Here is a 72,089-nt window from a genome sequence, read left to right as displayed (position 1 = left end):
AAACACTCCTTGGCCACACTGGTTTTACTGTACAGCCAACGGCAAATTGTCCATCACTATTCTCATTCTGTGCTGTTTAAAGAATTGATGCTGTCCTCTGCTTGCTTGCTTGGTTTCTTTAATGGCCTTCACCTGGTTTGGTGACTTTTGGCCAGTTTGTTTCTCTTACTTTCTCTTCTATTTTTTCCCCTTTTTTCGATCTAAATTGTTTGATGAGTGTTACTAATAACTAATGTTAGTTGATTCTGGACGTTCACACAACTTGAGTGTTGGTAAACAAATGAAAATCTATTCTTCACCGATTCGAGGCACGCTGAGGAGTCTTCTTACTGGATAGCTTGTGCCCTGGTACTGTCCTCTTCTTCTTGAGGTTTTTATTTAAATTCACGATCATCATGTGGAAAACAGACTAAAACAAATGACGGTCGACAATTCGCACGTCATTTCTTTTGCCTTTTGGTGTTCAAGGTAAGGAAACAAAAGTAGCTCTTGTTACGCACACACACACACAAAACTAAATGCATCATATCGATTGATGCACCAGAATACATCGATTGATGCACTAAAATTGTTTTATGGTTTCTTCAAAGAACCAGATTGACATTTGATGCATTTGGGTGCATTTTTGTACACATTGAACACCAAAGTGCATAATTTGATTCAAGTGAGGATTTATTTCAGTCGAGATGCACTTCAATGCATCAGTTGATGTTCCTTGATGCACCTTCCTGCATCTTTTTTGATGATGCACTTAATCGTTTGGTCTGAGCTACAGAGTTTATGTAGCTCAGACGAAACCGTTAAGTGCATCATCAAAAAAGATGCATTCTGGTGTATCAAAACGTATCAAGGTGCATCAAAACGCATCAACTGATGCATTGAAGTGCATCTCGACTGAAAGGAATCAAATGATGCACTTTGGTGTTTCTTTCACGACATACAAAAATGCACCCAAATGCATCAAATGTGACTGATTCTTTGCGGAAGCCATAAAACAACTTTAGTGCATCAATCGATGTATTCTGGTACACCAATCGATATGATGCATTTAGTTCTCTGAGTGCACGTGCAGCTTGTGCCCAGTTAATGAAATGCAGTGTGCAAATTAACGGGTGGGGGGGAATCACCCCCTCACAAAATGTTTTATCTCCAGCAGGAGAAAAATAATAATCCTGCTAACGATGATTTATCCCTCCCTAAAGAAACTTGACTTAAAGCATATAGTAGACCTATATCATTTCTTAATTATGGAACAAATGCCACTGAAAAATCATTTTGGAAAACTGTTATTTAACCTTTAAAACAATTGCATCCTACATCGCGTCAGAGGTTTTACAAAAAGCTCCCAGACTAACTCTGCTCTGTCCATTGTTAAATGGACTACGAAAACCGACCGTCATGGCAATTATTTTTAAAAATTCCGCCGTCGTAGCAACCGGTGTCCATTCACAGCGAAGGACAAAATCCTGTTTCCCTGCTGGCTGCTTGTGGAGGTGGATTTTTAACGTTGACGCTTCCTGCCCAAGCAGTAGGCCTAATTGGTTTCTTCACCGCGAGTGCCTTCGTAGGTAAACGCGGCAACAGAGGGTCACTGCCATAAAGGTCGGCGGTACTGTGTTGCTTACGCGAGTTTCATTTGCCGCAAGCAGTCATTGGGTTGACGGAGCCATAGAATCTTAGTTCGGTGAATGAATGTGAGTTTTCTTAGAATATGATTTGAGAAAATGATTTATTTATTTTCTTTTTGTGCGAGCCATAGGCTGTACGCACTACATATTTTTGATTTTTCTACAATATTTTGTTACATTTAGTCTTCGTTTAAGCTGTCTCTTAATTTGTTCCATATATACACATTCTTCCCCTCCCTCGACAGTTCTTATTTCAGTCTTTCTCCTGACTTCTCTTTTCCTGCACTCTCACCAAAACACGCATACATGTTGCTTTACACACACTTACACTATAAAGATGGCTCGTCTGGATCATGATCACTCATTTCGCTACCTTCTCTAATAGCTTTCCCCCGCCGTTCTCTTACCTCTCCCAGGTAATTCCCCACTTGCTGCGCCGCTTCCTTTATCTTTATTTTGTCGTCTACCACTTCTATCATCTCCCTGCCTGTTAAGTTTTTCATCCATTTGTCCCTTAGGTCACGTGTAGAAGGGCAGTGCAGTAGGATATGCTCGTCCGTCTCCTCCCCATCGCACAAAGGACATATCGTTTCCCCTGCTTCGTTTCTCTTTCTTAGTTGTTTCCATCCCCCTAATCTGAACCATGCCAGCGCGCCTCTTTCATTTTTTCCCACGAACTGGATATATTTCGCTTTCCCCCATTCTCTTACTCTTAGTTGTTCCCTGATTGAGGTCTTTGTTTGGCAGTCTGCTATTATTTCTTGCCTGTCTATGTCGAGTAACCTGTCCCTGATTTGATTTTCTGTGTTTCAATTACGTGTAAATGTATACCCAGGAGCGTATATTCCAGGCTACGTAGGCTCTCTGCGAAGCCTGAAGCCTAGAAGTAAAATACTGAAGAACAATCTCTTAGAAACTGTGTGAATTAAGCTGATTTGAAAAAGAAGATAATGGCGATTCTGAAGTTGGCAACCTGAATTCTTATGAGTTGGCAACCTGAATTCTTAAGGAGTTGGCAACCTGAATTCTTAGGAGTTGGCAACCTGAATTCTTAAGGAGTTGGCAACCTGAATTCTTAGAAGTTGGCAACCTGAATTCTTAGGAGTTGGCAACCTGAATTTTTATAAGTTTGCAACCTGACTACCGTTGGGATGGCAACCTGGCTTCCTTGAAGACGTCAAGCATTAGCCTAGTCTTCTCCCTTCCTCCATAGCCTAGGACCAAGTGTCATAGTGATATAGCCCAGGTCTTACACTCAGCATACGCCACTGTTAATACCCTAGGTTAGAACCATTGTTAGGTGCTTAGAACAGAAACGCGATAGTTTAGTTTATTAACTTCTAACCAAGGATGTATTTAGGCGGAGGGTCTAGTGGTCCGGACCTCCTCCCCCGAAAGACTTACCAAGTACAAAAATTAAAAAAATAAACACTTGATGTAAATTGAGTGTTATTTGTTTGAAGGCAGTAAATATTTACTTTTTATAATTCCTTTATTTAACATTAATTTGATGTTTGTGTAAACAAAAGCTAATATAGTACAATGACTCCTTTGTTGCAAAACAACATAGACCGGTGACGGCGATTGGGTTTCAAAACCTAGGGGGCAAGGAGGCAAAACTGGGGGAAAGACAGTATACTTCCCTTTGTATATAAGATTTAGCATATTGCGGGGGCAAAAGTGGCGAAAAGTGGGGGGCAACTGCCCCCTCGCCCCCCTAATCGCCGCTACTGACATAGCCTAATTATTTTATTGGGAGATGCTATATACTAAACTACCCTACCGCATTGTCAAGGACGTATTTAGGGGTCGAAGCTCAAGGGTCCGGACCCCCCTCCCCTCCCAAGGCTTACGAAGTACTAACATTAAGCAATGAAAATGTAGATACTTCTTTAGCATTTTCTGTATAAAGGGCTATTATTTATTTCTGCAGAACATTAGATGACAGTACGAAAGATATTAATCAAACAATTTCCGTCAACTGGATCTAACAGTCTTTCTTGTTATTTAACAAATATTCAATTCTTTATCTATTTGCCCCTATACGCTAGATGATGAATACATGCTTCTATATCTCTATTCTTACACAGTTATTTACCTATTATTGTAATAATAGCAACACAATATTAATCTCCTCTCTCTATATATAAAAATGGATGCATGTGTGTGTTTGTTCAGCAATAACTCTCGAACGCCTGGAGCGATTTCAACCAAACTTGGTACACGTATCACTTGCAACCTGCAAATAAATACTGTAGGGGTAAGATACCCCTGGCACCCCTAGGGGTGGGGTGGGAACGGGTGACATATTAAATTCCGCATAAACAGACATCCGTGACTATATGCAATCCGCACAACGAAAGTGTTTCTCTGGTTGTCTAACATTCAGGCTGTGTTGCAAATGGAATCCATAGTTTTCGTGACGCTCCAAATGCGGTTTATCTCCAAGTTCATCACCACCTATCAGCATGGGGGGGAGAGGGGGTGAAAAATAAAATGCCACAAATGACCTAGATTAGTGTTGAATCAATAGTTTTCGGAGTCGCTAAGCTAATTGGTGACATTCACGATCACATTTAAAATTAGTTACATTTTACACTATAGTTAGAATTCATTATTTTCCTGTCTAATACAAGATTGGGATAAATAAATACCCGGGCAAAGCCTGGTAATCAGTTAGTTTAATATAATTATAATATAATTTTATACTATTATTATTATTCCTGACACTTGGTTCGGACACCCCCGAAATAAATTTCTAAATACGTGCCTGCTGGTAACATATAAATTTGCATACCCCCCCCTCAAAGCCATATAAAATTACGCATACGTCACTGAGCTTGCACCCCCCCCCCCCTCCGCCCCAAAGCAAGAAGTTAATCCACACACTGCTGAAGTGTACGGTCCTATTTTTTAAACTAAAATCTGGCCTGATTTCAAAAACACCAAATGTATTCATTGGTTACTAAATTATAGCCGTTATTTCACAGTCGGTAAGCTTACCAAAGAACGGATTCAAATGAAAATACTTTTCTTAAACTCGCAAATTATTGGCCAAGGTTTAGCAGCGGAACCTGACATAATGCTTATAGTTGCGAAACATGCATTTCCTCTTATACTCACTGACAAGTGTGCTATTTGAAATTCAGAACACAGAAACTATTTTGAATACATGGAATTAGAAGCGCTTCGGTGATAAAAGGACAAATATTTGACACGGTATCATGCTGTGAAACGTACAGTTGAGGAGCTAAGAAAGAGAAGCGTGGTTGCCGACATGATGTGAAGACTGTGTTTGGCGTATCAAAGTGACGTGTGGACCAACTTCGGTGTTGATAAGCCGTGCAATTAGCCACCTGGGAAGACCTCATATCTCCACTTGACAAGGCGCGGAACGCTCAGAAACGAAAGAATTAGTCTCTCCCAAGCAACAAGATCCGATGTCGAATAGATATATTTAAGGTTCCGGAAAGAACGAGGGAGAATAATCACTGCTGGTACTTTCTCGTTTTGTCAGCACTGAAGGCTAATTTTGTACCTGTCTACTGTGTTTGGAATCTTTATGTTCAGCGCCTGACGTATAATATCTAACAAGTTGTGGAACGTGAAATCAAAGTCTGCAAAAAACTATGTCCAATCCCGATAGGTGTCTTGATTAACAAGAATGACGAATTTATCTGCACCTAAAAGAATGTGGTCTCGTAGCAAAACATGGTTCAAGAAGCATGTTCTGACGTAGTAAGACGCGATACTTGAAAACAGATCTGTAAGAAAATGTTTTTACTAATTAGGGACAGATGGAAAATTCCAATTTTTGCTTCGATAAATTTTTAACGTTTTGAAAATCAGTATCCTTTGTCTTCTTCATGTTAGAACAATGAATAGGGTGAATTTTGATAAATACATTTGCTACGATGCAGGCTGTTATGTTTTAGATATAAAGGAGCTGAGCTAAGTGGCGGAATGCTTACTACAGCGTGCTTCGACGCCAAGGGTAAAGGGTTTTAATTCCGACCTTGGCATTGGTGATCTTTGTGAACGCCCTTTCAAGTTTCATTACATCATCACCGATCCTCTTCATAATCCATATCCTTCACGATTAGCCAAAAGTGGCAGAAAAGCGAAGTAAAATAAATCAAATTGGTAAATTTCTCGTATCGGGCAAACGGCTGAAATTTGCAAGTTCATTTAATTTGAATATTCGTACTTACGTATTCTGCATTGAGAAACATCGCTGAAGGTGGCATTTCGCTTATTTCAAGGACATAAGCTCTATTTGCGACATATCGAGTAAGTTTTCTTCGTTTCTTTTTGCCTTTGGTAACACGCAAAATGGCGGTCACAATTTCACTACCGCACTCGGCATGCAGTGTTTCCACCCCACTGCACCAAAAATACCTACGTAGCTCCACAACCATTGACGCAGAGCCCCACGAACCATTCATACATAGCCCCACGAACCATTTCCGGTAAGGTTAGGTTAGGTAGGGTCACGTTTAGGTTACAATAGTTAAAAATTGGTTTAGAAAAAAATATGCGTAGCCCAACACACCATTCTCGCATAGCCCCACGAACCATTGACACACAGCCAGCCCCACAAACCATTTGCGGAAACGTACCTTCTTCAGTTACAAAAACACGTGTTTGGAAACACTGACGGGGTTTACGTCATCACACACAGGCTACATCCACCTGGAAGTAAATGGAAGGAAGAGCTTTCGTGCGTCGGTCACACATTTATATCGAAAAATAGATGATTTACCGGCAAAATTCAATGAACGATGAGAGAAAACACTTCCCCGAACTTCCAGAAGTATAAAGAAACTGCATTCGGTAAGTCATTTCACGTGTAAATTTGAAGAAATCCGTTTGTCCGATACGAGAAATTTACCATCAAATCAATCAACCAATGAAAAATGTAAAGCTCTGAGAAACACAAGCTGCTGTCCACGGGCGTAACTTGGGGCCTAATCTTGAGATGACAGAATCAAGCTTGAGGCTTAACTTTCGGTTACTCGAAAGTTTTTCATTCCATAAATATAGCGTCAAGGATGATTTGCTAAATTACTGTTACATTCACAAAATCGCAAATACTATGCTTTATTACCTTGTTCCTTAAATCCCAGAATGTTACTAAAAGTAATAAACCTGAAAATTTGGGGGGAGACAAAATTGCTCCTGTCAAGTTACACCTACGTATGTTGCTGTCGAACTTCTGAAAATGCATCACAATAGCCAAATAGTTTCTTCTATTTCTAAGTCAGACTACAAGTTCAAATTTCTAACGTGAGTCAAATACGACATTACAATACTGATGTAAAGGGAAGAAAACCGAAAATAAATGACAAACGGCTACTTAAAAAAAATAAGATGTTTCGTGTTTTGTAGTCAATGGTGTCATGTAGAAAAGTGCAAGAACGAACTACAACTATGTAAAATGTGAAGCACATTCTCGTAATCTGATAGGCTATATTGCTTGTATGCATATAATTGCGAGTAATTCAGTGTAATATATCTGATGAATATTATCACTAAAATATATAGGTTATATTCTATCTTCAGAATTCATAGTGAGCAATGCTATTAATCCAAAGACTAAACTGGAAAAGAATTTATTCAAGACTAGTGTTATAGATCGTTGGAATAACAAAAAATAATCTTTATGTACAATTCATTATTTGATACAAGTTGTTTACATTCAAGGAAAGGTTTATATGTACTTAGAAAGATAACAAAACTGTTTGCTGGTCAAACTGCACCAAGTGTATTTTTCTTTGCCCTTGCACCTTCTCAAACGTTTTGCCTCATTCTTTTCGTAAAGGTGAAATGCTCCGTGCTTTATGAATCACGATTACTGCTAACTTGTGGCTGCTTTGGAAGCGTTTCAGCAGTTTTTCCTTTCGTGACTTTTGATTTAGAGACGCGTTGCGGCAGCCATTATAGGTCCTCCAGGTAGGTTACAGCGGGGCGCCGGGACACAGCGGGACACAAGAAACCTCACAGAAGTCGAAGGAATTTTTCTTTTTTCATAAATTCCCCTCAGCAAGACGCCATCTTAAGGTTAATTTGGTTAAAGACCAGGAATGAGCCTAGAGAGATTTTCCGGCGGCCATTTTGGGTCCATTGTGGTACAGTTAGCCAGATCCCTTTGTTTTTTTTTTGCTCCTCGTCTGGGCTTCGTGCAACCCTGGAAGCCATCGTGTCGACGGGGAGTCGGACATCATCTGTTTTGCATCAAGCGTCCCAGCTGGACGTATTTGGAAAGAGATAATCTAATAAGGACTGAAACCGATGGTAATCTATTAATTTCAATTCCGTGTAAAACAGGAGGGGTGTTACGGGACCCTTGCATGGATGACAAGTGAAGATCAATCAAGATCGAGTTTGGCGAATCCACCAGGCCTTAGAGAGGGCCCCGTCGGGAGTAGGGCCCCAGCGTGGGGTACTCCTCTGCTCTCCGGGAATCGGGAATTGGCGATGATGAGGTTAACTGGTCGCTGCTTCTTCATCTGCGTCTTCTGACGGGAGATCTTGAGGAAATTAACGACTTTCCTTTCCGTTTCAATAAGTGCCTATCACGTTCATCTTACTTGTTCCCCTTTTTGTTACATAGTCATCCCCACTCGTGATTTTGTAGTATTCTACAGTTAGGGATATTTTATTCCACTATAAACAAACAGAAAACGCGATCTGGCCACATTTGCCGTGCCGATCCAGGATAAATACATATTGTAAGTTTAGCGTTCGGTGAGCGGAAGTGACGTCATGTCTTCCATCAGCCCTAATTTGCTTTAGGACAACTATATACTCGAACAGTGGGATCCGTGCAAATTGTCCATGACTATTTTCATTAATTCTTCTCTTACAGCCTGTGTGTTTTTAAGCCATGATTTTTTATGTATGTTGGTGCAGAAGTTGTTAATAGCTTGTTTTGAGTTTTCTTTTAATTCTTGAAGCTCTTATTGGGTCAAATAAAGTGCACGAACATGGTGATGGACAATTTGCACGGTAATACTCATGGATCCCACTGTACGTGCTAATCAAAACAAGCTTTAAGAATGGGGGCACCTCATCGGGAATATCACACTTTTGACTGTGGGCACGACACTGTGGGGGAACACCTCAATTTGCCTTACGGGCAGATCAAGTGAGGAACATGTTGCCAGTAGAGCTGTTTCGAAGACTGTCGTAGTTATATCCAGGGGCGGCTTAAGTAGTGTGACAAGCTTGGGTGACCTCCTTGATTAACGCCAAAACCTTCTTTTTGATTGTATAATCGTGGCTGTGTGTTTCAAAAAGAGTTGTTACAAACCAGATATTTCAATAACAAGAGATGGGAAGATAAGAGTTTCATTATAGAAACATAGATGGCGGCAGAAGGTGATAGAATATAAATAAATTGTTGGAGGACAAGTATAGATTTATTAAAAGCAGAAATATGATTGAAAGATGTAGAAAATGTGAAAACAATGTATGAAAATAAATAATAGATGGAAAGAAAAACAGAAGTGGTTTTCATCTTTCAATAATTTTAAGCATGTAGCCAATTGGTAAGCATTCATAAAGAAGTACACAATGAAGTATAAATTTTGTGCATACATGCGTTTTAATATCCCGCAACTAACTTAAGCTGAGATTACTATGATTTTATTATCATTATGTAGGTTTTAAATAATGCATACTTACAAAAAACTTCCTTCGCATAATTTGTCTTATTTAAAACGTAAATGTGTAACATTGTCAAGATTTTATTGGGAGTGGAAAGTTGTGGAACCAGGGCATGAACGTCCGCAGGATTTTTTCCAGGGGGGGCAAACAAGGCACATTTTCTCCAACAAAACTGTTTTTCCCTAAAAAAAAATATGAGTGAAATACATCATTTTTGGTTGACTTTCATTTTCCAGGGGGACACGCCCCCCCCCCCCCTTCCGGACGTTAGGGATGGTAGGGTTTAAAGTAGGGGAGGAGCGCCACCTCGCCTAGTGAAAATTATATCTCGGGCCGCTCCTGGTAATATTTGTCTTTTCAGCGATATTTTCATAGTATAATAGTATAAATATCGTGCCAATATATTTGTGATCATATATCGTGATATCATAACCAACTAATCGGATTTGCCTAATCATTATTCGTTTGCGAAAGTTAGAATTTCAGTCATGGACGTTTTGAAATAACGTACACGCTTGTTCGATGGGACAAATTGCTCAACGTTGATCTAGCGTGACATATGTTGGTGAATAAATATTCAATAGGAGAATTACACAGCGTTCACTTTCGTTTTTACACTTCAGGATACGAATAACAGACACGTAACTCTAGAACAGTGAAGTAAGCCGATGCGTTTGACCTACAAAATCCTTCCTAACTTAGCGTGTCAATCAGTTGAGTTTTGCTCTCAAGGTGTGCGTTCGGAAACGCCTTGCGTAGCCTCCCGGCGACCTGAACAGTTCTGAGCATTAAAATCGTTCGCTTCTCCGGCACGAAATGTCGAACGCACTTGCGCAATCTAAACGTACAGAACATTGTTTTACGTTTCACGCAAACCAAGTAAAATAACGCATTATTTACAAATAAAACTGGTGCAAGTGTTTCCATCCTACTTCTCAAAGGCAAGGAAAATAGTCCAGTATTGAAAACTTATAATTCTTTGAACAAAATTTGTTAGTATTGATATCATCGTGTCGTTTCACGTAATTACCCATCATTGTCCACTGACGATTTTTTCCAGCATCTTACTTGAAAGTTTTCATCACCAATCGGAAAGAGAAAATCATTTTTAGAAAACTAACTCTCTAGCATTCTTATACCCGAAGGTTTATGGCTGCAGCAACACAAGCCTTCCATCTGTCCCTATGCTGGGCAAGATCAATCTAATCTTTTCCATCCTTACCGATTTCCTCTAGGTCCATCTCAACTTTATCACTCCACCTTAGTCTTGGCCTTCCTACACGTCTCTTACCATCAGGTTTCCAAACAATAATTCTGTAAACTATTCTTTCCTCTACCATTCGTGCCACATGGCCTGCCCATCTATGTAGTCTTGATTTATAGCATTAATTTCTGAAATATGACTATTTTTTATTTAGACTCTATTTCCTTTACCTAATCCCCTTTTCTTTACTTTCACACACATCAAGCTTTTTCTTATATACTACATATATTTTCATATATTTTTTAACGCTTTCATTTAGATCCATGTATATTCATCCAATATATTACCCAATGCGCCCTGTTCTTATATCAGATCTAGTGTTGTGCTCTATTGTCTTTTGTTTACATAAATATCGTTCTGCTTCGGAAGGAAGTTGGAAACACTGGCCTTCGACGTTGGAAGAAGAGCTTGGGGGCTTATTCACTCACGTGCTAAGATGAGAGAGTGCATTCGCGTGTCATTTGTGGGCCGCGTTCAGGTATGTTTCCGTGACACGGCTCCAGGTGTCGCGTGCGTAACAGTTTTCGGGTCATATTGATTCTTTGCACTTTTCCGCAAGGTAGAAGCACTTGGAAATGTGTCATGGAGAAACTCTTTCACTGTCTGTTGTCGCTGCACTATCTCATTGTCCTCCGCGTGACGTCACGATGCCCGAGAGTCGAAGGTGAAACTTGACAAGTGCGCGTCCAGAGCATCACACAGTATTCTGTTCGGGAATTTTCTTGTGACGCGTTACCCCCACACCCCCTATACGCCTTCATGGCGTGGTGATATGCACAGGGGAACACTTTACCTTTACCTTTTTACGTAGTTGAAGCTATTAAAGCGTAATTCAGCGTTAAGTTAACGCATACTTGCGAAATTAACTCCACAAAACTGGTAAAATCATTTAAAGAAATCCACCACGTGACGTCATCGAACCTTGACGATATCACATGTAGAATTCAAACTTAGAGTAACTTGGAAGACAAAGATGAAAGGACAATCTTACTAGTAAAAAAGTAACGTGTGTCTCAAGTTAGAACTAAGGAACTTATACGTACGATAATCTAACAGGCCGACCTCTGTGGCGGAGTGGTTAGAATGAAGCGCTACGACGCTAAGGGTCACGGGTTCGAATCCTGGACTGGGCATGGGTGAAGCGTTGAGTACACACTATACGCGGGACCTATAAACAACATTTTCAGAGGTTCGAAAAATAAGAAATTTCCCTCCTTTCAGCCAGCTGTCATATATAATCTCAATGTACATTATTGCAATTAATCAGCAATTAATTTATATATTTCGTATTATTGCCTCAGAGAAATAAGCCAAACTTGAAGGTTAAGCCAAGAATTATGGGAGGCTAATATAAATTCTATGTATTATTATTATTACTACTTAAATAATGCATTTACATATTACAACTGTACAAAATATAGGCTATGGGGAAACCAGAGAATTCCCGAAGTAATGGCGAATAGCAGGTGCTGCCACCTATCAACTATCACGGGCAATGCGTATATCTTTATATTATTTTTGATAAGGGGTAATGGTGAACAAATACTATGTTCAGGATAATGCCAAACATGACGGCTACGTCATGTGTACAGCGTTTCTTGTGTAAAACAAATAGTTTGGGAAAATTGTTAAGGTGAGGTGTGACAATTTCGCACCAGGCATGCATTTATTTAAATATCGTCGGAATGGGCACTGCTACTAAAGAAAATCCACGCATAATTTGAGAGTATGAATTTCTCCCCATGTTGCAAGTGGAAGAGATTTTTAAAGTTAGTTATTAAGCTAGATACCGTGTGTGAAAAATATGATGAATGAGTATTTACAGAATCCCATATATTTCTTATGGAGAGAGAACTTCAAACTCAAGTTACGGCTAAACAAATGGGAGATATCATCTTCAATGGATCCTCTACCCGATCATATGTTTTTTTCCGCCATGGGAAGTTTAAAATTCTCAAGAAAACGAATAAAATAATTCTCCCATATGGCAGTGTTGCCAAATCTGATGCGCATAAAAGAGCTAAATTTCACCTTAAATTGAGCTAAAGGTGACTTTCAAGGAGCTAGATTTACGAAGGCTGGATAATGTACCTCCTAGGGCAATTTTAGTTGTCAAGGGGGTGGAGGGGCGCTTCTATTACCGGTAACTTTAAAGTGAAGACAATCTATTCTTAGTTTTCACCGTCTAGATCTGACGGCATCACACATCTCAATAATCCACCGATGATTGTATGAAATCGAAAGTAAGGGATTACCGGAAAACGATATTGCCATCTTCACCTCAGCCAAGGCGCTATATATAAAAGTAGCTGGGGAGGTAAGAGGGGGGGGACGACGCAGCCAATATAATAATATCACGTCACGTGCAAAATATATACGCATAGCAAAAGTTGGTCTATCTGGGCCGGGGCTAGTGATGGCATCATCATAGTGGGACGGGTGCCACAGTGCAGAGCCACACGAGGGTACGAAAGAGCCAGATCTGGCACAAAAGAGCTAAGATGGCAACAGTGCTAGCAGCTGCCTGAGAGAGTAGGACCAAGGGGAAATTGTCCGTCTCCCCCTTAAGGAATAATTTTGAATAGAACGTATTAAGATTTCCTTAGAATCCATGCAGTGCCTAAAATGTTTTCAAATAATTCCATAATTCACCATCTAGTCGACAACTCGATAAAACAGTGTCTACCAACATAACAAATCGAAAATTCTTAACCTTTCCATGACGTTTCGCTTCGTTTTATTTTTAACCTTTACTTATTCGACCCTTACTTAGGTAAAGTCGGAAATTAGCAATTAAGAAAATAAATATTTATTTAATGAAAAACCTCTTTAAAAGGCCAGTTTAGATGAAAACAAAAGAATTAGACTTGCTTTATATATTAATGGACCCTGGACCAGGGTTGTTAAAGGTCCAGGGACCTTTTTCTCGCACAATTTAAATTCGGTCCAAGTTGCGTATTATTTAATTAAAAAAATGTTCCTGGACCGAATTTAAATTGTCTGAAAAAATGTTCCTGGACAGAATTTAAATTGTCTGAAAAAATGTTCCTGGACCGAATTTAAATTGATCCGAAAAAATGTTCCTGGACCGAATTTAAATTGATCCGAAAAAATGTTCCTGGACCGAATTTAAATTGTCTGAAAAAATGTTCCTGGACCGAATTTAAATTGTCTGAAAAAAGGTTCCTGGACCGAATTTAAATTGTCTGAAAAAAGGTTCCTGGACCGAATTTAAATTGATCCGAAAAAAGGTTCCTGGACCGAATTTAAATTGATCCGAAAAAATGTTCCTCGACCGAATTTAAATTGTCTGAAAAAATGTTCCTGGACCGAATTTAAATTGTCTGAAAAAATGTTCCTGGACCGAATTTAAATTGTCTGAAAAAATGTTCCTGGACCGAATTTAAATTGATCCGAAAAAATGTTCCTGGACCGAATTTAAATTGTCTGAAAAAAGGTTCCTGGACCGAATTTAAATTGATCCGAAAAAAGGTTCCTGGACCGAATTTAAATTGATCCGAAAAAAGGTTCCTGGACCGAATTTAAATTGATCCGAAAAAATGTTCCTGGACCGAATTTAAATTGTCTGAAAAAAGGTTCCTGGACCGAATTTAAATTGATCCGAAAAAAATGTTCCTGGACCGAATTTAAATTGATCCGAAAAAATGTTCCTGGACCGAATTTAAATTGATCCGAAAAAATGTTCCTGGACCGAATTTAAATTGATCCGAAAAAATGTTCCTGGACCGAATTTAAATTGATCCGAAAAAATGTTCCTGGACCGAATTTAAATTGATCCGAAAAAATGTTCCTGGACCGAATTTAAATTGATCCGAAAAAATGTTCCTGGACCGAATTTAAATTGATCCGAAAAAATGTTCCTGGACCGAATTTAAATTGATCCGAAAAAATGTTCCTGGACCGAATTTAAATTGTCTGAAAAAAGGTTCCTGGACCGAATTTAAATTGATCCGAAAAAAGGTTCCTGGACCGAATTTAAATTGACCCGAAAAAATGTTCCTGGACCGAATTTAAATTGATCCGAAAAAATGTTCCTGGACCGAATTTAAATTGATCCGAAAAAAGGTTCCTGGACCGAATTTAAATTGTCTGAAAAAATGTTCCTGGACCGAATTTAAATTGTCTGAAAAAATGTTCCTGGACCGAATTTAAATTGTCTGAAAAAATGTTCCTGGACCGAATTTAAATTGTCTGAAAAAATGTTCCTGGACCAAATTTAAATTGAAAAAAGGTTCCTGGACCGAATTTAAATTGATCCGAAAAAATGTTCCTGGACCGAATTTAAATTGTCTGAAAAAATGTTCCTGGACCGAATTTAAATTCTGAAAAAAGGTTCCTGGACCGAATTTAAATTGTCTGAAAAAATGTTCCTGGACCGAATTTAAATTGATCCGAAAAAAGGTTCCTGGACCGAATTTAAATTGTCTGAAAAAAAGGTTCCTGGACCGAATTTAAATTGTCTGAAAAAAAGGTTCCTGGACCGAATTTAAATTGTCTGAAAAATGTTCCTGGACCGAATTTAAATTGTCTGAAAAAATGTTCCTGGACCGAATTTAAATTGTCTGGAAAAAGGTTCCTGGACCGAATTTAAATTGTCTGGAAAAAGGTTCCTGGACCGAATTTAAATTGTCTGAAAAATGTTCCTGGACCGAATTTAAATTGTCTGAAAAAATGTTCCTGGACCGAATTTAAATTGATCCGAAAAAATGTTCCTGGACCGAATTTAAATTGTCTGAAAAAAGGTTCCTGGACCGAATTTAAATTGTCTGAAAAAATGTTCCTGGACCGAATTTAAATTGATCCGAAAAAATGTTCCTGGACCGATTTTAAATTGTCTGAAAAATGTTCCTGGACCGAATTTAAATTGTCTGAAAAAATGTTCCTGGACCGAATTTAAATTGTCTGAAAAAATGTTCCTGGACCGAATTTAAATTGATCCGAAAAAATGTTCCTGGACCGAATTTAAATTGTCTGAAAAAAGGTTCCTGGACCGAATTTAAATTGATCCGAAAAAATGTTCCTGGACCGTATTTAAATTGTCTGAAAAAAGGTTCCTGGACCGAATTTAAATTGATCCGAAAAAATGTTCCTGGACCGAATTTAAATTGATCTGAAAAAATGTTCCTGGACCGAATTTAAATTGATCCGAAAAAAAATATTCCTGGACCGAATTTAAATTGTCTGAAAAAAGGTTCCTGGACCGAATTTAAATTGATCCGAAAAAATGTTCCTGGACCGAATTTAAATTGTCTGAAAAAAGGTTCCTGGACCGAATTTAAATTGATCCGAAAAAATATTCCTGGACCGAATTTAAATTGTCTGAAAAAAGGTTCCTGGACCGAATTTAAATTGATCCGAAAAAATGTTCCTGGACCGAATTTAAATTGTCTGAAAAAGGTCGGTTGCCCCTATATGTTTGTGACTGTCCCTTCATCCATCTTATCTTACCACCATTCATCCCCATCTTCGCGATTAGCCAAAGGGGCAGAAAAGTAAAAAATAAACTAAATCAATCAGAATTTTTAAATCAAGAAGGCTTAGGTGGGCAGGCCATGTGGCACGAATGGGAGGAAAGAAGTGTTGACACAATTCTTGTTGGGAAACCTGATGGTAAGAGACCGGTAGAATGGAGGGATAATGTTGAAAGGGGTCTAAAGGAAATCGCGAAGGATGGAAAAGATCGGATTGACCTTGCCCAGTATAGCTGCAGCCATAAACCTTCGGGTTTAAGAAGACTAGAGAGTTATAAGTGAACCGGGCCAGAAACTGGCGCGGGGCCTGCCTTTATGACAGAGACCCTTTGTTGCCGCGTTTACCTGCAATTAGTGCTATTACTTTTGCAAGAGCCGACGACGTTAAAATTCTGCTCTTTGATTCCACACCGGTTGGTACGTCGACTCAAGTATAGTTAGTTAATCATTGTGATAGCAAATATTCTTTGCCAGAAGTATAATTGCTTGACTTTTATTGACGTCTTGTTTATTTCTTTACTTTCTTAAGTGGTTGGCAGCCTCTAAAGTGGGGAGACAGAATTGGCTAAACTCTCAAAAAGACAAAACGCACTCATTTCAGTATTTAGGTATGCAGCATCCGAGATTTCACTTTCTGCGAATCATCACCTCTCTCTCTTTCTCACGGTTGCTTCTCAGAGACGAGAGGAAAGGAGAGAGAGAAAGTGGACGAGACGGGAGGCTTTCGGACGAAGCGACGAGTGTTCATGTAGCGCCACGCGTGCAAGCACCTCGAGATGCGAGAGAGAGATTTTCCACTCTCACGGTTGCCATGGAGACGGAGGAGCCTGGAACCAGTTCGGCAAAGTAAACCGTGAGAACGGCTGCGGGGGAAAGATTTTCACCGCTGCAGACGTTCGCCAGTTCGATCCGCAATCTAGATCGCCTCCCACCCCCGCTGAAGTGAGGGAATCCCGCGCTCCGGTGGTTTTCGCCAACAGGTGGCAGTAGCGTCCGGTGTGGCGAGCTCCGTGGCTGGCCGAGAGGTTCTCTAGCCAGAAGTGTCCCAATGAAAGGTGCAACCACGCGTCGTCAGGCTTTGCGGTCGCACCGGCGGGTGTTTTGGCGCCTTCGTCCCGTTGACAGTGGGTGGGGCACACCCCCTTTTGCCCCGGGGCTGTTTTTTTGTCTGCGTGTGTTGTGATGTGGTGCTGAGCCATGCCTCAGGACAGTGACGGACAACGGGGTGATGCGGACGCTACCGGACTGTCCAAAAAACCGGACATCTTGGACGGCGTGGACAAGGAGACTCCAGCAGCTACTTTAGAGGGCCTCACCTCGCTCCAGAACATACTCCAGCTCCAGAGCGCGATGATGTTCCCCTTCCAGCAGGCCAACCCCATCATGCTACCCTCGACTTCCGGTCTGCAGCTTCCGGTTTCGACGGCCGCGCTCAATCTGCAAGCCCTGGAATCGTATCTGGCGCTTCAACGTCTCTCTAGCGGCGATCTGAGCAGGCAGCTTACGGAAATGCTTGCCTCGCGAGGGACGCTGGACTTCATCCGCTTGGCGGAGACCGTGGCTAGGACTCAGGCGAGCGCTGAGTCCCCGAATCCCGGTTCCGCAAACTCGGACAGTTCCTGCGACGTCGTGGACAGTTCGGACAAGACGGACGCCGTCGCGACGTCCGCCAGCACCCCCGCACCCCTCCAGTTCTCGTTCCCGGTGCTGAACAGCGAGACGTACCCCCTTCTCGTGAACGCCATGTACACTAGCACCATGCTCGGCGTCCCTATGAACTATCAGCGGCGCCTCTTAATGCGGGGGCCCGGGCGAGCCGCGCGCCCCAAAAAGCAGTTCATTTGTAAGTTCTGCAACCGGCAGTTCACCAAATCTTACAACCTCCTGATCCACGAGAGGACCCACACGGACGAACGCCCCTATTCTTGTGATATCTGTGGGAAGGCCTTCAGGAGACAGGACCATCTCAGAGATCACAGGTGAGTCACAGATACTAAGTGAGTCACAAATGCTAAGAAATTCTCTGTTGTGTATGCAGCATGTTACCTTTACAATCACACATGCACACATATTATATATTCGTAGTCTTTCTGATAGGAGATAAATACATATTACTATTATGAACAATAATTATAACAAGCGCACACATTTTTTATGATTAGTAGGGAAAGACATTTAACGACCTAAAAAGTTGCTAAAACATGTCAAGAAAAATATATTTATGTGCAAAAGATAGTAAAGAAATTACCAATAAATTTAAATAAAGTTCCCTCTTGTTAGCTTACCACTTAATTAGTTCATATTTGGAGACTAATTTAATGGATGACAATGCAAAACGTTTACTATAACTCGTTCGAAAAGGGGGGGGCAATGCCCCCTGAACACCCCTTGTAAGAAGCACAACACTCCGATTATTACAAATTTGGCAAATATGCAATTAAAAATTAATTATATAAAAAAGAATTGTATCCTGTATTGTTATTGAAAGCAGAAATTGCAGCTGCTTTTCACATTAAATCTAAAATTAAATGAACACTTGGATAAGATTCTCAAATAGAAATGTTTTGTCTATGGTTAACGAGGAGAAATATTAGTAATATAATAAACATAATAGTGCCACTACTTCCAACTATTTAAAAATGCCCAATATGACCTAAAAATTGCCCAAAAAATGACGAAAATGGAAAGAAAAAACCCCAAAAATTAGTTGCATTTATTCAACCCATTATTTCATGATACACACTTTTTTTATGTATTCAAACAGTATTTCAACTATTTAAAACAATTAATCATCAAATGCTTGCCCTGAATGATTACTAGGGAACGGAACTTTATGTGCTAAAAAACTCGGAAATATTTATTTTTTATGTGTCATAAATGTTGAAAATATGTGATAAAAACAGGAAAATATGTGACAAAAATAAAAACATTTTGTAACAAAAACAAACTATAACATGTATTTTAAACACCTGAAATTAGTTTCTAAATGATTACCTCTTAGCGAGATATTTTTTGGAAGAGTTGCAGTGGATCACCATAGTTTTCTCCAAATTCTCCATTGTAAATCTGTGACGATTATCTCTAAAAAGCATCTTATATTGTGAGAAAGATCGCTCCACGTCACAAGAAACAATTCTTGCATATTTGAAGCACGAAATGTGACTAATGCTGAAGGTTTCCAAAGTTCCCTCTTCCTCTACTTCACCTTCCAAAACACGTGCAATTTGACACAAAGTTTGAAAACCTTAGTTTTTCCCAAAAATTTCTGTACATTTAGACATTAGCACTTGTGCGTTAGATCCAGTGAGTTCTTTCAGTTTCGTTTCTACTATACGGACTTCACCCACGGAAGCTGCCAAAGTGTTCGCGGACGATTCAAGCTTTCGTATGGAATTAGAAAGAATGGACAGGTTTGTTGAGATGTATGCCAATTCGACTTTTAAGGAGGGCTCCATCAACAGTTCTTGCAGAATTCTTCTTTGTCGTGATCATTTACAACAGATACAATTTTTTCAAAGTTCTGGGCATAACATCTGCATCGCGCAACTACAGGTGTAGGGGGAAGGGGAACCTCAGGACATTTTTGTTTAAAAATGTCTATTCTTCTAGGCGACTTAAAAACTTTCTTCCCATTTGAAACCAGTTTATCGACATTGGGATAAAGAGCTCTTATCTTTTCACATATTCTATGCAATGCATAAGCCACACATGTAACGTGCACCATTTTGGGGTAGCTAACGGCAAGACCACTGCATGTAAGCTGCAGCATCTGCCAAGAGAAGAACATTGTCAAATTTTATGCCTTCCGGCCACAATAGCTGCATTGCTTCATTAAAAAGCCTTGCTATCGTTACGTGTAGCCAGCCACAGCTACTTACAGCTATTTTCTCCCAATAGGATCGTAGGCGAGGTGCCAGAAGTCTGCCAGCGAGAGTGTTCAAAGACAAAACAAACCTAGCACTCTCGATATGAAAGAGGTGCGGAGAATAAACATTTTTCCTTCCAGGATTTCGAGGTAGATGAAGTCAATGAGCGATTTTATGTATTTAAAATGAAAATTCGCAAAATATGTATTTACATACGGAAAACTGGAAAATATATGTTTTTATGTAAAATAAAATTTGCTGTGTTGACATATAAGGCTATGATCAGAATTTTGGCAAAAATGAGGGTCTCTATCTTATCGCAGAAAAAACATTTATTTACCTAAAGTTCCTTTCCCTAATGATTACATACTTGTTCTTTTCATGTAGCAATCAAAAGTGGCAAATACCGACACATCACAATCTTAGGAACGATATGCAAGAATTTTATATTGCATATTTTTAATCATTTTCCATTTTGCCACTTCTATAGTGATTGAGTAATGCAAATCAATTTGTGGGACAAACATTGAAAATATGATATCTACTATTACTCGACTTGTTCGCTAGTTTACATTCGCTTAATCGTCTGGTAAGCATTCAAAAGTCACACTGTGCGCTCTGTGCTTTTTACTTCCACCATCTTTAGCAAAATAATCTCTGCTTTTTCTGGCAACAGTGACCTCAGGTCAACAGTTCTAGTAGCAAATTTCAGATCAGTCCACTCTAACCTTAAAAAATGTAACAGATGCGAAAAGTGATGACCGAACACCACGAAAAATATTACAATTGTAATGTACTTACTTCTTTCCTAAGTATTTAAGTGATTTTTCTCAACATGTTTTACAAATATTTTCTACATAAAAATGTGAACATTACAGTACTGGAAACGACATAATGAATCATGAATTTCATCACACAAAAGGTAGTTCAATGTACCCTACTTATTTTTAGTTTTCAGGAATTGTTATTGCACTTTACAGTACGTGTATTAGTCACTTCGTTGTTCAGTAACAAAGTTTTACAGCAAAGTTCAAATTAACATTTTCGGATCTTTCCTTACATAAGAATTACAAAGGAAAATTGAATTCTGTTTTCTTGTGCGAGAATTTGATGTGAGAAGTGAAAAGGTAAGAAGCTTTGTAATGGTGTCGATTATATTAAAATTATGAATATATTACTCTGTTCTTAGTCAAGTCAACAATATAGAGCACTTGAAATATTGTTGGGAATATTTTGGTCCTAAGCTGAGTACATATTTACTATCAATTGCGCAATTCTTCGGTGATTGTACTCTTCCACGAAAGGATTCTGGTTTCATGAACAAGTTTTCATTTGGGAAAGATTTGTTACCAATGTAATGTGTCTTGTTACTCCACACAAACCTCGAAATGTATTAATTCGAAACTTTCGTTGCATCAATTGACACAGTCAAACGTAATTTTTTTTATTTTTTTTTAAATGCTCATGTCTAGTCTTCTAAATTTATTTATTTTGTCTTATTTTTTATGAATTTTAGTATTATAATTGATTGATTTGATGAAGGAACATTGACTAAGAATATCCATGCCCAGTCAGGAATTCGAACCATTCCGCCACGGAGGTCAGCAAATTTTTAGTGCATCGTACTGAACAGCAACTGACAACAAGTTTTCCTGCAAGTATTTTAATGCACCAAAAATGCATCAGCAGTTTATGCATTGTATATGTTGCTGCACACAGAACCCAATACGTGTCAATTGACACATATATTTTGATGCCAATAACACGTTAACGTGCATATACTGCAAATGATGCACCTTTTAGTGTGTCAAAATAAACATAGGAATGTATTAAAGGGTATTTGTATGAGATGAAGTCCCGTGTGATGGACTAAAATGCATCAATTTGGAAGATCAGAGAAGATCATTTCGAAGATAACAAACTTTCACTTTTAAAGCATCAATTGACACAGCTAAATGTGTAATTTTGTTATCTTCGAAATGATCTTCTCTGATCTTCCAAACTGATGCATTTTAGTGCATCACACGGGACTTCATCTCATAAAAACACCCTTTAATATATTCCTATGCGTATTTTGACACACTAAAAGGTGCATCATTTGCAGTATATGCACGTTAACGTGTTATTGAAATCAAAATATATATGTATCAATTGACACGTTTTGGGTTCTGTGTGTTGAGTCAATATATTTGTGCTAATTTACACAGTTTTGATTCTGTGAAAAAACTACTATTGTCGCGGATACTTGGACCTATTAAGGATGAAGTCCCTGTCAAACTCACCCTATTAATTCGCAGCTGACTGACGTACGCAGAGGGGGCGTGGTGGTCCTACAACCCTCTTCAAAATTTAGAAAATTTTTTTTTTTTCAAATAAAATCACGAAAAAACAATACTAAATGCAAACTTCCCTTGAAATCGCTCCCATTGCCATTTTTGAGAGCGAAATTTTCTAAATATGCGAAATATTTTATAATGTATCCCGCCTCGTAGAAAGCAGCTATGTACAGTGGGATCCATGAGTATTACCGTGCAAATTGTCCATGACTATTTTCATTAATTTTTCTCTTACATCATATGTGTTTCTAACAGATGGATTTTTATGTATGCTGGTGAAGAATTAATTCTTGAAATTGTTATTGTCGTTAACGGTGTTTTTAGCATAAGGCTGCGTTTGGATTATTTTTCCTTCGATTTCCGGAATATCCGCTGAAGATTGCCGGTGTTATGTGCTTGAAGGAAGTTCTTTCCAGCTTCATCAACCGGGCTCCTTTTTATGAAGTGATTAGACTATCGGGTTGTGACGCCAGGGGTCACGGGTTCAAGTCACGCCTTCGGCGTGATACGTTGCATGCAGTGGCGTATGCTAAGTCCAAGATATGGGCTATCTCACTATGACACGTGGCTATGGAAGGGGGGGTACCTGAACACAGTGTATAAATGGACACACACACATTTTGCTCCTTCTCGGTGTCTTCAAGGAAGTATCGTTGCCATGCCAACGGCGTTTAGGATGCCAACTCATGAGAAATCAGGTTGCCAACTCTTGAGAAACCAGGTTGCCAACTCTTGAGAAATCAGGTTGCCAACTCTTGAGAAAACAGGTTGCCAACTCTTGAGAAATCAGGTTGCCAACTCTTGAGAAATCAGGTTGCCAACTCATAATAAATGAGGTTGCCAACTCATGAGAAATCAGGTTGCCAACTCATGAGAAATCAGGTTGCCAACTCATGAGAAATCAGGTTGCCAACTGCAGAATCACCATCATCTAATTGAAATTTGTAATTTTATTCACAATGTATAATAGATTTTCCTTCTGTATTCTATTCTCTAGTTTTCAGGCTTTGCAGATAGACTAGCTAGAATCGAATATACGCTCCTGGTTACGTGCATATCCTAATTACCTCTGAAATATTTAGATTCAAATATAACTTTAAACTGTTATTAATTCAAGCAGTGTATGATTTCAGTCACGTTGTAGTTTAAAATGTCATAGTTTTCACATGATTTTATATTGTTTACCGGTATGTATTAATTTCGTGCAGGCCCGTAGCCAGGCAGGGGGCAGGTGGGGCTGAGCCTCCCCTGGTAGGGTTGGTAGCCCCCCTGGCACTGCCGCCAGCCCCTTTGACATTAGGTAAATCTATTTTGTATTCTAATTTCTTTGAGGTGAAGAGTGAAAATGTACACAGCATATATTATTTTGTTCACAAGATGAACAGCAGCTATTAGATTTGTTCATTTTGTTTGTAAGCAAAAGTCTAAGTGCCGGCTAGTGTTTAGAATATTCTCTAGACTTTAGAAAGTTCTTTCATAGGGAAGCGTCTTAACCTGTAACTTCCCTGCCCTTGTTGCAGCCGCTCGTTTGACAAATATCTGGAACTTTAACGTTCACCCACATTCCTTCCACAGCTGCGTCAAATGTCAACAGATCCATAGTTTTGGGAACGAATGGGAGTTTTATTGCTTCGGCCGGGACACGGTAGGCACTATGATTGAAGCCATATGATATAAATACCTGTATCATCAAAAATAGTATAGAGTGTGTATTAAGGGATGGTGTCGGTAGCAGTCAATTAACACATAAATAGATGTTTTAGAAGATACAGAAGAAACTGTAGTACTTGCATGGCATTTCTAAATTTTATGTTTTATAATAATATGATAATAATAAAATGACCCCTCCCCCCCACAATTTATCTTCATTTAATACTGTTAAACTTTTGAAAAATGGACTTGATTTACAAAGCCCCCCTGATAACTTGTGAGCCCCCTCTGGAGATCAATTTTAGCTACGGGCCTGATTTCGTGTTGACACAATGCTTTGTGATCACTGTAATTGGGCATGCGCCCGTGTATTGGAAACAGTGATGTGCCGTAGACTATAAGTTTACTTCTACATGCGTTGTCTACGCGTAATCTACACGAAGATTACATTGGCTTATAGTTTACATAGTCTACCGTAGACAATGCAAACAACAGGGAAGAAAGAAATCCCAGTATTCTTTGAAAGAGAAAGTATTATTTTTTTCTTCAAACATGTCGATGATCTGGGCCTATAACCAACTTAGGACCATCCGATGTAATCAAAGTTATCGAATTTTCACTAACGAGAGGAAAATGAAAAATCGGAAGAAAAACAAATGACAGCCACTGTGAAAACAATTGGGAAAACTGACATTATTTTTTACACTGACAAAAGACAAACCTAAAGTATTATTTTTTAGTCTTGTTACTGCTTAGAAAAATGCATGTGTCTTTTAAAGTAGATTTTTCCACGTGTGAAATGGTGGAAATAGAAGTAAATCAAATCTTGTCATTCTACGCACATCGCATTTTTTTGCGGTGTGTCGCGACAAGTTTGTTTTGCAGTTCAATTAATAATTGGATGAACGTAAATAAATTCTTAAAACGCTTATTTCTACAGTGGAATACTCCACAATTTCTATTTCCGCCTGCTTATGCTGGTTGCAAAGCCCCATGTTGTCTACGTGTATTACGTTATCGACGTAGATTATATAGTTTACATAGTCTACATTGTCTACACGTAGAATGTAGACAATCGTTGTTTACGCGTAGACGCACATCACTGGTTGGAAAGAAATAAAACAAGTATAATAATAATGTGAAAAATAATAAAATCACCGGCATAACCTCTACAGCTAAGTGACGGACACCGGTGACAGTTCCCATCTCCCGGCGGTGCAAGAATTAAATACTATTTGTCCACCACCAGATTCTAGGTTCCTCAGCTTTCATTCTAGCACGTTATTAGTTACGTACAGGTCTAGGATTTTTGTGACCTAGAAATCACCAAAATATGCCAAATGAAATATGCTCTTATGACCTAAAATTTTTAAAAAATATGCACTATAATTTGAAAAATATGACCTTATAACTGGACCGTTTCAAACATCAATAGGCTATTTAACATATGCTGATATATTTTCACATTACGTACTATTTTTAGTTCACTATATGGGTCCTGAGTTGCAATGCACAATGAACACTCTCTTTAAATTTTGAAATAAAAATGAAAAAGATTTTGGTGCAGTCAGAAAAAAAAATAACTCGAGTGAATATGGAAGTAAGAACGAATCCACTTAACAAAAAAATGACTGTATATTTCTTGAAAAAGCAAAAATATGCTGAATATGACCGAAAATCAATCAATCAAAATATGCTCTCATCACGCAGAAATGACAAAATATGTCCTTATAAAGCACCTTAATTCAATTAGTTTCTTCACAATATGAATATCTATATATTTAGGGAACACATTATAGTCGCGATTAGCCAAATGAGGCAGAAAAGCGACGTAAATGAAGAAAATACAGTCCAAAATACTGACTGATGTAGAACAGGAGGACCTGTACTATGATCAGTAGTCCTCGGGTTCGTTTCCCCCCCTCAGAAATTGAAATCGTTAATTTTGAATTATAAAAATACCAAAACAATGATGTTATTTTGATATTCGATGAGAAACTTTACTTGATTAGTGTTCTAGCATAATAATAAAAAAAAAGAAGGCAAGGATGAGTTTGCTCGAAAAATTATTCCAAAAAACAATTGATTTCATTAATTTTCAAAATTCAAGCCCCTCTGATACCATAACGGTACCGCCGTTGCCTTGTAATCAAGCGGTCCTGAGTTCGATACCCGGTTCAGGCACACGGTAGTTCGGATCCCAACTGTAGGTCCAGTCCCGACTAGCGCATGTGCATAAAGTGGCCTCAAAACAAAAACTCAAACCAGTTTTCAAAATTCCGAAATTTTGTGTCTCAGAAGTAGCACAATGTAAATTAGATGTATATTTTTTTACCCTAACTTCCGAAGATATTTTCTTGTTGTAACAGTTAATAACAAAATTAGTCACGCATTACTTTATGTTACCGGTATGAAATGTTAAAAAGTAAATAAAACAATTGTGCTGGATATTCCGTCATCTTCATTTAACGATATTAGAAAAGTTTTCTGGAGAGAAAGGTTCCGATACTCTTCAAGTTAGTTACTTGGCGAGTTTTTCTTGATTGAGTTGGGTTTCTTTTAATTTTAAAGGACACCGATGCCCAGGCCAGGATTCAAACCCGGAACATGTGTTATTGTGTTGGTTAATTATTGTGTTCATCATTAAGAACTATTCAAAATGTTGTGGTATGTTCCTAAATCGTGCATGGATGTAGTTGCATACAAAATTTCTGTCGTTAAAATAAAAATATTATTGTGTTTATTGTCATCTATAAGAAAGGTGTCGCGTATCATTGCGTACCGACAGATAAAAACCACTGTTGTTGATGATGATATATTTATTTTACGTGATGAGCACAATTTGAAATCGGGTACCAGTAGCGTAACTAACAAGCTCTGCGCCCCCCGGCCCCCCCAGGCTTACCATACGTCCGGGATTAACCCGGACAGTCCTGGTTTTTTAGTGCTGTCCGGGGATTTGAGAATCTGAACATGAAAATTGCTACCAGTATTGAATTTTCACGACCAGAATTTATGACCGGCAAGGATCGATCGATTATAAGGATCGATTCTTTCCTTTCTTCGAGAAATCGACTTCAGTGAGCGTCTTGGTCGTCTTGCAAGCGTGTGAAGTAACTCGTCTACACGTTTTTGATAATTATAACTATTTACAAGGTCTTTGCATTTGGCAATGGGCAAATGAAAGTGTGTATTTAACATTAACCTGCAACAGGAATACAAATTCTTGAAACTGTGTAACGACAGTGACAGTGAACGTGTGCAATGTACACTCTGTAATGGAGTATTTTCTCTTGCACATAAAGGAAGAGGTGATATTGAAGATCACGTGAAAATAGTTAAACATAGGAGAGCTATTAATGCTACTGCTTCAACAAACAAGAGATTTTAGAAAATATATTTTTTCTTGTACAATTTATAGTTTAATGTTCAAATAAAATGTTAAGGCTTTTAAGTAATTTCAATTTATTTTTGTAAAAAAAACAACTAAAAGGAGTTGATCGCGAATATGTCCCGGGTTGGACCCAAAAAAATATGGTAAGCCTACCCCCACCCCCCGCAAGTTTCAGTTCTGCGCCCCAACTCTTTTCTAAAATATTAATTCAATCCTACATTTATACTAGTTATATACAAATATGACAATACATATTTATTTGAATCAATATAAAAACTGGTAAGACAACAGACAAACTAAAAAAATATATATATTACAGATGAACAGAGATTGTTAGTACAAGAATTATGATATTGTTAAATGCCCACTACCAGTACTCTGCGTCCTTTTGATGGATTTTTTGATTTGTTTGCTAGTTTGGTCAGTTTTCGACCCCGATTGCTCACTCATTCTCACTCCTTTCATTGTGCTTCTCAAGTAATTTTTGATCAATTTTAGCTTGGAAAACGACCTCTCAGTTGATGACGTCACAGATAGGGTCAAATACAGCATAAGAAACACTGCATACGTCAGGAATGTTACTAGACAGAATTTTGTTTTCTACCAAGAATAATTCTGCAACTTCACTGATGTTCGACATGTTATTCCTTTGATATCAGTTGGCACTACATTCCGAAAACAAACCATTTCTGTAGCCATAGTGCGAGATACATCTTCATATTTCTCCCAGAAATTAGTAGTGGATTTCACTGACTGTCTGTTGGCGTGTTTCGTTAGTGCGGTGTGGCTTAAAAAGGTGAAGCTTTCTTTGATTTGTTTCACACTCTGAAATCTATTGTTTACTTGATTTACTAGTATCTAAAGCATGGTAAAAAAAAGTGCATTTTCTTGCCTGTGGTATACCCTTCTATGACGTAATCAAACACTTGAACTATTCAGCTAATGAAGGTTTTCTTCTAATTTGATAATCCACTTTCTACTTGTGATTAAGACTTTCTGTTTGCAGTTGTAGGGGCATAAAAATATAATATGTTTGGTTGAAAATATATTTTAACGCCAAAAGGAAAACTTTTTTGAAATATGTCTCTTTCTTAATTTATCCCTGAAGCTCGTGCGCCCCCCCCCCCCCGGAGAAAATTGCAGAATTACAGTGGATCATACAATCTTATACATCATCATAAATTCCAATTGTAGGTTTCAACAAGTTCAACTACTAAACCTCTGGCCTTATTTAAACATGCAAGAATTGAGATATTCCTCTGAGAATATCTGGGAATTTTATTAGATATATTACTCAGTAAGTATTCACTATATATTTGGAAAGTTAAAAATTTCTGTACAAAACTTATACTTTTATTCTTTCACTAAGGTTAACATATTGAACTGTGCTAACCATTCAAAATAATGTTGCTCATGGCATTTTTTTAAAAATGTGTGCATAATAACCTGATAAAAAGTTCTTGAACTGATTCAACTTTTTCAAGGTGATTCGTGGCTGTCAGAAACCATAATAATTATGGTTTTGTTGATATTGTTGAATACGCTAATGAATTATTTTTATACAGGTATATTAATGTATCTTTTTTTAAAAAAAAAGTTTCCATGAGAACAATATGATGATAATAATAACAATACATTGGAAATAAACCCAGAGATTATTATAATTGAGCCTTGAGATTATTAGTTCTACTATTAGACTTTATATCAATGGCCTGTTAGACAAACATTTATTATCCATGAAACCCTTCAGGGAAAGTAATATTTTTTTTATATACCTATAAAATATTTATTGGTTGTGGACAAAATCCATGCACCAGTTAACAATTTATCAATTGGTATTATATACATGTATGCACATAATATTTACTCACAATTATTCCTTTCATAATAAATAGTTACCAAATTTCATTACACTTTTACAGAATTATATTCGACTTATTAAGATATTTTGTAAGAATATAGATTACCGAGAATAAAGGTGAAGTCAGTAAACAAGGCTGTGTCAGTGGCGCTTGATGTTCACTCCTGTACAATTCCTGTAAAAATGGTTCTCTGCAAGTTTCATAAAGTTTGCAGTATATTCATTGCACAAAGAAACTGGTGAAGTCACTAAATTCTTCTTGTAAAGGTGAACTGCGGCGATAGTGTGATTTAACCTGCAGCGCATTATAGTTGTGAGGGAACTCCGGGAGAGTTGAATCTGTTTAAACCAACATTCCTTTGGAATTCTTTCTTGTATAGCATAGTAGGCCTTACCGCATTGAGTGCCAGTATTTGTCCACAAGCTTTGCCAGTCAGTAAATATTATTTTTTTTAGTGTGTGATTCCAAAACTACGGACGGAAACTTAATTGAAAGCGGCCGTTGGATTGTTTGATTCGCTGCATATTTTGCCAAAGTATCTGCTATAAGGTTCCCTTCTATGAAAGAATGTCCAGGTGTTCAAATAAAGTTGATATCATATCCCAATCTCGTTAATTTCAGTGTGAGTATTCTTAACAATGTACCATTTCGTATGACATGACCATGATGCAAACTGTAAAGAATTTAGCATAGATGCTGAATCGGTTGCAATTATAACTGAATTCAACTTCTTGTACATAAAGCAATGCCTGTCGTAAAGTAATATTGTCTACAGAGCAAGTCGAACCATCCAGAAATTATACAGCCTTAGATACAGTGTTGCGCATATTTTTTTTTATGCAAGTACGAGTGTTCAAAAGCAAAGAAACAACACTTTTGACCAAAATAAACTTAAATCTAAAACACTCTTTCCATGGCTTTAACATCTCGAAGAGTTTAAAAAGTTTAATTCAAATGCTATGCAATGAGGCTTCACCGAGAATCACAACACAAACTAATATATTCTCGGCCTAATTGCCTCATGCGAAGATAAGGCGATTTATTTTCTAAATGAAAACTTCTGCAAAAGTAAACCTATACGGCTGCTGAATAGTTTACGGTAAATGTTTATATCCATAACAACACTTCTATTATTTCAGATTAAGGAAAAATAAAATTATTAACATTCTTCTGTTCGAAAATCAATAAACAAATTTATAATCCTGCTTTTCATATATTTCTCTGTCTATGTTACAAAATTACAGTTGTTCATGTTAAGGTAATATTAAATTTTGAATATGGGATTTTCGATTTTGACCTTTGTATCTCTCTTTCTTTACAGTATTGTTTTTAGTGTCTATTATCATGCTTTTTATCTATTGGACGCTTTTCAGTGTGTCTTGAAATCTGGACTCTACTAATTAATAAATATTCTGAAAATTTAAAAAATAACTATATCTTGTTTTGCACATATTTACTTTGGTTTGTTGATATAAGCAACTTTATGGAGGATTAAAGTAAGGTTTGAAATAAAGCTTTGAAATATGCGAGAATATGTTCACGTTGCTCGTCGAGTTGTTCAATATTAAAAAGCACTCACTTCAACATGAGTTCTGATCTTTGCTAATAAAATTACTAAAAATAATTCGAAGTTCTATTTGTGGATTAAATGTAAATACCTTTCATAAACTTAGGAACTTTTGTAAAACAAATTTAGAACAGCGGAGGAGACTTGAAAAACATCATTTTTCAAAGGGAAAGGGTCAAAGCTGAAACCCTGCTAAAACATTTCCAATACTGAAGTACATGTATATATCAAAGATTCACACAAAATGTCTACATAAATCTCACTATTCTCAAACAGAGACGTGCGAAAAATGACAATATTTCTTCATGCAATTTAAATTCCATGGATTAAAATATCTGCATCAATTTTCACTGAAGTGGCGAGATGTGTAATGTAATAAGTTGTAAATTATTTTCTAATAAAATATAGTGATATTTCAAATATAATACAAATTTGTACAGGAATGTTTGTAGTACACTCTTTGAAATGAGCCTTTTTGAAACATGTTTGAAATTGAAAGCAACTCAACTCAACTAAGCTTTATTGGACTTACAGCTTACAGGTGGCTGTTTATGCCCAGCATACATTATAAGTTGAAATTGAAAGTCCAATGCTTAAATATATAGGAAAAGGTTCATTAATTAGGGGATAAAAGGGACTATCGCGCCTTCATAGGTTTTAGAGTATTAAGATGTAGCATTTATTTTTCGTTTTCAAGATACATGCACTTGGAATTTAATCAAACGTTAAGTACGACAATTTCATCTTTAAGCAATAATTTATCTGTTAAAATAATATCGATAAAACTTAATTTTATCTGAAAATTAGTAATATACTCATCACACGTAACACACATTATGCTCATTCAACGCCCAAAAGAATGAAAACTTTCGGAATACGATTTGACATTATACTTTTCACCGTATATTAACTTCCATATATCAAATATCACTGGTAGCTTCATACGTTCAGATACCATACAAATTTTCCAGCGAGCTGTAATTTTCAACATAACTATATAGTTTGTATGCACAAGCATTAAAATAATGCAAATTAAGAATATGAATCTGGTACTTACGTTCTGCTTCCTCCGCCAATCAGAAGCCGCAGAGTGTTGTGCAAGACAAACTGAAATGAAGAAATAGTACTGCTGTAATATTTAGAATGTATTCAAATACACTATTAATGAATCAAGTGTCGTAGTTTCATGTATTCAAAACACAATTTTTAGAAATGTATTCCTTTTGATTTCATCATCAGTTGCTATTCCATTATAAATACTATTATTCATGGTACTAATCATTATAAACAGGTTGTTCGTTTTGTCTCTGGGCCGAGATAGCGCGTGAACAACTTTGAACAACTCTTATAACGCAGGTTAGTTATATTCCTTTCCCGGATTCTCTGGAGTAAGAGAACGCGAACGCGTTCTGTGCGGATGTGGAAGGGTGTGCGCCTCGTTCAATGAACGCGCGGAGGGGAGGGGCATCCACGGGAAGGGGCTCATTCGCGGTCCAGTAGTTCCGTAGTACACATGTCAGCTCGCAAGTCTAGGGGAACTCTGCATTCAGGAGAGCGCCTCATAGTGTTGAATGTGTTCGAGAACAACTTGTTTGAAAAGTTTAAAACACATGGCTTTGTTTTTTTTACAAATGTTTAAAACAAAGTGTTTGAAACATGTTTTTCATACTTGTTTAAAACTCATTTTGATACACGATGTTTCATAGTTTGTGGTTATTTGCATGTTTTTTGAAAATGTATGTTTAAATTTGTTTTAATTTTTTTTCTGATCTTCGTAGCATCAAAAGACAAATAAACGTGCAATATTATTTGTTATTTGTGTAAAACAATACACTGGCCATTGTTAAGAATAAAAGAAGAAATTGGCAGCAGAAAGCGTTTTGCTTTACGGCCGTTACACCGCGCAGCACTTTGTTGCTTTCATCCCGCACCCTTCTCCACCTAGTCTGACCCCGCCCACAAGCTTTTCCCTCTGCGCGTCGCTACTCCAGAGAATCCGGAAAAGCAGTATAGTACTCGTTATCTATATATATATATATATATATATATATATATATATATATATATATATATATACACTACGGGGTTACGTCATCTAACACACGGAACATTGTGCTCTCGTATAGAAAGCAAATGGCGGAAGCAGAAGTAGCGTGTAGGACAGAGATTTTCGCAGAAAACAACATGCATTCGCATTAAAATGGATCAAAACTACATTCACGAACTTCCACAACGCTACAGAAAATGATTTCCGTAAGTACTTTCTCCTGTAAATTTGAAGAAATCCGTCACCCCTATACTATAGTGTTACCCAATTATATATATATATATATATATAATTGGGTATAGTATAGGGGTGACGGATTTCTTCAAATTTACACTATACTAATTACTATACTATAGTGTTACCCAATTATATATATATATATATAATTGGGTATAGTATAGGGGTGACAGATTTCTTCAAATTTACAGGAGAAAGTACTTACGGAAATCATTTTCGGTAGCGTTGTAGAAGTTCGTCAATGTAGTTTTGATCCATTTTAATGCGAATGCATGTTGTTTTCTGCGAAAATCTCTGTCCTACACGCTGTTTCTGCTGCCGCAATTTGCTTTCTGCACGAGAGCACAATGTTCCGTGTGTTAGATGACGTAAACCCCGTAGTCAGTGTTTCAAACCTCGCCGTGTTTTCACTATAACATGACGTGTCTAGTATTTTTATTCTTTTTTCATTTTTTTAACCTAACCTAACTTAACCTAACCTAATCTTACGGAAAATGGTTTTTGGGGCTAACGTCAATGGTTTGTGGGGATAACGTCAATGGTTTGCGAAGTATTAGCATAATTTCAAATCCGGGCACGAAAGTAGGTATTTTCCGGTGATCGAGGTTGCAACACTGCATAAATCGACAAAACACTCGCACAACGCGCGATGAACCAGTACACTGTCGCTATAATGTGTGTTACAGAATCGAAATAACAAGTAACAGTAAGTACTCGTAAATGTAAGAAATAGACATTTATCTTAGTTAGAAATGCATTATTTCACTTTAGGAAATGTTCCGCATTCCAAAATAGTACGTTAGCAATGTAAAAAAGTGCGAGATATATGATTTGTAGGTGTCACCCCATACTATAATAGTACCTATAATTGTCTACATGCTAAAGATGTGTGCGTAAATAAGCGAGACGTTACGGGACGAAAACTCTTCCCGGAGAAATGGGCGAAGACAATAATCTGGCCATTTACAAAGGGAAAGGTGATAAAGGTAATCCAAACAGCTACAGGAGGGTATCACTGTTGTCGGTATTGAGCAAAGTATACTGCCAAATTCTGTACAGGCGTTTACAAAATTGGTGTGAAATTGATGTTCTTTCACCCATACCAGCAGGATTCAGGAGAAATTTCCAGACCATTGATAATATACTTCTGTTACAAACATTAATACAGCAAAAGCTGGGGGGAGAGAGAGGAAAATTATATTCTTGTTATGTAGATTTTGAAAAGGCGTTTGACACAGTTAACAGGAACATGTTGTGGACGGGGTTGGGGGTGTCTGCCAAAATGCTAAAGGCTCTCCAGGCCGCCTATGAAAAGGTAGAGTTTTGCTCAAATGTGGGAATGGGGAAGTGAAGGGATCAAATTAATCGGTACTGGGGGTGAAACAAGGCTGCGTACTCTCCCCGCTTTTATTCATTCTGTTTATTAATGATATGGTAGAAGAACTATCACAGAAGGACACGCAACCACCGTCGATCGCTGACACAAAAATATCACTATTCCTGTACGCGGACGACCTGCTGGTAATATCTAGCGCAATAAAAGGGCTACAGGAAGCGTTAGATGTGCTGCGAGAAATGTGCTCTCCGAGTTAATATTACGAAAACTAAAGTCATGGTGTTTAAGAATGGGTACGTATTCGGTAGGGACGAACAATGGGGGGACACAACTAGATAGGGTAAAACAGTATGATTACTTGGGTATGGTCGGGACAGGCACAAAGAAGCAAAGCAAAATCTATGTACGCGTAGGGTAAAACTAAGAAATTAAAGTACAAAGTTCCTAATATACCAACCAGAACACTCGAGGGACTATATGAAGCTACAGTCAAGGCCACATTATTCTATGGTGTTGAACTGTGGGTTGGGGGGGGGGGGGGGACCAACAGAGATTATAAACTGCGTACAAGCAAACTTTCTCAAAACAAATTCTGAGGGTTCTTTGAGAAATTTTCTTGTTATACGTAACAGCTTTGCATCGGCGCACTGCAGCGATTTTTCTATCTGCTCCATTAGCAACACTGCTTCTTGAGTTGTGTCGCGCATCGCACGGCAGAAATATATGTGTTGGGCTCTAGAAGCAAAAATAAGAGGTTTCAAATATTGGGCACGACTGCTAAGTATGGGGATGGAAATCTAAAAAAACTCGCGATACAAGCTCAGAACAATGACCCAAAGGAACGCCAATTGGGAACAATGATAAAGAAGAAACTGTACACCATAGGGATGGGGTGGATTTGGGAAGAAGGAGTCAACGGGAGGGCGGGCATGCAGGAACTGGGGATCATACGGATCATACGGGACGAGAGCAAACAAAACATTTTGGCAGAATGTGCGGGGGAAGTATCTATCTTTAACTACGGTACAAATCGTAGATGGGGATAGGCAATCCGTGGAGCGAGTGACAGGATGAGTTTGGCATGGTTCAGGCGAGGGGGTGGACACAATTCAAGCGCGTGAGGGAGGACGGGAGTGCAGAATGTCCAATGTGTGGGGAAGACGAGACGAAATTCCACATTCTCCTCCAGTGCAAAGAAACAGCAGAGGCTAGAAGGAAACACAAGGGATATGAACGAATCAAAAATGGAGGGACTAATGAAGGCCATTACGGGGAGGGAAATGGCTGGAAGGGGCGAAACTTAAATAAGGGACCTGGGAACCTTCCTACATTACGTCTGGACAAAGAGAGCGAATACGTTGAGAGACGGGAGTGAAAGTGCCTGAGAGCGGTGTGCAGAAAGCTTCTTTTGACAATATAAAAACTAGTGCTATATGTGCAAAATTATGAAAGAAATAAAACAAGTTGATAGATTGTAGTGAGAGTAGAACCCACAATTAGTAGGAAAGGTAAAGTTGAACATGTGAGGGCATAAGGAGAGGGGTTTGGGGGGGGGGAAGAATTTGAAGGGGGGAAAATAACTTAATTGATGTATGGAAATGTGTGTACGGCCGCAAAGGCTCATACTGAAATAAACCTATGTTTTAAACCGATATAAAAAATAATTATATCAATTTATAATAATATGATAATATGATACGGTACAAAAATATTTAAGATTAATACAAAACGTCTTTGTCATTTTACAGAACTAGATAAATTTCTTCTGAAGCTAGAAAATAAGTCAGTACGTACAGTGTAAGGAATTATGTAATACTGAATTCGTTTCTATACATCCAATAAGGATACAGTCCTTGTTACACATTACTATATTGCTACAAGTGGATTATACACTATAACAGTGGTGTATGCTGAGTCTATGACCTGGGCTATCTCACTACGACAGCTGGTCCTAGGATAGAGGAGGGGATAAGACTAGACTCATTCTTAATGTCTTCAAGGAAGCCACGTTGCCATCTCATCGGTAGTCAGGTTGCAAACTTATAAAAATTCAGGTTGCCAACTCCTTAAGAATTCAGGTTGCCAACTCCTTAAGAATTCAGGTTGCCAACTCGTAAGAATTCAGGTTGCCAACTCGTAAGAATCCAGGTTGCCAACTCCTTAAGAATTCAGGTTGCCAACTCCTTAAGAATTCAGGTTGCCAACTCCTTAAGAATTCAGGTTGCCAACTTCAGAATCGCCATTATCTTCTTTTTCAAATCAGCTTAATTCACACAGTTTATAAGAGATTTCTCTCCAGTATTTTACTTGCTAGGCTTCAGTCATCGCAGATAGCCTAGCTAGCCTGGAATATAGGCTCCTGCACTTAAAAAAAAACATGCAACCGATTTTTCACCAAAGTGATGGCAACAGGACACACCATATTTAGCGTCTTTCACACTATTTGCTGTCAAACCACACCAAGTATGGGATCTTTAACACACTAGTGTTACACCAATTAGGGTATTACACCACTTTTGGTGGCAAATCAGCTGCATATTTTTTTGAGTGTGTGTTTCTGTATGTGACTGTTCTTTGCAAATTCTTGCCTTCTTGCTATAAATTCCCATGTATTTAAAATCTTTAATTTTATTAACAAATCAGTTGTAGCTTGTCAGGAAACATTTGTTAGAATTCTGACATTTTAATACCTTTTTATAACACACCGTTAGACCCTAAAAATTACACTGCATTTGTAAAATTGCAATTATTGGTTAAAAAATTATATCCAAGTAATACGATAAGCGATAAAAAAAATGGCAATTTAAACAGGATAATTAACTATTTTTAAAAAAATTCTTAATATTAATTGTGGTGCAGTATGTGTCCGGTAACATTTTCCTTAATTTCGTCTAAAATGTAAAGGAGATTTTATGGGGATCGTTACTTAAGGCTACAACAGCCTGAAGCGACTGGCTGGCTAAGCAAGAGGGACACAAAGGGTATGGGGTGACACCCCAGATAAATGATGAACCACTCACATCATCTAATATATAAAAATGAATGTATGTATATGTGTATGTATGTATGTATGTGTGTATGTTTGTACCGGCATAACTCTCGAACGCCTGGAGCGATTTCAACCAAACTTGGAACACGTGTCACTTGCAATCTGGAAAGAAATACTGTGGGGGTAAGACACCCCTGGCACCCCTAGGGGTGGCGGTGGCAGGGGTGACATGCAAAAATAGTCGAAAACGACCGATATTAGTGTGGAATCCATAGTTTTCGGGGTCGCTGAGATGAATAGTGACACTCCGAATGCCGTACAACTCCAAGACACCCCTGGAATCCCTAGGGGTGGAGGTGAGAAGGAGGTGACATGTAAAACGACCGATATTAGTGTGGAATCCATAGTTTTCTGGGTCGCTGAGATGAATAGTGACACTCCAAATGCTGTTCAACTTAAAGACACCCCTGTCACCCCTAGAGACGTGGTGGTGGAAAGGGGGTTACATGTAAAAATAATCGAAAACGACCGATATTAATGTAGAATCCATAGTTTTCAGGGTCGCTAAAATGAATAGTGACACTCCCAATGCCGTTCAACTCCAAGTTCATTTTACACTATAGTTAGAATTCATTATTTTCCTGTCTAATAGAAGATTGGGATAAATAAATACCCGGGCAACACCAAGCCAAGCAGCTATTTAATATAAAACACTTCTACTGACTGGACAGGCAGGGTGAGGACATGATATAGGAATGTTCGTACCTGTAGCTCTGTTGAAATACTCTTCTCGGCTGGTCCTCGTTTCGATGTAGTCCTACCCTGAAATAAAAACGTTCGAGGGAGCGCAACACCGTGATCCTAGCAGTAGCGTAGTTCCGGTATTCTAATCTAAAACTTTAGACCACAACTTTTACCTTTTCTAACAACAACTACGGAGATCTCTCGCAATTACTGCATCGGAGGTAAAACTGAAAGCAACCAAGAACGAGATATTCTCACGCGAACCATTCAACTGGAATTCGAACTTCCGATCGTTAAAATCGTTGGAGAGACCGCGTCTGTCGCCAACGGTGATTTTTGCGGATAACGCTGCTTTACTCCACCTATGTATTTCATACGTGTCAGCGGAGTTTTACAACTCCACTGAAGGTCGCTGGCGTGATTTGCTTTTAAGAAACTCTTTTCCAGCGCTTCAGCGGGACCCCCTTAATGAAATGGATTATCTTATCGATTTATGACGCCCGGGGTCCTGGGTTCGAGTCACAAAGAATACACGTGATACAGGGTGAGCATAAAGTCTATCCCTGATTACAAACTTTTATTGCTAAAGAACTATGCTAGATACATATATGTGGTTTGTTGGAAATGGTAGCATAACTCATAATGTTTTGTTATCAGTACACTTCAGTACACTTCGACATGTGCTCCCTTTGTTGCCCTTAAAACGTCTAGGCGATAATCAATTTCTCTCTATTTCTTTGCCAACATCTCTTCCGTCACCGTCTCTATAGCATCCCGTATTCGTGTCTGAAGAGTTTGCATATCAAGAACTGGTGAACTAAACACTGTGTCCTTAACGTAACTCCATAAAAAAAGTCAAGAGGGGTTATGTCCGGCGAACGCGGTGGCCATGGTATGGGACCGTCTCTACCGATCCATCTGTCTGGAAAGGGGTCATGCAAGAACTGCCGAACAGTTAACTCCCAGTGTGGCGGTGCACCACCTTGTTGAAACACTACCCACGGTTGAAATTCCTGTAGCTGAGGCGCAACGTAAAGTTTCAACGTGTCCAGGTAAACTGTTGACGTAATGGTAGGCTCAATGAAAAAGAACGGTCCAATAATTTTGTTGGGAATACGAATCAGACAAAACAAAGAAATGGAAAAAACATTGATGTATAGTGCTACTTATTGCCATAGGTTATATTTGCCTATCTACCGTGGAAGTTGAGATATAAATATTCATAATCAGGGAAAGACTTTATGCTCACCCTGTATATCGTTCCTATGCATGCCATGTGAAAGAGAAACTGACATAGTTTTGTTTTTGTTCTACATCAAAATCTAGAAGTTCATCCATTCGCCAAAATTGGCGTTACTTGTCAAGGTGACGGGCACCACTGAATAACCATTAATCCATTGACCTAAAAGTTTTCAAAATTATTTTAAAAACACTTAAAATGTTATTAAAAATCGCCTATCAAATCTCGTCTAGGTGCCTCTGTCAGAAATTTAGAGGAGAATTTGAGAAGCAACCTCAACTGATTGATTGATCAATTTGGTTTATTTTACTTCGCTTTTCTGCCACTTGGCCAATCTCAAAGTTGAGTGACGAGATGGTATTGCACAGAAGGTCTGTTGGAAAAGGAATGGTAAGATTTTGATTACAGTTAGGACATCTATCGAGTTACGAGGTTCACATTAGAAATCTTCATGACGTAGGGTCAGTCGAGGAGAGTTGCCTAATATAATTGCGCACACTTTAGATACAGGATTGCGCACAAATCTCACTGACCTGTTTTGCGCACAGATTTTGATCGAACGTTGCCACTTTGATAGCTTTAAAGTCTGTGCGCAAAACTGTTTTTTTCTTTAGACAAATAGAGAGAGAGAGAGAAATTAGGAATAAAATAGTAAATCATACCAATTTACTCAAACTCAAAAATTAGGTTAGGTTAGGTTAGCTTAATGACTGCAAAACACATGTAAATCCACACACACACACACACACAAACACAACAGAAGTGAGAACGGCTTGAGAACATTTTACATCTGACATCGCCTCATTTCTTTGTGCGCAATCCTGTTCATTGTGATTGATAAAACCGGAAAAGTGTGCGCAATCCGGCTGTAGCCAAGCAATTGACTGAATAAAAGACTACATTTATAGTCTACTGGTATGGTTATATTTTTGACCCAACCATAATTTAGTATTGTTTCCAAAACTCGTGTTACAAACTCAGTAAAGGAAATACGACGTGAAAGTTGAGCCATTTCTTAAAACGATGCGTTTGGCCATCCTGAGAATTAAAAGTGGGATACCCCACGTGATAAATATTGTTGGAGTATCCACAGGGAGGTTTCATGACGCGCCTACGTCATGGGAATTTTTTTGGGGAGGCAAAATTTTATAGTTTAGCTACCATATCTTCACAAAAATGGGGGATAGTTTCGCTTGACTATTGATTTTTAGTTTTCGACCATTAATTTACATTACGTTATAACATATTTTTCATTTGGCTTCGGATCTAATATTGGGGTGATATCTTTACATATCTAATGAAAATCAGCCGAAATAGACAAACTTGACAAAGCATATTTTGACATATTTCACCAATTTCGCGTTTCTACAACATATTTCTTCAATTTTGTTGTAATAAGACATATTTCTGTATAATTTCGTAATTCTCTCGCACATGATCGGTTATTTCATAATTTTTTCTTCGTAGCTTTAGCACAACGGATAGTTCATATTGTCGATGGCAGGATATGGAAATTACGGAGGAAGAACAATATAATACCCCACTTTATCCCGCCGACAATTGATAGCCATGCAAACATTATTGAGGCAAAATGTTCTCTCTCATTGTTGCACGGGAAGTAAAGAAGTTTCGTTCTCATTTCTTTGCCTTTTTCGATTTTCACAAAAATCAGTCAAAATAACATTCGGTACATTACAGCCCCTACTCTACTCTATCGGGTATGGGAGAATTCGAGAGTACTGTTGTGCATATTTTTGACTTTACTGGGAATATTTCTGCATTATTCTGATATATTTGTAAATTTTCATGACATATTTTTCAATTTATATGAAATAATTACATACATATTTTACAGTTTTATAGGACATAACGTCCAGGGCTCTAATTATGTACGGTTGTTCTACCTGCCTGTGGTGATCGCGGGGATGGGATTGTAATGAAACATCACCTCTTATGCCTTTAGAATCGGTTTGGATAGAGAAAGAGCGGGTGCTGTTCGCATTAATACAAGGTTAGTCCAGCAGACAAACTGTTAAGAACAATGGGAGTGAGCCTGAGCAGTTTTGTACGTTTTATGTTAGCAAACATGAAAGTGAGCCTCAAGTACATAAAGTAAACATATAGGCCTATTGCTTAAATATGTCTGTATTCTATTGTTCCGCAAATTTTGTCTGACCAAAATAATTTGAGTAAATGATAATTCTTCAGTTTTGGGAGGAGTGCGTCATAGGCCTTGGGGGGGGGGCACCCCTGAGCAGAAATAGTTTAAAATGGCGTTTTATTGTGAAAAACATGTATATTATTTATTTATTTAGCAAAAGATCCTTAACAGAACCAATAGTTCCAATTACAAAGGATCATATTAAAAACATTTACAATAAAGATTAAATATAAATTTTAAAAATTACAAAAATACGAAACTACTGAACTACAAAATACAAAGCAAAAGATAAAAAAAAGATAAAAATGGCAGTAGGTATGTTACACAAAGCAACAGAACAAAATACAAACACAATATAGTACAATCACAACAGAGTACTGCTAAATACTTTCAGATACAAACATATTATACATCGCACAATAGTCGATGAACACTAAGATTAATTACACAATTTGTACAAATATCAAATCCATATGAGAGTAAATAAGGCACGACTTTAAATACTTAGTATCGATAAAAATAATATAATACAAACACAGCTTCAATCAAATTTAATGTGAATTTAAATGATTAGGCAATGACAATATATTTATTTTTATTATTGAGCTATATGTTATAAAAGGAAGCGCAAAGTCTACTTTAATTCACTTTTGAACAAGGTTGTTATAATTTGTGCATAGTCTGATAACAACTGAAGATTAATGTATATTGTTTCTCGATTTATCGATAAAAAAAGGAGTAATTATCAAGAGTAATATTATTGTTGAATGCAAAGCGAAATATTTTAAAATCATTACATGACATGCTGTAAACCTAAGAGAAATATTGAAGATTTATCGACAAATTAGGTTATATCAATAACAGGTCTATTCGAAGTTCATTATTTTCCTCTTTCTCTCACAAAGATTACCCTATCACCATGCAACGTGTATGTTCCGTGCATGCACTTCGAACAGTCTATTCTGAACCTTTCCTTTTTTCAGTCTTCCAAGCATTCTAAACACTTGAATTTCCTATTTGCGAGTCCACGTTTTCTTCTTCACGTGAGAATTCCAGAACATAGGTTCCTTATCGTCATTCATTATTATTGTCTCAACTTGTTTTCTTCATCGTGCTGATTTCCCCTTAATCGACAATTTCGACCTCTTTGTAAAATCGTAGACGAAATATCTTTATTATTTGTTTAAATCATTACAATTATTATTTTTACTGCAAAGTAAATTAGGAATATTAATTAATGGGACATCTCTCCTTTCTCTAAAGCGCGGAAGTTGTCAGTACGCTGCTGCAAACGGCTGGTTAGCTGTAACCGCATTTCCCCCTCCATGCACTCACTTCCTCTCTCGTGCGTTTCGTCCGCTTGCTCCAGAGTGTCGCGGAACAGTGTGTACTGTATTGGAACATTGGACGAAAAAATAGAGCAGGAACAGTTTCCTACATTATAGAGTTTAACTTGAGCTTGTGTGAACAGTGCTGCAATAAAGAAAAGCGAAACGAACAAAAAATCCCTAACAAAGAATCCCTGACCAAAAATCCCTAAATGTTGACCTAATTAGAAACCAAATTCTCATAGCTGAAAATATTCAAAGTTTGCTTACCGATAACTGCTGCAGTGTGTGACTTCGAAGGCTAAGGTACACAATTATCTCTCTTGCAATAACGATCTGAACATACATTCAAATCATTGTGGAAATTGTATTTTGCTTTTTCATGTGCCACCGTGACGTCACATGAATTGACAGCCTGCATGGAGCCTTCCGGGCTCAAAACTTCACGTACGACCGTGAAAATAAAAATGCTTGCTCTTCATTCTTTACGGAACGTGAGTTAACACAGTTTTCAATTAGAAAAGACGATAAAAGAAGGGTAAAAAAAGACTGTGGAGGTTCGGGAAATGTGGGTATAAATATGGATGAGTCCCGTTTGTTAAAGCTTCGACTGCCAACCCCGAGGGTCGTTCACAGAAGAAGCTGCCAACGATTTTGGGGGGAAGGGAAAGGCAAGAGGTTAAGACCTCACCCGGTGATGATATTGGCTCTTTCATAAGCCTTGCTGACTCGAGGCAGTAGAAAAGAAAGATGAAGAACCGTGTTGGAAAGGAAGTATGCGCAGAATGATCATATTTCTGTTTAACCTGAATGGAAGTGGGGGAGGGGGGAGAATAGTAAAGGAAAAAAATGTGAAGCAGTGTAATGTAACCGTGTCGAGGTTAAACATCAGGACACATTCGTGAATGGGTGGATTTATTTCTCGTGACGGTGAAAATTGTTTTCGAGGCTTTCGCCCCCCCGCAACTAGAATAAATGTCACCTTAGGGACATAAATATATTCCGAAAGGATCGTCGACAGTAATAGTCTCAGACTGCAACAGCCGGAAAGGATCTGGTTTTAGATTGGACGGTATCAAAGGTTAAGACAATAATATACAAAGGTGTGGTAAACGTACTTTTTTTTAAAAAAAATTGATCGTTCACTCTCAGACTATGTAAATTAATGGTCGAAAGGAAATCGTGAACAATGGCAAAAATGTATTGTGCAGTGTTTGTGGCAAGTTGCCATAAAAGAAGTTAGATAAATGTGATACGGGAGGTGTAGCATGCTTCCCCGATAGCGTAATGGTAACATCGTCGCCTTGTAATCAAGGGATCCACGTTTGATACTCGGTGGAGACCCACAGTGGTCCGGATCCCACTTTAAACTCTAGGTCCAGTGCATAAAATGGACATAAAAAACTCAAACGTAAGAGGAAAGACTTATATAAACTCAAAGCTCTGACTTCAAAGGCTTTAGAAGATTACAGACTGTTCAACTAAAATAATCATGAGTAAAATTCGTGGGTCGATCAGCACATATTTACATGAATAATATTTGCTGGGAAATTAAAATTGTGTTGTGAAAACTCAATATGCTTAATTCTAAGATTATTTGTAATAATTTAGTGAATATTTACAACTGCTGATCCAACTCAAAACACTGAAAGAACAAAACATTTTTCAACAGCGCAAGAATGTTGACATTCCGTAAGAAGCTCAAAGTAACTGCAAAGTAATTGAACTACGTTGCTACTTTCGAAGACTATTGAAATTACTATAAACTTATCCAGCAGCAAATATTAAAACATTTCTTTTTAATTTAATTTTTTATTGTAATTTAAAACAGGCATTATTTGACTGTTTAAAATGGCGACAATGTGTGTTTCGTGGCTTCCAGCATTTTTTCAGACAGATGTGATAAATTTGATAACTCAGCAAAGAAAAAACATAGAAAACTGCTGTAAAAAAAGATTTGTTTCAGTACATTACAAGCTACATTTTATGTCCTGTACGATTCTGTACCATCTCTAATGTAAATGGCTGAAATTTTGGCCAAAACTGACATTCACTTTTCAACAAAAATCTATGTTTAGGATTTCTTTTAGCAGGGAAGGGTCGTCATATAGGAGCTTAGAAGGAAGATATACATTTGATGCCCCCACCCCCCTCGATCTATGAAATATTTAAATGTGAACCTGTAAAAAGCTACGAAGATAACGACGATTTTGTCATTGCATAAATGAATGGGATTGTTACCAGGCCTCAGAATTCTTCAGTTTGCAAATATTGGGTAGTTTTAGTTTTGTAACCGTTGGCTACCAGACGTCACGATTTAGTTAGGAAAGTCCATTAATTTTAATCCCTGTCCCGACTTTTTCTGAAGCTGTCGTCATGCTAAAATATCTCTTTTGTGTTTGGTTAACTCACATTTAGACATGTTGTCTATATAAATTAAATGAAACGTAATAGCTATTATTATTATTATTATATAAATTTAATCATATCGTCACTCAACCTCATCGTTGCGATTAGACTTGGCAGAGAAGTGACATAAAATATCCTCATTCAATCACTGGTTTCTTCTTTTAGTTCTTTGAAAATACTGTTTTTTAATTATTTTTTTTCAAAATTTGAGCTCCAATATCTCTGGTGGGGAACCTTATAGGAATTTGTTATTTACAGCATAAAGAGTACTCAGTGACGGCTGCCTGTAAAGAAAATGAGTTTGATACAGATGACAAAGTTACAACAGGGGAGAAGTTGGTCAGAAACAGCCAAATTTACGTTAGCAGTTATGTGCAGCACTTGGTTTGGAAACAGCGATTTCATGGGTGAAGTGAAGTGAAAAAGTAACATTTTATTGACTTATAATCTTAGTTTGCAACACTACCAGTAGAAAAAGAGCCCGATCGCTACTCTACACCACTGTGGACTATTTCATTCCACTTTTGAAGCTACGGCTACACAAATTCACAAACTATGAAACAATGGAGCTTTGAATTGACACTATTAGACTATATAAATAAAATAAATTAATAAAAACAAACTTTTGAGTTCAGATTATTTTAACAATCTACAAACTTACATAGTTCAGCATTTCCCCCTCACAAGTTCGAATAAACTGTAGAATTAATTTAATAATACGTATCAGTAGTGATTCTTGTAACGAAAAGTACCCTCCTAAATATTAACAACCAAATTGGGACATTTTTAAGTCGGAAAAGAATTGGCCAGGGATCAAAAAGAACGTACTGCAATTACTAAATATGATATGCTGAAAATTCCAGCCAGAAATGCTTTTTTTAAAATCAATCGTAGAACTTTTTATCACATGCAAACACACGAAAACTACAGTTTACTATAAAACAAAATAATTCAAACACAAAAGCGAAATGTGAACAATTTTCTTTTAAAGTCTGATCACAGAGAAAGCCAAGGTTATTAGAAGTATAGAGGTTGGGCAGATGGATTGTTTTCTTCATGATGTAACGCCGGTTAAAGGTGAATTTATCCATGAAACGAATATGAAATCTATGGGTTAGGGTTGCACTATGCAAAGAAGAAAATATGCCATACACTGAACACACTTAATCGAGTATCTAAATTCCAATTTCTTGATGTCAGTAGATTTCCCCGTTACAAGAAATAAACCCACTTACAATTTCTGGCTTCAGATAAATTCAATATACTGTTGAGTACTTATTAAACATAACATGAAGGAAAGACTATTACCCGATGTTTAAAAATAGCAAAAACATTCTTTTTTCAATATTTTACAATATAAATACAAAATTGAGTACAAATAATGCAGTGTATAATGTAATTTGATGAAATTTAAAATATATATATAACTGAGTCTCGCGTCGGTCGCGGACTAATCCTAAAAGCCTGTCATTTGTCCATGGTTTTGTAACTTAAGAGTTGCCGTCCAACAGTTTGATGGCGCTAGTGACTTCCACATTCGCTCTTCCTTGGGTTATGGTAAACATATTTATCTAATTCAGGTGTTTAAAATCTGCGTATTGCGACACTGTCGTTACTTTGGGTCACATTCTACATTAACCTGGCCGACAGTACGTCATTGCGGACAACAAACTTAACTGTCATCTTGAAGCCTGGCCGTGGTTGGAGAAAGCACTGATACACAACGCGTATCATAGATGGCGCTCACCTCCCATAATTCCTTTCGCAGTGATTCTCGCTGAGAAATTGCATTTCTTCTTTACGTTATCTTTCACTTTATCTCTGCGAAGATGGCTAAATGCTGGTTTCATTGATAGAGTACGATAATCTTAGTTAATTTCATGTTATTTGTAGCCTATAAAAATAGGTAATAGTTTGGCAGAAAATCAAGGTTAAGATGTGGTGCTAACAAGTGACAAATGTAAACTAATATTCCGAAACACTAAAATCCCGACTTGACCGTAGCGAGTGTAGTGGGATCCATGAGTATTATCGTGCAAATTGTCCATGACTATTTACATTAAAATTTCTCTTACATCCTATATGTTTTTAAGCGATGGATTTTTATGTATGCTGGTGCAGAAGTTGTCAACAGCTTGTTTTGAGTTTTCTTTTAATTCTTGAATCTCTTATTAGGTCAAATAAAGTGCGTGAACATAGTGATGGACAATTTGCAGGGTAATACTCATGGATCCCACTGTACAAGGTAATGTAATCAAAAGAACAACTTCTAAATGCAATGTACAAATACATTTTCATACGCAATTTGCTGGAAATGTAAAGAGCACACTGAAAAACTGAGAAAACAGCAACATACTCTTCATATATTTGTATTTGTCTTATTTAATGTCACTTTCTTCAATCTTTGGCCAATCGCGACAATAAGAGTGGATGATTAGATAGAACTTACAACACAAGGAAACGTTCGGCGTCAGGACTCGAACCTGGCACCATTGATTGATAATCTTATTCTGTTTCTAGTGCTGCCACTGTTTTCTAGACGGGAAGGTGGGAAACAAAGGTATCATGGAAAGCAGTGTAATGCACACCGCAAGTATGACGTTAGAAGAAGGGGGAAAGTTTTCCCCTTCCCCCACTGCGGCGCCTGAAACGAACAGCCTGCTTCTGCCGTGAGCACAGACTGACCTGCGGACCTTCGGTAGTTTCACATTGCCGAGACCACACGTAGCGACAGTCAGGGTATCATGTTACACGTCGGATGCTCCAACAAATTATGCATATTCACTCATGATAGCCTCGCGCAAGGGTTGGCTACAAAGATTATCGAATATCGATCACTAAAACAGCCCGCTTTAAAGAATGCAGGCTGATCTGTAATGTGATACCACAAAAGAAAAGGAGATAAAAGAGCAGGCTTTGTGTTTTCGTCACTTGACTGACGAAGAAGAAGAGAATTATGTTTTCGCATTCAGTGTTTCAAGGTCGTAGAAAATTACTCCTTTTTTGTGTTTAGTTGTAATGCTTGTTGGGCTAAATGCTGCGCGATTACGTTGTGAAAAAGATATAGCAGTTTTCCTTTTGCAATGAACGTTGATATTATATCACAGACATCTAGTACAAGACCGGTATGTTGTCGTAGCGAAGTGTGGTGCAAAAATGGCGGTGATGAGACTTTCGAATGAATATAAAGCATTTATCGCCGGGAATGACAGGTTATTGTAGAGTTGTAAAGTGGGGTCCTTTGAATATTACCGTGCAAATTGTCCATGACTATTTTCATTAATTTTTCTCTCACATCCTGTGTGCTGGTGCAGAAGTTGTCAACAGCTTGTTTTGAGTTTTCTTTTAATTCTTGAAGCTCTTATTGGGTCTAATCATACGAACATGGTTGGTTGATTGATTGATTTGATTTATTTTACTTCGCTTTTTGTGCCACTTTTGGCTAATTTGCGAAGATGGGGATGAGTGATATGATGAAATTAATGAATGGACACTCACAAACATCTATGCCCAGGACAGGATCCGAACCCGGGAGTCCTGGCGTCGTAGCGCAAGAACATGGTGATGGACAATTTGCACGGTAATACTCATGGATCCCACTGTAACTAGTTCTACGCCAATATAGAGGGTCGCGCTCAAATAGAAGTTTAATATACAATTGCGTTACTGTTAGCATAATCACCATTAGAGTGCGCGTCAAATTTCCTGCATATGGCGATAGCCAATAGCAGCGTACTGCAGCTGTGCCATGTCGAAATGTCACACTGAAAAGAGACAGCGTGGTTGAGCGAAACGCCTTGTCACGGAGAGCACGGCAACGCCACACGTCTGTGATTCGCTGGTGCTGTTCAGCCGTTCAAGGCCATATGCTGGAGATTTGACGCGCACTATAGTATTGTGTGTGTAATGTCAAGTCAAGTAATAATATGGAAATATTACTCTGGAAGCCTGGCTTCTATGAGTTTGCTTAATTAATAAAACAATACAATAAAGATTGTTAATTACACTCAATCGCGAGAGTCTGTGGAACAAGGCTGCGCATAACGGCAGAAAAGTGGAGAAAGCGAGTTTGACGTTTTGCTTTGTCTACTTTATGCACAGATAGGCTAATCAAGACTGGATTTACAGTTTAAAGTTGGATCCGAACCACTATATACCTCAGGGAGAGAATGCGAGTGGGCGGAGCAAGCAGTGCGCGCTGCTGCAACCTCGTTCATTGGTCGAATCCTCTCGAGTCCTTGCGCAGAGGACTTCTTTTCGTTCGCTTGCTCCAAAGATTTCCGGGACAGAGTGTAGGAGTAGCTCTAGTAGCTTGGAGATACATCTATATGCTAACACTAAACTTGACCTGCCTAACCTACTTGCTTATGCATCTAAATAGCAGAAACAAATAAAACTTGACCTGCCTAACCTACTCACTTATGCATCTAATAGCAGAAACAAACAAAACTTGACCTGCCTAACCTACTCACTTATGCATCTAATAGCAGAAACAAACAAAACTTGACCTCCCTAACCTACTTGCTTATTCATCTAAATAGCAGAAACAAACAAAACTTGACGTGCCTAACCTACTTACTTATGCATCTAAATAGCAGAAACAAACAAAACTTGACCTACCTAATCTACTCACTTATGAATCTAATAGCAGAAACATACAAAACTTGCCCTACCTAACCTACTCACTTATGCATCTAAATAGCAGAAACAAACAAAACTTGACCTTCCTAACCTATTCACATGCATCTACTATTTGATGCATACGTGAGTAGGTTAGGCAGGTCAATTTGCTATAGATGTGGGGAGACGTGCCCTAAAAGTGTCAGGTCAAGTTCATGATGCTTGTTTTGTCGTGTGTTCATTAAGAGTTTTAGAACGTGTCACTTAGTAATGCAACCTTATTTGTTAACTTAATAGGCACTGTTAGCAAGTCTTTCATAATTAAATCACCATAAAATATACCTTGTGGTGTGAAAACCCATTTCGGCTTGGGGGCTAGATTCTCGCTTGAGATAATATTAAGACAGCAACAGGTGTAAGGCGAGACACAGTTGCCAGGCCATGAACAAACAAATCGTGAGCGTTTGTCATTCCTTAACAACCCTTTCGATCTCAAATAGGCCTCCATTAGCTACCGGAAAGAACGAGGCGTAATTGGGCTGTGAGAAAGGGTTTTGCCGCGAGGCGAGAAAACGGTAGCTCGTGAGGCGCGTGTGTTTATTAAAAGACCTGTGGGGGAGAGATTGTAACGTCCAAATGGGAGATCTCGATACGTGACGTGAACGGTAGCTGCACGGTATAATGGGAAGGCTTAGATTGAAGAGCCAATTTGCCCCGCGGGAGGGTACGTGTGGACGTAATGAGCAACCGGTAGCACGAAATTGTAGGTTGCCGCACGGTGAGGGCTAATTTAGAGGGAAATTCTACGAGTTGTGCATGACTTTAGTTGCTTGAACCCCGATACGGATCTGTTGGTTATCGCGTTGTTCAAGTGTCTTCTGGGTGGATTTTTTTCCGAGCGTTGGTGTAATTGTGACAGAGCTCTTCCCCCCAGTTGCTTCCGGGCATTGTCACGGGTTCGGATCCGCTTGTCAGCTGTGTAGAGTTAATTGTTAGGGGCAGCAGTCCAATTACATTAACTCCCTCAGGGCTATTTCGCGCTTCCAAACGAGTAATGGAGGTTTGGGTGGAAGGAATGTGTTCCAATTTGTGTTCAGTGCTTGCAGCGCAATTCCACCAAACTCACTGCACAGCAGAAGATCGCGAAAAAAGGGGAAAGGACATGTAAATGAAGACGTTTGTTTCAACGAATTTTTCACATTATGGAAAATGATTTCAAGCAAACAGCTACAAGTTGCTTTGCTCTTCATTTTGTACATTTTCAATTAAATTTTTCATTAAAAAGCTTGCCAATTTTACAGTTTATGCACTGATAACGTAATCGGGATTGAATCTTCAGTCTAGTGTGGAATACTATATGTGCCCATAAGCGTCGCCAGAAATTCAGGATTCATGTCATTGATAAAACTTGATTAGTTGAAATAATAATAGTAATAATTACTATTACCATGGTTATGATTATAATTATACAATAACAACTAGTAAAATTAATAAGAATAAATTAATTTAATTCAAAATTAATTGTTATTGTAACCTGGGTACTCTGTCAGAATACTAACTGAACTTTATTCCTGTTATGAACAATGACAACACGACGCTACATCTCTGTCAAAACATTTGTTTCTAACTTGAAATGAACGATGCCAATTTTCAAGGGAGGTCGACGGACCGGTTTGACCACCTCCGACGCCCATCTATGTGCCTCAACCGGGAATCGAACGCGGGATCCCTTCATTACAAGGCTACAGCCTTCCCACTCCGTCATCGGCGAGAACCAAATTACCATGAATAAAGAAAGCATTGCTGAAAAAATATGTCACGCGGCAGACACACTCCTCGGATTTTCAAAATACACTCATTTCTGCGGAGAGGATGGACTTTCTACACGTCTAAAGAAAGATTTGGGGGGGACTCTTTGCCTTTTAATACCTTTCGAGTAAAACTTAGCTTTTAATGTTTTAAATTTCTCTTGTTGCATCAAACCTAGTAACGCATTTTATATTGTCTTTGAATGCTATTTTGACATTTAGTACCAATTTTGCACAATTTTACATTAAAAATAATGCCCCCCCCTTTCTATTTGCTTATTACTGCATCTTTTCGTTACTTTTTCCCTCTCAGCAGTAGACTGCAGAAACTAATATCTTAGTTTGTCACATCAATTTCATCTAACTATCAGTCATCATCAATTCATCATCCTTGCGATTAGCCAAAGTTAAGAGAAAATATACGTAAAGTAGGGAAAATACAAAAAGTTGTAGTAAAAAGTATGTTACTAAGAAAGTTCACGTTGATTAACAATTTTGGTTCATTTTGTATTTATTTTTAGTGTTTCTAAACCGTACATACTCATCGAACCCCGAAATTTTCAATATAGTAGGTGGCAACACTTGCAATAAATAGCAATTCTTGCATGGAAATAATATTTATACAATTTTTGATAACCACTAACCAACGATAAACATTAAATTGCATGAACTTCATTACGAAATGTTGAGCATAACTAGAAAATAGTTAACGGTCGTTAAGTAAGATCTCATTTCAGGTTTTGAAAAGTCCTGTCAATTTATTCGCAATATGCCTAGGTCAGGAGCGTATATTCCAGGCTAGCTACGCTATCTGTGAAGGCTGAAGCCTAGAAAGTAAAATAGTGAAGAAAAATCGATTAGAAACTGTGAATTAACCTGATTTCCAAAAGAAGATAATGTCGATTCTGAAATTCGCAACCTGAATTCTTAGGAGTTGGCAACCTGGATTTTTATAAGTTTGCAACCTGACTACCGTTGGGATGGCAACGTTGCTTCCTTGAAGACGTCAAGAATGAGCCTAGCCTTCTCCCTTCCTCCATAGCCTAGGACCAGGTGTCATATTGAGCTAGTCCAGGTATTATACCCAACATACGCCACTGGCCATCTTCAATATCTTCAATGGCAAGTGGGTAGAGATGTAGAATAACTGGAATTTGTACCTTCTTTTGTTACATTGTAACAAAATGTAAAACATACACACGATAAAATAAACTACATGGAGTGAAAGCTCTTTAATGTATGTTTGTATACTCTACTAGGCTACTTGTAAATCTTTGATTTTATTAACGTTTGGAAATGTTAACACTTTCGTTCTAGTTTGCCATCGCAAGCAGACGTCGCACAGGACAAAATAATTTACAAATGAACTGAAAAGGTATAACATTTTTTTACATAGCACTTTCTCATACTAAAAAACTACAAGGGTGAATATAGCCCCGAAGTCCACGCGAGCCGTGATCCGTCCCACTTCAGCACTTTGGCGGGGGATATCTCCTCCACGGGACCCCGCAGCACGCTCCCCGCTGGGCGACAATGTACGCCTCGTGTTGCAGAAGAGAAACATGCGTTTACAAACGAAAAAGCTTTAAGCCGGGTGCTTAGGTGGCAATAAAGAGTGAAAATTCATGGCGTCTCGTTTGCCTTCAAGCGGCTGGCGAGCGAGCCCTTATGCATGCGAGAATTGTGGGGAAGCCTGTTCACGGCGCGCTGCAATTGTTTTATGTCCCGTGTCACGGTGCTGACATAGTGTTCTATCCAATCGGAGCAGTATTATATTACCATTTCGTTTGACTGATAAAATCCATAAATTCAATAAGATGATGATTCCTGCGTAATTGCACTACCACTACCCTAGTGTATAAAGCTTCTGATAAATAAGTCATTATTGTTGCTGTTATTATCACTGTATGAGATTATGAAAAACAATATCTTCGAATTTTGAAACCAAGATACAATGTAACTCCCGCACAATAGCCATTTGAGAGGTAAGGCTGGCCAAGCGGCTTATCATTGGGTAAGGCGTGGTTAGTGAATCATGTCCCATATCACAGCTGTTTACTGGCCTGCTATACCATGGTACGATATGGAAGCCTCACGTATTACTGAAACCAATGATAATGATTTGAAACTTGTTGGCATATTGGCATAGTCGGAAATCAGTAAAAGCAAAATTATCTCGAGACCTTTATTGCTATATCTGTAACGAAATGACAGATTTGTATGCAAAACAAGCTAGGGAAATTCAACCTGTCCTGGAGCTGAAAACCTGGTACACAGACCTTCTACCGAGGGTGAAGAAAAAGTTGAAGGAATGGTGCAAAGGTGAATTTCAAAATGCAGGCAGCTTTTATCAGAGGATAGCTAATTTCAATAGAATCAAGCCTTTGCTTACAAAAGTTCAAGGTACAAGGAATGTGATAGTATTACTAAATCGTATTAGGTCAGGTCATACAACTACTAAAAGTCATTTACAAAAGATCCGGATTGTACAAAACCCAAATTGTACATGTGGCAATATGAAGATATACACCATATCATATTTGAGTGTAATAGATACACACAAGAAAGAGAGACATTCTACAAAACACTTATAAACTGTACAATTCCTCTTCCACAGTGTTTGGAATCTTTGAATTGTGAACCTAACCTTACAGTTGGATATTGTCATTTGTTTTAGAAAATGTGCCCTTTAATAGGAAAAATATATATTAATAATGTATTTTTTTAATAATAATGTACCAAATTAAAAAAGAAATATGTAAGTTTATGTACAGTACATAGATATGGGAAAAACTGCTAAAGATGGTAATCCAAAATAAAAGTGAATAAATAAAATACTATATCTGTTACGCATTTGTTTCACAGAAAAGGAAATGGACAAGTACAAGTTTTGTTTTATGATTATCAAAAAGTTTTACCAAACATATTTTGTTAATTCATAGCCTTTACAAAATGTTGACCAACATTTTTGTAATTTTAATCAGCACGAATACTTATTATCTTTGTCCTATTTAAACAATGTTCGTTTATCTGAAACAATATTTTGTCCTGTGCGATTTTTGCATGAAATTATTTTTGTTATTTAGTCTGCATTGTTGTTGAAGAGACATTCGTATGGACAATAATTGCCTTTTTTCCATGCATCAAATGTGAATAAAGAGTTTCAAATTTTAGAATTCATATCTCACATTTATGAAAATGTGACATTTGTCGTTGTGCGCCTGATGTCGTCATATATAAAAGCAAATGGTTGAAACGCACTATCATGCATTAATGGGCTTTAAGCGCCAACTGGGTATCAAATTGCTGAACAATTAGTGTACATTCTAAACCCAAGATGTTAGTAGTGCGCCAATTTATTTCTATAAATAATCTGCGCCGTCTTTTTCATGTGATGTAACGTTGGTTGTGATTGGTTGCTCCCGGCATTTAGTACAGATAGGTAGTAGAGGGTAATATGGGACACGATTGGGATATTTTGACTTGTGGTTGCTTGTACTAAATCCTCGCGTCTTGTGCTCGTTCCAGGTACATCCATTCCAAAGAGAAGCCGTTCAAATGCTCAGAGTGCGGGAAGGGCTTCTGCCAGTCGAGAACCTTGGCCGTCCACAAGATCCTGCACATGGAGGAGTCGCCCCACAAGTGTCCGACGTGCGGCAGGAGCTTCAACCAGCGCAGCAATCTCAAGACTCATCTCCTCACCCACACGGACATCAAACCCTACAACTGCTCCAGTTGCGGGAAGGTGTTCAGGCGGAACTGCGACCTGCGACGCCACAGCCTCACGCACAACCTCTCCGGGCATCAGCTGGGCTTCGGTAGCGGGAGGCCGCTTGATCTGGGACTCACCATAACCGATGCCTCCTCTGAGATCTCGGACCAGACGCCATGCGACGCTGCGCTGGCTGGACCATCGCATGGCGTCGCGGCGACGCAGAGTTTCAGCATAGAGGCCATCATGAATTCTTCCAAGTGAATGTAGCCTCAGCTAGTGCTCAAGGTGCAAACTCTGTCGGTGATAATCCTCAAGAAATTTCTTACTTGATAACTGCGTTCCATTAAGATTGCCTTCACAGCAATCATACAAGTTTTGGCTTAAAAGTTCATTTTATGCACAGATTACCTATCGGGACTGGGACTGGTCGTATGAATGTACTGGTACGATGTTAGTCGTACAGTCAACGGCAAATAAAATAGTAGGCAGATTTGTCGTATGAAAACCAAAGGAACGTTACTCCAAAAATTCTGTTTTCAGTTTTGTTTAAATAAATTCCTCTGAAGAGCTATAGGTTACTTGGAGTCAGATCGACACATCTTCACTTTTCATCCTTAGCAGTAAGGTGGAGCCACCTATCGACAATTTACTGACTCTTTTTAAGAGTCTGGCATATTTCTAAGAATACATTATTTCCACTCTCCTGGAAATTTGTTAAATTGTGGTTACGTCCCTCTGGTTATCACACGAATTGTCCATCACCACGTTCATTCATTCTGTTTTCTGCAACATTGAGTTCAAAAATTGAAACAAAAAGCTCAAATAAGCAGAGAACAATCTCTGCTCCAGGACAATTACGTTCCCTGAAATCGCACAGAATGAAGAACGAAAATATATATGGACAACTTGCCTACTGCTATCTTTGTTGCCGATTGTATAGTGGATGTATAAGTGTTAAATGTCCATCAGTATAGGCAATTATCTTTTCCTCAAAAACGCGTACGATGCAAGAGATAAATTTATGAAGATAGATGTGGACAATTTGCCTAGCAATACTTGTTCACCCAACTGTTCAGCGTCCACCTTACAACTAACAATGCTACCCGCATCAAGGAACACACTCTTGAAGACTATTGGAAGGTAGAAATAACTCCAAGTTCAGCCATAGCAGTAGATAATGCAACCGAGTGTGTCACCCCATCATTTACTCATTACAGACCACGTTTCATCTTTTAGTAAAATGACCTTAGAGTGTTCTTGTTGCACACAAAAGACAAGATTCAAGACTTAATCCTTAAGAGATCACTTAATACAGGCATACAACCTTTGCGCCTTGCAATTATGTTTAATTGAATATAACGAATTACCAAATGACGTGCCTTTTTCTAAACTTCACTTCACAACAACGTGCGTGACTGACAATAGCATTCCTTCCGTATGAATACTGCCTATGAAGGAAGTTATTATACAAAACTCAGGAAATAAGTTAGCGCCTTGCAAAATAATTGCTATGCATACAAGTTGGCTGTATCGCACTGTTCCTTTATTACCATCATTATCTATACAAGAAAATACACTCCTCACGAAAAGTTTGGAATATTTTTATATTAGGTAGGAACGGGAAATTTTCGTTTTATTTTTCCCAAAATTTCGATGTTGTTATTTACTGCAATTCGGTGTTATTTTTCGCGGTTTAGAGCAAAATTCCGTTGTATTATTAACGACAAAAAAATATGGCTTACCTTTGTGAGAAATTACCAAATTTCTTCCATTTGGAGAACTATTTCATCTCATCAGCCACTAAATATGAAATGTTTATTGAATGATAACACCCAAATCTTTGAACATAATCATCTACATCACATTTCCCTAACAATGTCAAAAAATCACTGTACGACCTCAAAATACCGTTTTGTGTACACTCTCGCATCCCTCCCTGAAACACAACAGGTCCTTCTCCCTAAAAAAATTTCCCGTTTCTACGAAATTTCTCTTCTGGTTAGGTTAGGTGTTATTCTGAAAAAATGGCATAAATCGCGATATTTCGCGATTTCAAAACACCGAAAACTTGCCTCCTCAACCTATGAAAATATATTTTAAACACTATATTTTGCTTTCATCACCTTTGGTGTTATCGCTAAAACTAAAACTTTACGTCTCTAGCAATAGGTGATAGACACGGTGTTGGCGAAAACATAAAAACGTCTAGCAGACAGACAGATACCATGTGTTGTTGCATTCCAAGGCTATGCGTATCACTTAATGCTTAATATAACAATATTCCGAACTTTTTGTGAGGTTTGTATAATAGTTTAAGGTAACAGAACATCATACTCACAATTCAAGTTCATTTCTATGCCTTTTCTCTCACAAAAGTCATTCAGTAAATGGACAAACTTTTCCAAAATAGCCAAAATTTAGAGTACTAATAAGTTTTATCCAGTTATGCAATACAAGGCAAATACTTACCCTTAATATTGGGATACATTAAACAAAAGAAGTGCTTTACATTTACAATAATGTCTAATATTATGTCACTAAATCTGTGAAATTCCCGAATATGATTAATTTCAAAAGCTTGAAAGTAGCGAACACATTCTAGTTTAAAAAATCAAAACGAATGATGTAAAGTTGTGAATGCTACCAATGAAAGAGCCTTGGAAATTATACAAATTGAATATGGTTGTGAATTCAATTCATATTTATATGATAGCTTAATTCCATCAAGTTGAAAACATTTACAGTAAAGAAAAACTGTTCGGAACAGTACACTAGTCCGTGCAAGTGAATCATCTCTGTAATGTGCCCACAAAAGTGCAAAACAAAAGTGCCTTATTTTTTCAACTTCAACGCTTGTAATGTATCAAGCTAATCGTCTACAACTGGTTACTGAATCAGGGAAGCGAGTGTTTATTTCAAGTGCAGAAACTATATAGTGAAGTGTGAAAACTTGTCAAAGATATTTCTTGTGATGAACATAGTTCGAATACAAACACTTCAAAACTTAATAGTATGTCGTGTTGTAATGGCATACTGAAATAAAATGAAAATGTGACTGTCAATAAACAGTGAAAGAGGTTGATTTCTTGTAATTAATAGATAACTAAAAAATACATGGTAAAATTTATGTAGAATATTTCCTATGGAAAGCAATACAGTTACGTATTGAATTGTACATCCTTAAGTACCATTATTATGTTCTTATTAAATTAATAAGTGCCACTTGAAGAAAAAGTTCAGATGTAAAATGTGTGTATATAAAATTAATAGAGGACCTGGTACGTAGCGAACGAAAAGTAGCAAGTTCCTATTTAAAATACCCACAGCTGATGCAGTATAGTACTATAGCTAATTAGGATGAAAAATAGGCCAAAATCACTAAAGATGAAATATAAATGCCGAATCTTGATATAAAAGCTTGCTAACAACAGCGTCCAAAAATATGCATTACCGTCAGAGACGGAATATTATCTAAGTTACTTTCTGGTTGTGTAATTATATAGTTATTGCAGTACAAGTTGCCAGTAAAACCTTATGAAATATAGGTGTGTTTCACGTACTGTTGCATTGTGGCTTCGAGCAGCCATGATGGAGAGGCCTGTTCTTGTAAGCATACGGAATTCCAGCGGTCGGGCGGAGATTTGACCCTTGTTTACGATGGACATTGTGCAGTATTCGATTGTTCAAACAGAAGCTCAAGTTATTTCACGATGTTTCCTTGCACACGCCAAAAAAAAATTGGCCACGAACATCGTAGCTGTGTGACACCAGAACTCCTGAACGCATGCGTCAATTGGGGGAGACAGGACAGCTTGCTCTGCGACGACATCAATGAGCATTTCTACATTCTAATTTCTTCATATAGGAGAAGTATTTATCTTACACGAGAGCGCTCAATTAAGCTTATATGACATTTCTTGGATCTGAAGTGAAAGAAAGTAATAATTATTTTCCCCAATTGACGCATGCGTCACTTCAGATCCAAGAAATGTAATATCAGCTTAGTTCAGCGCTCTAATGTAAAATAAATACTTCTCCTATATGAAGAAATTAGAATGTAGAAATGCTCATTAATGTCGTCGCAGAGCAAGCTGTCCTTTTTGCCACAATTGACGCATGCGTTCAGGAGACGCCTCTGCATGACACCCACTTTAGTGCGTGGTTTTGGAGAACCAGGGGGCGGGGAATAGACACCAGTTTTGTGACCATGCCAACCACAGACTTTGATTCGGAAATTTAAAAGCTGCTAAATACCTTTAAGTACTGCGTTGATATTGCATTTGAGCGACATTGGTCAACTTCTAAAATGGCAGCACTTACAACATATGGAATATAGTTTTCCGTCTGCCATCTTGAAGTATGTCGGACGATTTTGCTCTAGTGTAATAACAAAGTAAACAGCTTTCAAATTTCCAAAACAAAATCTCTAAATTTAAGGCAGTTATCATGGTCAGAAATTTGATATATTCTTCACTTTGCCCCCTTCGGCTCCTCCAAAACCACGCACTACATTTCAAAGGCTTCACTGTCCAATTGTATATGTGTAGGTTATGCATTGAGAATTCCACGAAATGGTAACTTAAAACAATCAAAATAGACACAAGCCGAAAGTCATTAATAGAGGAATGACTCCCAGACTAAAATTTATCCTCAGAACATAAACTTTCAGTTTCATCAATGAAATAAATTCCTTCAAATTATCCACTGTTTCTGATTGGACTACACAACGAGTTGTCTTCTTGTTTATACAGTAAGAAAGGAAGAAAAAATAAAATGTAGTTTGTACAACATACAGAAAATGTAACAGAATAGAAATTGTCATATTTTTTGGTCCCTGTCAGTTATATTCAACGAGCCAGGTACGTATTCTAGAAATATATTTCCGGAGGGAGAACCAAGTGATAATAATTACAATAATATACAGGGTGTATCATAAGTAATAGCGCAAACTGACACAGTTGAAAGTACACGATAATAGAAGCAAAAAAGTCTCAGTAAACATGGGTCTGCAAACGAGCCGTTTTCGAGATAATTGCGAATGTGTGGTTACAAGCTGCCACTGACTTCATTGTTTGTAAACGTCGTCCTAGTTGTTAAAAATGCTAATAATGTGTGCGAATGTGTGGTTAGAAGCCGTCACCGATTGCATTTTGTAAACACAGACTGCTTTACTCCTTGCGCGTTCCGAGGTTTGCTCTTTGTTTACAAAACAGAACATTTCCGACAGGTGGCGTTGTACAGTAATCAAACATGATGGATACAATCAGTACACAGTCGTGGGAGTCACGTCAGTTGTGCTGTACTGCGTAGTGAAAATTGAACCTTACAGCAACGAAGAGTACATTTTACCAACTAGGACGACGTTTGCAAACAATGAAGTCAGTGGCGGGTTGTAATCACACATTCGCAATTGACGTATGCAAACAATGAAGTCAGTGGCGGGTTGTAATCACACATTCGCAAATATCTCGAAAACGACTCGTTTGTAGACCCACGTTTACTGAGACTTTTTTGCTTCTGTTATCGTGTACTTTCAACTGTGTCAGTTTTCGCTATTTCTTATGATACACCCTGTATTTTCTAATTAATACGTTAATATAATTTATGTCTATTGTATTGTATTATATTGTATTGTTATTATTACATGAATAGGTAGAAAAAACGGTATAACAATAAAGATGTAACAGCACATATAAATACATTATCTATCTTGCGTGTAGTTAAGATCGCCAAAGCAACTGTCCACGCAAGGAAATTAATGTCAAAAGATGATGAATATTAAATAACAAAAAAAAGGGTGTTAGTCCCAGTTGACGAAAAGTAAAGTTCCTGATTAATATTTTATGCATATTATTGCAAGTATAGTGTGCATAATTCTTCTTTGGTAGTGTCATTCATGGCCGTGTGATCCTAATCTAGTTCTTGTCTTCCAGTACGTTCGGCAGAAATACTTTCATTTTTAATTTTAGTGCTTGGTAAGTCTCTCGGAGAGGTGGGGGGGGGGGGACAAATTGAACCTCAGTCCGGGAGAAATAGCTTGGCAAGCAAAACCCCTGAGAGGGAGTGCAAACTACGGCAGAAATATAATGTATTTGTGGTGAATAACTGTGCCTCTAATGTTTTACAATATCAAAATACACAGAGAAAACAAATTGCTTTGAATAACCTAACAACAGCTTCTTATAATCAATTATTTGTTCAAATAGGCAACAAAGAAATGACTGTTCACCAGAAACAAACCCTTTTAGTGATCGTGTACATTTGTTTAGAAGAGTTAGTTCTATCAAAAAGTTAGTCAAAACGTGTTCAAACAAATCCGTTCTTTTTATGTGTAGATATTCTAATATTACACTGGGACAAATACGTCTGTCTCTTTCTTTATCTCTCATGTGATACTGCGGCGATGACAAAAGTGTGGGTAATTTCGTGAGGGTTAAATTGCAGCTTCTTTCAGCTGCTTCGTAGCATAAATTGTTTGTCACGACCTCGACCGATTTGGTCAATTTTCACCTTTCTGACGCTATAAGAAATGTTCGTTACCTTCCAACCCGTTTGATGGCGCTGGTGACTTCCGCATCGCCTTACCATACAGATATATCGCATCCTACAATTCTCGGTTTATAAACATCAAGGTTGTTAGAAATATCGAGGTTCGGCAGATGGATTGTTTTCTTAGGTGATGACGTTACGCCGGCATAGGAGGTGAATTTATCCATGAAACAAATACGAAATCTATGCGTTAGTGTTACACTATGTAGAGAGAAAAAATGTCAGACAACTGAACAGTTGCTTTCTTCTTCAGATAAATCTAGCAGGTACTTATTTAACACAATATGAAATAAGAACTACTGCCCGATGTTTGAAATTACCATGAAATTTTTTCCTTCATTATTCTACAATATAAGCACAAAGTTTAATACAAATAATACACTCTACAATGTAAATTGACGATATTTAGTAAATAGCTTTGTTTCGTGTCTGCCGAGGACTGGTCACAAGAACCTTACTAACACGGTTTTGTGATAAAGTTGTCATCCAACCGTTTGATGGCGCTAGTTACCTGCACATTCTCTTCTCCATATAGGCTATGGTAAATATCCTTACCTCGAAATTGTTCAAGTGTTAATATGTGCATATTGCGACACTGTCGCGTTATCGTTCCACATTCTAGTGATGCATTAACTTTGCCTAGTACCTTGATAAACATGAGATTCAATAGAAGCAATCAGAAGCACTATTAAAAAAGATGCAAAAGAGCTGAATATATGTTTATAAAACGAGTTTTTTAAAGCTAGAGTTTTTGCTGAATGTTGAGAACGATGTACGAAATTAATTTCACGGTGAATTAGTGAGGAAATATTATGAACCTCGACGACTGAGCTCTTTTAACGTCCCACTTTAACCTTTCGGATTGAGATGTGATCAGGTTTCGAGTGTTATCCTATAAGCAAAAGGGGGAGAAAGGGAAATAAAACGTTTACTGCGAATTTCACGGTTCTTTTTTTCTTGAAGCAAAAGAACCCTTTTCCACGAAATGGTCTCGTCCATCCAACAACTGGTTAGGAAAAGATTTTCCCCTTTGTGTACGTCTTGCCCTTGCTACCGGTATAAGCTGTGGAACTAACCACGCTCAACAAGCGATGACTTAGAATATTTGACAGGGATAGAAATTTTTAGGTAGGCACAGTGCGTGAAATAAAAAGGGAACGTTCTTTTTTATTGTCGCCTCTTAAATTTATCTTAAGTCAGAGGCCTTTTAGAACACAAAAGTTCTTATGGCAACTCTGTCATATATAATTATTAAGGCTAGAATTTTGTAATGATTCTTGTTGGCTGTATTCCAACCCGTTGGATGCGACTTCCGCATTCGCCGTACCATGCGGATATATAGCATCCTATATATACAGGGTGAGCCTAAAGGAAACTGACAGAATAAACGCTTTATAAATCGAAAACTGCTTGTTCTATCAGGAAGTATTTACTACTGTTTTATAGAGAAATGTCTTCAAGTTTACGACCACCAATTTTCGTTTGTTTTCTTGACGTCAGCATCATGTGAGTGCCCTTGACGTTAGGCGAGCAATATGGTCGCTATAACCTGACAAGTTAAGTCCCAATATGCGCAGATCGCTGCGGAGCACTTCCTATTACGTCATCCTCCCCACCCCTCTTCCACGTACTGGTCTGGCCTTGAGAGTACCAGTGGTGCCAACTCAGCAAAATTAAGCTAAAACAAATATGACAAACGATTTTCACTGTGTAACGTGACGGTGGTTCATCTTATTTAATCCGGCCTTTGAAAATGCGTGCAGTGCGCGGATCGTAACTGCAGTATTACGCACGCGCGTTAAGTTTATAACGAAGAGAAACTACAGGGCGAATGACTTCATTTTCTGAATGTGACATCGAGGAGTGGCCTGTTTTTTAAAAAAGGCGAGTATGGTGGGGTTCTTTTGTTTATCATACAACAATCACTACGAGAAAGCAATCTGATAACACGCTTGCATGTGTTCTTTTTTAAAGCATTGAAATGTTCTTGCTTTTGACTCTTGGCTGCATATTTTTGAAATGCAAAAATCAAATCATGTCGGGTCCAACGAAATCCACAATCTGCTCTGGAAAAACCCTTAGAGGACAGGCCAGAGAAGTTTACAATGTTGCAACATATTTGCGAAATCAGAAGGAGTTGCATAAACTTAAGTACAATGTTGTCGCCGCCATGGGAGTATCTAAATGGATGGTTTCTCAAGTTTTAAAAGAAGGAAAAGAGTCTTTGGCGAAAGGTGAGCTGAATTTCTGTACTCCGACAGGTAGAAAACAGCCCAGGAAAAAGCGAATACAAATTTCGTTGAAAATCCTCAGACCACTCCGCTCCCTCCAGGTTGCAACACTACAAACCAACGTTGCCGCGGAGAAGAGATGGGGTAAATGTGGTGTGAGGTGCGCAACAGCTATTTGCAGCGTCTTGTTTTTAAACTTGTCAAGTTATAGTCAGGTAGAAAAGGCTTTCTCTGTGCTTGAATTTGCAATAACAAATTATCTTACTGCCGTGCACCGTCGTTTTAGAACACGGCACAAACAACAACCCACAAGGCAGTCCATCTACGATTGGAGCAAGACATTTGAGGAGACTGGTTGTCTGTGCAAGGGGAAAAGTCCTGGGAGAGGAGAACTGGACGATCGCATTGATATCTGTCGTGTTACGAAAGGGTCACCTATAGAACATTTGTACCTTAGCCACGTAAACTTCAGGACATACTCTTCCAACAATGCAAGTATTTCAGCCATGTTATTAAATCTTGTTTATGTAAAACTTTGAAACTGTCTATTTCTTTTATGCTCACTCTGTATAATATAGGGCTTTGATTGATGAACATCAGAATTAGGGAAACCACAATAATATCTATGGAAACAGTATCTTGCAAGAAAATTCCAATGAATTAAAAAACATATCAAACCCTGTAATGCCCAAATTATCACTTTTGCATTCCTTCGGCTTGTAGAGCCTAATGTAAATGAAATCTTCCAATAATATATACAGCATAGAAGTCAGTTAAGGAATTCTTACCTAAAGTTATCAACGTCTCCTGGCTTGATAACAGACTCTTTTAATTTAACATTACTTTTGGTTCATTCCTACATATCCACATAATGATACACTAACGTATTGACTAATACTGTGAACCAAAAACGTATTTAGGTGGGTCCAGGGGTCCGGACCCCCGAAAGACTTACAAAGTACTAAAATTAAGTAATGAAAATATTAGCATTTATTGCATAATCGTTGGTTATTAATTTTCTCTGAACTTTTTAGAAGGCAAGGATTATATTGGGATCATACGGCTTTGAATGACACTACAAAAAAGATTTATGTACACTACTACCCAAAATAATATGGATAAAATATTAATCACATACTTACTTTTCTCCAACTACATGTAACATCATTTTTGTTATTCCATAAACATTCAATTATTCATCTATTTGACATTAATTTTAATTGCCAGGGCACTTGCTTTTATGTAAATTATTCTGATAGTAACTACAGGTAAGCTACGTAATGAATATGCGCTGTTATATCTCTATTCTTATAGTCTTTTTACCTATTTTTGTAATAATATAATAATATTAATTTATGTATTGTAATTAGTGTTAATTTGATTTAATATAATTATTTCAAATTAAAGAGTATTATTACTATTATTATTCGTGAGACACTTGGTTCGGATCCCCCGAAACATATTTCTAGATACGTGCCTGCTGTGAACAACATATTTATAGAATTTGTACATACCGTACTGCATGAAGATATTTATGTATACATGTATACAGATGCTTCAAATATATTGCAATAACATGATGGAATCCAAAATGTACACATTACTAATAATGTTCAATATTCACGGCGGAAGTGTCAAGCGTTGTTGTATATACAGGAAAAAACCTACAAGACCATAGTGATTGCCCAGTTTCACAATCATGTACATAGTACAGTGCGTGAGTATTACCATGCAAATTGTCCATCACCATGTTCGTGCACTTTATTTGACCCAATAAGAGCTTCAAGAATTAAAAGAAAACTCAAAACAAGCTGTTGACTACTTCTGCACCGGCATACATAAAATTAATCGCTTACAAACACATAAGATGCAAGAGAAAAATTAATGAAAATAGTCATGGACAATTTGCACTGTACACTGTCAAGTTAATAATTTGTCTTACAAACTAACCATGACCAGGGCCCGGATTTTGATGACGTCATCTTTTTTCCTTATGTGGTATGCATTGCTCTTTAGTATTAAAATTCTGAATATGAACCTCTTGTTATAAAAATATAAATGTTATTGTGCATTTTTAGTCATTTTTTCAAGTCTTAGGTAATTTTTTCAAGTTTTACGCCATTTTCTTGTCTCTTTTTTTGCATAATTGCAAAAAAGAAATGTAATTGTATTATGTTTCAGTCACTCATTTTTATCCAGGAACTGACATTTATCGCCTTGATGTTGGTAACAATGAAAACAAGAATTCTATCGCCACGCATTGTAGGAACAAAGCGACAATGCCACTCGACATTACTGCAATAATTCTGATTGAGAACATTTTTACAGATTTTTATACCGAAAATTCACCTAAACCTTGTAATTTCAGTTCTAACGTTACAGATGTAAACTGAGCCGTTCTGTCATACACTGAAATAAAGAAAACATCTTTGTCATTTTTAGGTCATCAAAATTCGGGCCCTGGTCACGACATTCCTTTCTCTAGACTCCAGGGCATACAAGGTGGCCCAAAAGTCATCACCTGATTTTCTTAGCCTATAGGTTGGGTTTTAAATTAAACAAAGTAGGTTTTTTTGTTTTAAAACTTTTATTGATACTTGTAACTTTTATGTCCTCATTTTTTAAAGATATCATCCAATAAATGACCACCATTCGAATTTATGCAAATTTGGACTCTTTATTGCGTTGGTGGTGTTGGAAAGAATCTGCGGGAAAATGTTTTCAATTTAGTTGCTGTGACGTCTCTGGCTTATTCACATAAACCAATGACTTCAAATATCCTCAAAGGAAAAAAAATCTGGAGCCGCAAATCGGGAGACCTGGCTGGCCATGGTAAATCACCAAAACTGGATATTTCTCTGCCCGGAAAAGTGTCACGCAAAATTGTCACAACTTTTCCACGTTCTTGTGGGGCATACTTATTCATTTTCGTACACAATAAATTTCGTGAGTATCTTCTATTTCACTGACAAAACACTACTGATATAAACAACAAGATGTCAAAATAAAGGTCAGTTCAAATAGGATGATGACTTTTGCGCCACCCTTACATCCATAGATTTAGCTAGAGACGCTGCTAAACAATTCACCAATAGCTTCGGAGAATTATTTTTGCAAAAGCGCTAGAACAATATGCTAAAAGAAAATTATTGGAAAGTTGGCAGAAACAATGGTAATTTACAGGGAAGGCTTACAGGAAAAAATACTACACAATTCATCCATCCACACGCAGAAAACTAAATGCATCATATTGATTGATGCATATCGATTGATGCACTAAAGTGTTTTTATGGCTACTTTAAAGAATCAGATTCACATTTGATGCATTTGGGTGCATTTTTGTATGTCGTGAAAGAAACATCAAAGTGCCTCATTTGATTCAAGTGAGGATTCCTTTCAGTCGAGATGCACACATCGGTTGATGTTCCTTGATGCACCTTCCTGCATCATCAAAAAATATGCATTCTGGTGCATCAAAACGCATCAACTGATGCATTGAAGTGCATCTCCACTGAAATAAATCCTAACTTGAATCAAATGATGCACTTTGATGTTTCTCTCACGACATACAAAAATGCACCCAAATGCATCAAATGCGAATCTGATTCTTTGAAGAAACCATAAAACACACTTTAGTGCATCAATCGATGCAGTCTGGTGCATAAATCGATATGATGCATTTAGTTCTCTGAGTGCACATATGCCGAAAGAAAACTTTGGCTGTTTGATTTGATTTATTTTACTTCGCTTTTCTGCCACGTAATTGCGAAGATGAAGATGAGTGATGATATGATGAAAATGATGAAGACACACTGGCGTCGTAGTGCTCTGTACTAACCTGGGCATGGGTGCTCTTTGCGAGTGTCACTTCATCAATTTTATCGTATCATCACTCATCCTCATAGTTGGGATTAGCCAAACGCAAGAGCAGACAAACCAATAAATAATTCAGGCGCCAGCCCCCTTTTTCTGAACGCCAAGGGTCCCGGGTTCGAATCCCGGTCGGGCTTGGTTGTTTGTGAATGTCCATTCATCAATTTCATCATTTCATCACTCATCCCCATCTTCGCAAATTAGCCAAGAGGCACAAAACGCGAAGTAAAATAAACTAAATCAAATCAAATCAAAAAATCAAACCCTTTTTCTGAGGAGCCAGTTCTTTTCGCAAATACGGGCTGAGAAAACAGTGAGTCCAACTACGACAAGATATCAAATGTGATCTTAGAACATCTAATTTATAACACCTGTTTCCATGATATGAAAAACTCAATATGCTGACCAAGGCAGAAATTTATTTCATTATAAAACATAAACCAAACGTAACGTTTCAACCTTCTAGCAAGGTCTTCTTCAGACTCTGTACAAAGTACAAATGTAACAAGGTACACAACATAATAAAGAGTCCAACCACATTCTCTTTCAAGTGAGTACAGTTGACAAGGGAAAGCCACCTGCTAGATTGTTCCAGAACAACTTTCTAATAGTCTGGAGGGGAGTAACGTTTGTGTATATATATCGTCCTGTTGTGTACCTTTTTTACATTTGTACTTTGTACAAAGTCTGAAGAAGACCTTGCTAGAAGGTTGAAACGTTACGTTTAGTTTGAGTTTTTCATTTAATTTATTAATTAATTCAAGATAAGATTAAAAGTAATTAATTCATGCATTGGACTAACCTTCCTCAAAATGGCTCAACTGGTAACAGCATATCCCTATAGATTTTAAAATTCGGCCAACAAATGTGCAAACATTTGCTTATTTAATGGTACAGTGGGATGCATAAGTATTGCCAATCAAATTGTCCATAATTGTACATTCATATACTTTTCTATTTATTGAAGCTAAACGTCAAACTAGCTGCTAACAACCTCTGCAAGAAAAAATCAACGAAAATAGTATATAACAATTTTCCGACCAACACTTGTGCATCACACCGTACACGTGATACAGAAAATATACAAACATTTAAAAGACACATACTGTACTCGTTATTTTAAACATAAGTACTAACGGAAATTTCCAAAAATGATCTCGAAATAGGTATACATTAACAATATATATCACAATTTTAAAATTCCGTCGTCAGATAAAAAATTTCAGGCGCAATAGCGAATGTCGGGGTGCGGGTGTATTTTGTTACCCCTGGCCAAAAGTGACAGGGAAAGGGACGCTAAAATACAAAAATAAAATCAGATCAAAATCAAATCGAAAGCATTGAAGGAACTCTCTTCAGCCAGTCTACAGACTGTAGGGTGTTTTTGTTAATAAACATATAAAGTGTATAAACAAAAATTCAAGAGTTAATATACTACATAGGTTGTAGTCTGTGCAAAGCTGCACTATCGATATTCAACTGTTTTGGTTCTCGAATATTCTTTTTGTAGCACTTGTGTTCGTCCGAGTGAGAAGCACAATAAACTTCTCGGAATAAACTGTAGATGTTCTTTTATTAAACCAACAAGAACATGTTTAAACACGTTGGTCCCAGCAGATACAGTAAGTGCCACACTTACATTTTATCATGCAGGAAAATTCTTTTTCGGAGAACGTTTCGGTTACAAATATTTGCGTGGGTGTTGCGAGGGAGTGACTATATGCTTCGTCGTGGTTCGTAAAGAAAAAAGTAGAAAAAAAAGCTAGAAGAAAACCACAAGAAACTCGGCTTAGCCCGAGGCGTTCGTCGCTAAAAAGAGGAAGAGAATGGCTTGTTACGAACAAGGTTTGTGTCAGTTTCATAGCTCTCCTCACCCGATCTCTCCCCCGGTCATTAGTGGATTCATCCTTCTCCTTGATGATGTCATACGGGGAAGCAATTAAAGCAAAACCTCGGAAAAGACATTTTCTTGATTACAAACTAGTTTCCTTTTCGTTGCCGCTGATTCGACCGAGTTGGTGGGAGGCAACGTCATGTTATCTTCTTTCCGAAGGAAATTCTGGTCGATACACAGAATGAAATTGCATCAGTTCACACAATCGTACTTTCCTTGTACTTGAAGCCGAAATTTAAACGCATTTTTGTGCGTTTCGTTACATTATCAGTTCAAATCAATGGATTATCTTAATCATTTTCTGTTAGGCTATTAATGTTATTCCTGTAATGTATTACGATCTGAGAAAAAGTTTATTTTTTAATTTATTTATTCAATTACTGCCTCAACAGAGGTAAATCCTCCAATTACAGAAGGCAGATAAGCAATCTTACAACACATACACACACAAAAAAACCTACACAGAACAATGCAATTAGGATACATACAAACATACATAGACCGATAGTACAAGTAATCAATTACACAATCGCAAATAATCAACTTAAGCAATCGGTATCTTCCAGTTGAATTTCACCATACAAGTACAAATTAGTTGCAATTAGTAATAATTGCATATATTGAATATAGTATTTGTACATAATTGTTGTATAACTAGAAGATAAGATAGTTCTACCAAAATAATTACAATATATTTGTTATTATACTTTTGATTCAATCAATTTTTTGTAAAGTTTGAAAGGCAATGAGAAATCTAAGGTCTGGTTATTAATTGAAAGCATATTATACAAATCACACATTCTACTTAATGAACTGCTCTTATATTTCTGAGTTTTAGATGTTTTAGGGATCTGAGTTGACGCAGTTGGCTGAGAAAATAACTATTGTCCAATATACAGTTTACAGTTTTATACAAGTATAATTGATATAGAATATCCCGCCTATTACAGAGGCTCTTAAAAATAAATTCTTGTAACAAAATTTTGTCACATTCTGTTGCAATGGCTTATTATATTTGATATAATATAAATATCTGAAAAATTTATTCTGTATTCTCTACGGCATTCTCATGAGATTCGTACATTGGTGACCATATAATGGAAGCATATTCAAGCCTGCTTCTTACAATACTGTTATATATGGCTGTGAGACAGTTTATACTTCTGAAATTCTTAGTATTTCTAATAATAAAACCCAGCAGTTTTGAGATTAACATTTATTTGCTACATGCGAGAAACATTATTCTAAACATCTGGATCGAAACGAATTAAGAAGAAAAAATCCATTTTAGTGATCCGATAAGATATCTAGTCAAAACAGATATATTCTTGTGCATTGACTTATTCAATATCTGATGCATGTAGGCGTTCTCCTGAGGTCAGAGTTCTTATGCACTTTTTGTGTTTATTAATGCGCTTACTCTTCTCTGCGTACTCGAAACATTTGCACTGTTGTTCAATTTCGAATGTAAGAAATGCATAAACATATTTTCTCCATTGATTATACGAAGAGAAGTGCTTCGAAGGTTACATTAATGTGCAAGACTTCCAATAGTGTTCTTGAATTCAGTATATGTCTATGGATGGGAAACTGGATCGAGGCTCTTCGTCCGATAAACTTGTCTTGTTTGGAACCCTCTACCAGATGGCAGTTCAGTCGATAGAAGAATCAACGTACCAATATTCAGTAATGACTTTAAACTGAATTTGTAAGATTAATTGTTATCTAATTAGAAATTTATTGAAACTATTACAATAACATTAAACTTACAAAGTTAAAGAGAAAATATTAGTTTGAAAAGATGAAACGTGATTCCGTTAGAGTTCCGTAAGACGGCAAAGATAAGAGTAGACAAGTTTGTATGTCCAAGACTTCCAATTGTGTTCTTGAATTCAGTATACGTCTATGGATGAAAAACTGGATTGAGGGTCTTCGTCAAATAAACTGTGTTACATTTGGAACCCACTACCAGATGGCAGTTCAGTCGATTGAAAGAATCAACATAACATACAGTAATCACTTTAAATGAAATTTGTAATATTAATTTTTATCTAATTAGAACTTAATTTTAACCATTTTATAATAGTATTAAATTAAAGTTAAGGAGAAAATATTACTTCGCAAAGGTTAAATGTGTTCCGTTAGCGAGTTTCCATGAGACGGCAAAGATAAGAGTTTATG

At 37.6% G+C, this 72,089-nt stretch overlaps 1 protein-coding gene across 1 annotated transcript; it reads left to right on the top strand.

Annotated features, from left to right (window-relative positions):
* Positions 1 to 17,043: 17,043 nt before the first annotated feature.
* Positions 17,044 to 56,948, top strand: LOC145982043 (uncharacterized). Its single transcript, XM_083115619.1, has 2 exons — positions 17,044 to 18,031; positions 55,175 to 56,948. The coding sequence occupies exons 1-2, from the start codon at positions 17,250 to 17,252 to the stop codon at positions 55,620 to 55,622; spliced, it is 1,230 nt and encodes a 409-aa protein (XP_082971745.1). The 5' UTR covers positions 17,044 to 17,249; the 3' UTR covers positions 55,623 to 56,948.
* The last annotated feature ends 15,141 nt before the right edge of the window (positions 56,949 to 72,089 follow it).

Source organism: Lepisma saccharinum, chromosome 30, assembly GCF_977018435.1.
Source record: "Lepisma saccharinum chromosome 30, izLepSacc3.1, whole genome shotgun sequence".
Lineage (NCBI taxonomy): Eukaryota > Metazoa > Arthropoda > Insecta > Zygentoma > Lepismatidae > Lepisma > Lepisma saccharinum.
This window is presented reverse-complemented; position numbering and strand designations above follow the sequence as displayed.

Bases quoted from the DNA above. Each gene is read 5' to 3' on its own strand.
- LOC145982043 (XM_083115619.1), top strand. From the start codon at position 17,250: ATGCCTCAGGACAGTGACGGACAACGGGGTGATGCGGACGCTACCGGA. The intron at 18,032-55,174 runs GTGAGTCACAGA...TGCTCGTTCCAG, and splicing joins GACCATCTCAGAGATCACAG to GTACATCCATTCCAAAGAGA.